Source organism: Phyllobates terribilis, unplaced genomic scaffold (assembly GCF_046119375.1).
Source record: "Phyllobates terribilis strain yellow unplaced genomic scaffold, ASM4611937v1 Scaffold_63__1_contigs__length_7903474, whole genome shotgun sequence".
Taxonomy (NCBI): Eukaryota; Metazoa; Chordata; class Amphibia; order Anura; family Dendrobatidae; genus Phyllobates; species Phyllobates terribilis.
The window spans coordinates 761,243-833,331 of record NW_027362823.1 but is presented as its reverse complement, the minus strand read 5'-3'; the positions used below and the strand labels follow the sequence as shown (position 1 = coordinate 833,331).

The 72,089-nt window shown below is 54.7% G+C and overlaps 1 long non-coding RNA gene across 2 annotated transcripts; it reads right to left on the bottom strand.

Annotated features, from left to right (window-relative positions):
• Window positions 1–32,653: 32,653 nt before the first annotated feature.
• On the bottom strand, window positions 32,654–68,254 carry LOC141192504 (uncharacterized). 2 transcript variants are annotated; one of them, XR_012265887.1, is made up of 3 exons: window positions 68,010–68,254; window positions 39,076–39,162; window positions 32,654–32,695 (listed from the first exon to the last, which is right to left on the bottom strand). It is a non-coding gene; the product is annotated as an uncharacterized lncRNA (long non-coding RNA). The 2 variants fall into 2 exon arrangements; XR_012265888.1 differs by lacking the exon at window positions 32,654–32,695 and adding an exon at window positions 35,261–35,328.
• Between the last annotated feature and the right edge of the window lie 3,835 nt (window positions 68,255–72,089).

Here is a 72,089-nt window from a genome sequence, read left to right as displayed (position 1 = left end):
CAGCCGCTGATCACCAGGGAATGAAGAGGACCTCCAAAGTCAACAGTGCTGAGTTGCTGCAGAGTGCCCGCCGCTATATGTTGGCCAGATGCCCCCCACTCGGCCCAGTCCCACGCAGATTGTGTTCTCAGATAGAGCTGAGGATCGCAACAGAAACATTTGTATCTCAATGATATCGCAATACGGTCTTCTATTTAAAAACATTATAAGAAAACTCACATGCAAAAATACTTATTTTATATATATATATTTAATATATATATATATATACACACAGTTGAAACCAGAAGTTTACATACACTATATAAAAAAGTAAAGAAAACCTTTAAGCACAATGGATATTGATGCAAATCAAGGTATTTATTCAGACAATAAATTGTTCATGAGACAGATGTATGACCAACACTTCAGCCTCAGCCTTTATCAAGGTTTATCTAAAACAATACAAAAATGGGAAGAACTGTATAAAAAACGAAAATCCATCGTCTCATGATAAATCAAATTACAATCATATCTGAGAAAAAGAGGGGGGGTAACAAATAAGCCGACACTCAGCACATGAAAATATCTCATATAAATGAATACAAAGCGGTGCTTCATTCCAGAGTTAACCACTAAAGAGGAAAAATAAAAAATATACACGATTTAGTTATGGATTGTAACACATATATGCTTCAAGTGTAAAACAGCCTCCTTCAAAAGAGTAAAAAGGGGGGGACATACTATGAGGTCAGACGTATCACAGGTATCAAAAGAGCCAAAGCGTAATGACACCATATGGTGAGCCACAGCGCAATGGCCCTATATATTGCATTACAGCGTAATGGCCCAATATATGCCCTACAGAATATGCCCCTCATCCTTGTATATGCCCCATCCTGGTATATGGAATATGGTCTCCATCTTGGGTGGGTGTATATGCACCTCCATCCATCCATCCATGCATCCTAGCTAGGTGTAAATGCCCCTCCAGCCATGCATCCTGGATAGATGTATATTCTTTTCCATTCATCCATCCATCCATCCTCGGTAGGTGTATATTCCCCTCTATCCATCCATCCATCCATCCTGGGTAGGTGTATATGCCCCTCCATCCATCCATCCTGGGTAGGTGTATATGCCCCTCCATCCATCCATCCTGGGTAGGTGTATATGCCTCTCCATCCATCCATCCTGGGTAGGTGTAGATGCCTCTCCATCCATCAATTCTGGGTAGTTGTAGATGCCCCTCCATCCATCAATCCATCCTGGGTAGGTGTATCGGCCCCTCCATCCATCCTGGGTAGGTGTATATGCCCCTCCATCCATCCTGGGTAGGTGTATATGCCCCTCCATCCATCCTTTCTGGGTAGGCGTAGATGACCCTCCATCCATCCTGGGTAGTTTATTCTAGTATGTGTTTATGCCCCTCCATCCATCCTGGTTAGGTGTAGATGACCCTCCATACATCTATGCTGGGTAGGAGTATATGCCCCTCCATGCATCCATGCAGGGTAGAAGTATATGCCTCTCCATCCATCCTTGGTAGGAGAATATGCCCCTCCATTCATCCAACCTGGGTAGGTGTATATGCCCCTCCTTCCATCCATCCTGGGTAGGTGTATATGCCCCTCCATCCATCCATCCTGGGTAGGTGTATATGCCCCTCCATCCATCCATCCTGGGTAGGTGTATATGCCCCTCCATCCATCCATCCTGGATAGGTGTTTATTCCCCTACATCCATCCTGGGTAGGTGTATACGCCCCCCCCCCATCCATCCAGGGTAGGTGTATATGCCCCTCCATCCATCCTGGGTAGCTGTAAATGCCCCTCCATCCATCCATCCTGAGTAGGTGTATATGCCCCTCCATCCATCCATCCTGAGTAGGTGTATAAGCCTCTCCATCCTTCCATCCTGAGTAGGTGTATATGCCCCTCCATCCATCCATCCTGGGTAGGTGTAAATGCCCCTCCATCCATCCATCCTGGGTAGGTGTATATGCCCCTCCATCCATCCATCCTGGGTAGGTGTATATGCCTCTCCATCCATCCATTCTAGGTAGGTGTAGATGCCCCTCCATTCATCCATTCTGGGTAGGTGTAGATGCCCCTCCATCCATCAATCCATCCTTGGTAGGTGTAAATGCCCCTCCATCCATCCATGATGGATGTGGATACCCCTCCATCCTTCCTTCCATCCATTATGGGTAGGTGTATATGCCCCTCCATCCATCCATCCATCCTGGGTAGCAGTATTTGCCCCTCCATCAATCCTGGGCAGGTGTATATGCCCCTCCATCCATCCATCCTGGGTAGCTGTATATACCCTTCCATCCATTCATCCTGGGTAGGTGTATATACCCTTCCATCCATCCATCCTGGGTAGGTGTATATCCCCCTCCATCCATCCATCCTGGGTAGGTGTATATCCCCCTCCATCCATCCATCCTGGGTAGGTGTATATGCTCCTCCATCCATCCTGGGTAGGTGTAAATGCCCCTTCATCCATCCTAGGCAGGTGTATATGCCCCTTCATTCATCCATCCTGGGTAACTGTATATGCCCCTCCATCCATCCTGGGTAGCTGTATATGCCCCTTCATCCATCCATCCTGGTTAGTTGTATATGCCCATCCATCCATCCTGGGTAGGTGTATATATGCCCCTCCATCCATCCATCCATCCAGGGTAGTCTATTCTGGTAGGTGTATATGCCCCTCCATCCATCCTGGTCAGGTGAAAATGCCCCTCCATCCATCCATCCTGGTAAGGTATAGATGCCGCTCCATCCATCCATCCACCCTGGGTAGGTGTAGATGCCCCTCCATCCATCCATCCATCCTGGGTAGGTGTATATTCCCCTCCATCCATCCATCCTGGGTAGTTGTATATTCCCCTCCATCGATCCTGGGTAGGTGTATATTCCCCTCCATCCATCCATTCTGAGTAGGTGTATATGCCCCTCAATCCATCCATCCTGCGTAGGTGTATATACTCTTCCATCCATCCATCCTGGGTAGGTGTATATCCCCCTCCATCCATCCATCCTGGGTAGGTGTATATGCCCCTCCATCCATCCACATTGGGTAGGTGTATATGCCCCTCCATCCATCCATCCATCCTGGGTAGGTGTATATGCCCCTCCATCCATCCATCCTGGGTAGGTGTATATGCCCCTCCATCCATCCATCCTGGGTAGGTGTATATGCCCCTCCATCCATCCATCCATCCTGGATAGGTGTTTATTCCCCTACATCCATCCTGGGTAGGTGTATACGCCCCCCCCATCCATCCAGGGTAGGTGTATATGCCCCTCCATCCATCCTGGGTAGCTGTAAATGCCCCTCCATCCATCCATCCTGAGTAGGTGTATATGCCCCTCCATCCATCCATCCTGAGTAGGTGTATAAGCCTCTCCATCCTTCCATCCTGAGTAGGTGTATATGCGCCTCCATCCATCCATCCTGGGTAGTTGTAAATGCCCCTCCATCCATCCATCCTGGGTAGGTGTATATGCCCCTCCATCCATCCATCCTGGGTAGGTGTATATGCCTCTCCATCCATCCATTCTAGGTAGGTGTAGATGCCCCTCCATTCATCCATTCTGGGTAGGTGTAGATGCCCCTCCATCCATCAATCCATCCTTGGTAGGTGTAAATGCCCCTCCATCCATCCATGATGGATGTGGATACCCCTCCATCCATCCTTCCATCCATTATGGGTAGGTGTATATGCCCCTCCATCCATCCATCCATCCTGGGTAGCAGTATTTACCCCTCCATCCATCCTGGGCAGGTGTATATGCCCCTCCATCCATCCATCCTGGGTAGCTGTATATACCCTTCCATCCATTCATCCTGGGTAGGTGTATATACCCTTCCATCCATCCATCCTGGGTAGGTGTATATCCCCCTCCATCCATCCATCCTGGGTAGGTGTATATCCCCCTCCATCCATCCATCCTGGGTAGGTGTATATGCTCCTCCATCCATACTGGGTAGGTGTAAATGCCCCTTCATCCATCCTAGGCAGGTGTATATGCCCCTTCATCCATCCATCCTGGGTAACTGTATATGCCCCTCCATCCATCCTGGGTAGCTGTATATGCCCCTTCATCCATCCATCCTGGTTAGTTGTATATGCCCATCCATCCATCCTGGGTAGGTGTATATATGCCCCTCCATCCATCCATCCATCCATCCAGGGTAGTCTATTCTGGTAGGTGTATATGCCCCTCCATCCATCCTGGTCAGGTGAAAATGCCCCTCCATCCATCCATCCTGGTAAGGTATAGATGCCCCTCCATCCATCCATCCACCCTGGGTAGGTGTAGATGCCCCTCCATCCATCCATCCATCCTGGGTAGGTGTATATTCCCCTCCATCCATCCATCCTGGGTAGTTGTATATTCCCCTCCATCGATCCTGGGTAGGTGTATATTCCCCTCCATCCATCCATTCTGAGTAGGTGTATATGCCCCTCCATCCATCCATCCTGCGTAGGTGTATATACTCTTCCATCCATCCATCCTGGGTAGGTGTATATCCCCCTCCATCCATCCATCCTGGGTAGGTGTATATGCCCCTCCATCCATCCACATTGGGTAGGTGTATATGCCCCTCCATCCATCCATCCATCCTGGGTAGGTGTATATGCCCCTCCATCCATCCATCCTGGGTAGGTGTATATGCCCCTCCATCCATCCATCCTGGGTAGGTGTATATGCCCCTCCATCCATCCATCCATCCTGGATATGTGTTTATTCCCCTACATCCATCCTGGGTAGGTGTATACGCCCCCCCCCATCCATCCAGGGTAGGTGTATATGCCCCTCCATCCATCCTGGGTAGCTGTAAATGCCCCTCCATCCATCCATCCTGAGTAGGTGTATATGCCCCTCCATCCATCCATCCTGAGTAGGTGTATAAGCCTCTCCATCCTTCCATCCTGAGTAGGTGTATATGCGCCTCCATCCATCCATCCTGGGTAGTTGTAAATGCCCCTCCATCCATCCATCCTGGGTAGGTGTATATGCCCCTCCATCCATCCATCCTGGGTAGGTGTATATGCCTCTCCATCCATCCATTCTAGGTAGGTGTAGATGCCCCTCCATTCATCCATTCTGGGTAGGTGTAGATGCCCCTCCATCCATCAATCCATCCTTGGTAGGTGTAAATGCCCCTCCATCCATCCATGATGGATGTGGATACCCCTCCATCCATCCTTCCATCCATTATGGGTAGGTGTATATGCCCCTCCATCCATCCATCCTGGGTAGGTGTATATACCCTTCCATCCATCCATCCTGGGTAGGTGTATATACCCTTCCATACATCCATCCTGGGTAGGTGTATATCCCCCTCCATCCATCCATCCTGGGTAGGTGTATATCCCCCTCCATCCATCCATCCTGGGTAGGTGTATATGCTCCTCCATCCATCCTGGGTAGGTGTATATGCCCCTTCATCCATCCTAGGCAGGTGTATATGCCCCTTCATCCATCCATCCTGGGTAGCTGTATATGCCCCTCCATCCATCCTGGGTAGCTGTATATGCCCCTTCATCCATCCATCCTGGATAGCTGTATATGCCCATCCATCCATCCTGGGTAGGTGTATATATGCCCCTTCATCCATCCATACTGGGTAGACGTAGATGCCCCTCCATCCATCCATCCATCCAGGGTAGTCTATTCTGGTAGGTTCATATGCCCCTCCATCCATCCTGGTTAGGTGAAAATGCATCCATCCATCCATCCACCCTGGGTAGGTGTAGATGCCCCTCCATCCATCCATCCATCCTGGGTAGGTGTATATTCCCCTCCATCCATCCATCCTGGGTAGGTGTATATTCCCCTCCATCGATCCTGGGTAGGTGTATATTCCCCTCCATCCATCCATCCTGGGTAGGTGTATATGACCCTCCATCCATCCATTCTGAGTAGGTGTATATGCCCCTCCATCCATCCATCCTGCGTAGGTGTATATACTCTTCCATCCATCCATCCTGGGTAGGTGTATATCCCCCTCCATCCATCCATCCTGGGTAGGTGTATATCCCCCTCCATCCATCCATCCTGGGTAGGTGTACGTGCCCCTCCATCCGTTTATCCTGGGTAGGTGTACGTGCCCCTCCATCCATCCATCCTGGGTAGGTGTACGTGCCCCTACTTCCATCCATCCAGGGTAGGTGTAGATGCCCATCCATCAATCCATCCTGGGTAGGTGTAGATGCCCATCCATCCATCCATCCTTGGTAGGTGTAGATACCCCTCCATCCATCCTTCCATTCTGGATAGTTGTATATGCCCCTCCCTCCATCCAACCATTCTGGGTAGGTGTATATGCCCCTCCATCTATCCTGGGTAGTTGTATGTGCCCCTCCATCCATCCTGGGTAGGTGTATGTGCCCCTCCATCCATCCTGGGTAGGTGTATGTGCCCCTCCATCCATCCTGGGTAGGTGTATGTGCCCCTCCATCCATCCTGCGTAGTTGTATATTCCCCTCCATCCATCCTGGGTAGGTGTATATGCCCCTCCATCCATCCTGGGTAGGTGTATATGCCCCTCCATCCATCCTAGGTAGGTGTATATGCCCCTCCATCCATCCTAGGTAGGTGTATCGGCCCCTCCATCCATCCATCCTGGGTAGCTGTATATACCCATCCAGCCATCCATCCATCCTGGGTAGGTGTATATGCCCCTTCATCCATTCTGGGTAGGCGTAGATGCCCCTCCATCCATCCATCCATCCTGGGTAGTCTATTCTGGTAGGTGTATATGCCCCTCCATCCATCCTGGTTAGGTGTAGATGCCCCTCCATTAATCCATCCTGGTTAGGTGTAGATGCCCCTCCATCCATCCATCCATCATGGGTAGTCTATTCTGGTAGGTGTATATGCCCCTCCATCCATCCTGGTTAGGTGTAGATGCCCCTCCATCCATCCATCCTGGTTAGGTGTAGATGCCCCTCCATCCATCCATGCTGGGTAGGTTTATATATCCCCCCATCCATCCATCCTTGGTAGATGTATATGCCCCTCCATCAATCCATCCATTCTGAGTAGGCGTATATGCCCCACCATCGATCCATCCATTCTGAGTAGGCGTAGATGCCCATCCATCCATCCTGGGCAGGTGTAGATGCCCCTCCATCCATCCTGGGTAGGTGTATATGCCCCTCCATCCATCCATCCTGGGTAAATGCATATGCCCCTTCATCCATCCATCCATCCTGGGTAGGAGTAAATGCCCCTCTATCCATCCATCCATCCATCCTGGGTAGGTGTAAATGCCCCTCCATCCATCCATCCCTCCTGGGTAGGTGTAAATGCCCCTCCATCCATCCATCCATCCTGGGTAGGTGTAAATGCCCCTCCATCCATCCATGCTGGGTAGGTTTATATGTCCCCCCATCCATCCATCCTTGGTAGATGTATATGCCCCTCCATCAATCCATCCATTCTGAGTAGGCGTATATGCCCCAACATCGATCCATCCATTCTGAGTAGGCGTAGATGCCCATCCATCCATCCTGGGCAGGTGTAGATGCCCCTCCATCCATCCTGGGTAGGTGTATATGCCCCTCCATCCATCCATCCTGGGTAAATGCATATGCCCCTTCATCCATCCATCCATCCTGGGTAGGAGTAAATGCCCCTCTATTCATCCATCCATCCATCCTGGGTAGGTGTAAATGCCCCTCCATCCATCCATCCCTCCTGGGTAGGTGTAAATGCCCCTCCATCCATCCATCCATCCTGGGTAGGTGTAAATGCCCCTCCATCCATCCATCCATCCATCCTGGGTAGGTGTAAATGCCCCTCCATCCATCCATCCTGGGTAGGTGTAAATGTCCCTCCATCCATCCATCCATCCTGGGTAGGTGTAAATGCCCCTCCATCCATCCATCCTGGGTAGGTGTAAATGCCCCTCCATCCATCCATCCATCCTGGGTAGGTGTACATGCCTCTAAATCCATCCATCCATCCATGGTAGGTGTAAATGCCCCTCCACCCATCCATCCTGGGTAGGTGTAAATGCCCCTCCATCCATCCATCCTGGGTAGGTGTAAATGCCCCTCCATCCATCCATACAGGGTAGGTGTGAATGCCCCTCCATCCATCCATCCATCCTGGGTAGGTGTATATGCCCCTCCATCCATCCATCCATTCATCCAGGGTAGGTGTAAATGCCCCTCCATCCATCCATCCATCCTGGGTAGGTGTAAATGCTCCTCCATCCATCCATCCCTCCTGGGTAGGAGTAAATGCGCCTCCATCCATCCATCCATCCTGAGTAGGTGTAAATGCCCCTCCATCCATCCATCCTGGGTAGGTGTAAATGCCCCTCCATCCATCCATCCATCCTGGGTAGGTGTACATGCCTCTAAATCCATCCATCCATCCATGGTAGGTGTAAATGCCCCTCCACCCATCCCTCCTGGGTAGGTGTAAATGCCCCTCCATCCATCCATCCTGGGTAGGTGTAAATGCCCCTCCATTCATCCATCCATCCATGGTAGGTGTAAATGCCCTCCATCCATCCATCCATCCTGGGTAGGTGTAAATGCCCCTCCATCCATCCATCCTGGGTAGGTGTAAATGCCCCTCCATCCATCCATCCTGGGTAGGTGTATATGCCCCTCCATCCATCCATCCTGGGTAGGTGTATATGCCCCTCCATCCATCCATCCTGGGTAGGTGTACATGCCCCTCCTCCATCCATCTATCCTGGGTAGGTGTATATGCCTCTCCATACATCCATTCTGGGTAGGTGTATATGCCCCTCCATCCATCCATCCATCCTGGGTAGTCTATTCTGGTAGGTGTATATGCCCCTCCATCCATCCTGGTTAGGTGTAGATGCCCCTCCATTAATCCATCCTGGTTAGGTGTAGATGCCCCTCCATCCATCCATCCATCATGGGTAGTCTATTCTGGTAGGTGTATATGCCCCTCCATCCATCCTGGTTAGGTGTAGATGCCCCTCCATCCATCCATCCTGGTTAGGTGTAGATGCCCCTCCATCCATCCATGCTGGGTAGGTTTATATATCCCCCCATCCATCCATCCTTGGTAGATGTATATGCCCCTCCATCAATCCATCCATTCTGAGTAGGCGTATATGCCCCACCATCGATCCATCCATTCTGAGTAGGCGTAGATGCCCATCCATCCATCCTGGGCAGGTGTAGATGCCCCTCCATCCATCCTGGGTAGGTGTATATGCCCCTCCATCCATCCATCCTGGGTAAATGCATATGCCCCTTCATCCATCCATCCATCCTGGGTAGGAGTAAATGCCCCTCTATCCATCCATCCATCCATCCTGGGTAGGTGTAAATGCCCCTCCATCCATCCATCCCTCCTGGGTAGGTGTAAATGCCCCTCCATCCATCCATCCATCCTGGGTAGGTGTAAATGCCCCTCCATCCATCCATGCTGGGTAGGTTTATATGTCCCCCCATCCATCCATCCTTGGTAGATGTATATGCCCCTCCATCAATCCATCCATTCTGATTAGGCGTATATGCCCCAACATCGATCCATCCATTCTGAGTAGGCGTAGATGCCCATCCATCCATCCTGGGCAGGTGTAGATGCCCCTCCATCCATCCTGGGTAGGTGTATATGTGACGCGCCCCTGGGCCTGTGTCGCGCTGCGTTGCGCACGCGGGAGCTTACCCGGAGCCGGATCTCTTGAGGGTTGTAGTCTCGTGGCGGTGATCCGGTCCGTGCCCAGGGAGTCAAACTGAGCGGCGCTGTTTTAGCAGTAGATGTAGGACGACTACGCCACCCGTTGAATGCAGCTATGGAGCTGCCGCTGCAGGGCAGACCGCTGAGGCCGGTGGTAGGATAGTGCAGCGTAGATGGTATAACCCCCAACGGGAGGGGTATGGCCTCAGGGCAGCCGACGTGGATGATGGGAGTAGCAGGAACCACTCAGAGATGGGTGCGGTGTAATTCAGGGTCTTTACTGGTAACAACGATAGACCCTCCCGGAGTACTTGCTAGCGAACGGGGCCTGGTCAGTCCTTGAGCAGATGGGATCTCCCCTGGCCAGGCGGAGTTGTAGGCCTCCCAAACTGACTGTACTCTTCTGGCTACCTTGCTAGAAGCGGATATAAGTAGCCCACGTCCCTGAGTGTACCGTGTGGTGCTCACCCGTATGGCCGGTGACTCGGGGCCTTCTAATGGCTTCCGCCCCACGATGGCGGTCCTGGTCCCACGCGTGTGACCGTGCCTTCGGGTTTCTGGGCCTGGGGACCTGAAATCCCCTGGCGGTCGGCTTCAGCTGCTGGGTAAGAGTTAGTCCCCACAGCCTCGGACGCCGGGTCCGGTAAGAAATCTTCTCAGTCAGGGCGAGCTCTGCAGCTGCCAGCCCCTGACTCTTAGTAATATTGCTCCCACTGAGCTTCTGCTGTTTCTTCCTATGCTGCTTCTTGTCTCTACTCTCCTTGACTGACTAACCCTGCTTCAGCCCCGGGTTTATATAGGGGAAGTTCTTCCCCTCCCAAGACTGGGCAGGAGGTGTGGCATGCACAGGATCCCTGACCAAAGGACCTCCCACCTGCTCTCAGACATAACATTACATTACTGTGGGAACCAGACCCCTGGGGTGCCACATTCCCCCCTAGTAAAATTTAGTACTCCGGGACTAAACACATTTTAGAAAAACATAACAAGGTAAAAACAATAATAATACAATAAAGAAACACATAAAGGTGGTCACGGCATGTCCGTAACCGGGTGCAGTCTTTGAAGGGAAGCAAGGTGTCCATTTCACCAAAACAGGGAGACGTAACCAGGTAGGGGTCTGTCCTACCCCGAGTCCTTAACAGTCTCTAGTCCATCCTGGGTTACGCTCCAACTATGTACAAGGATTCCCGGTAATCCACCAAGGATTCCTAAAAGTAACTGGAAACACAAAATTATACACAAGCAACAATACACAGATAAACATAAATAAAACAATTTATACACTTTAAATCCTCCAGCGTGCGGGTAACTGGCCTCTAGTGGCCCTAGTGGACCTACGGAGCTGACTGTCTGGCCCTGAACTACAGGGTGTAGGAGCTGTCAAGGGTAAACTGGGCAGCTGTCTACCGGCTCTTTGTCTCACTAGGGGTACGGCAGGCTCACTATAAGCAGAGGGTTGATCCTCCTGTTCTGCTTGTGTGGAGTCTTCTGCCTCCTGGACCGGCTGTTCTTCCAGCTCTACCTGTTGCTCCGTAGGTGCTTGGGATGCTGGTTGGAGGAAGGTGAGTACGGGTACCACAACTGCACCATTGACTTGAGTCCAAGACCGAGGGAAGTCCCCGAGCACAGTACTAACCATATCTTCCCTTTCCTCTACGGGTCGATGATCTTCTTGTTCCTCTTCAGGGTTCCTCAGTTGTTCGGGACACTTCTTCAGGTGGTCCCGGGATACAATGGCTGTGGTTTCCCCTCCGTCTTTACTGATGGTACAAACCTTCGTGTTCTCGTGGCTTGAGGGCAGTACGGTGTACGGGTCCTTCTCCCACTGGTCGTCCAACTTGTGGAGCCGTCTCTTCCTCTTCAAGACCTGCTCTCCGGGTACCAGGGGAACAGCGGGAGCATACTGGTTGTAAGTTTTCTCTTGTCTTTCCCTAGCCTGACAGAGACTTCGCTCCACGCTCTCCTGTACTCTCCGGTACTGCTGCTGCCTCTCTGTGTCCCAGTCTGTTTCTGGTGAAGTGTCCTCGGGTGTCAGGACTCCCATTTCCAGGTCAACAGGTAACTTACCAGGTCTTGCCCTCATTAGGTAAGCCGGGGTACAGTTGGTGGAACCTACCGGGATGTGGTTGTATAGGTCCACCAGATCGGGCAACTTCTCAGGCCACAGACTGCGTTCTTCCAGGGGCAACGTTTTTAGAAGATCCATTACCACCTGGTTCATTTTCTCACAAAGTCCATTAGTTTGCGGATGGTAGGGTGTCGTCCTTATCTTCCGGCAGCCATACAGGTTGCAGAATTCCTGGAAGACCTCCGCTTCAAAGGCAGGTCCCTGGTCCGTCAGCACTTGGTCCGGGTACCCGTGTGGACGGCAAAAGTGCTGCTGGAAGGCTCTAGCTGCTGTTTGAGCCGTTAAGTCCTTGACGGGGACGACAACCAGAAACCGGGAGTAATGATCCACGATGGTTAACGCGTAGACGTAGCCACTTCTGCTTGGGGTCAGTTTTACATGATCCAAGGCTACCAGTTCCAACGGTTGCCGGGTGACGATGGACTGCAGGGGAGTCTTCTGGCTGGCACGGTCCTTCCTTCTCAGGTTGCACGGGCCACAGTCTCTGCACCACTTCTCAATGGTTCCCCTCATGCCTATCCAGTGGAACCGCTCGCGCAGCAGGAACTCCAGCTTCTTCCACCCGAAGTGCCCAGCTCCGTCGTGGTATGCCTCCATCACCATGGCTGCGTCCCTTCGTGGCACCACTACTTGCCAGAGTAATTCATGCGTCCGGGAGTTAACCATTCTGCGGCACAACTTTCCTTTGTAAAGGAACAGTCGACTCTCCTCTGCCCATAGTTGTTTGGCTTCCTCCGGAGCGTCTGGTTCAAGGCGAGCCTCCGGCCGAGTCAGCATCTCCTTCACCAGTCGGACGGCAGGGTCGCTGTCTTGCGTTTCCGCCCAGTTGTAGTGGGGTAAGGGGTTCAACGTAGCAGCCTGCTTACTCCTTACCCGGTGGGAATACTGGATAGTCCCATGACGGTGGAACGCAGGGAGTTCAACTTCTTCCAGTCCCTCCAGATCTTCTCCTCCGTCCGGCAGGTTAGGCATCCTGGACAGGGCGTCCGCGTTGGTATTGGAACGTCCTGCCCGGTATTTGATTGTGAACTCGTAGTTGGACAGACGGGCCATCCACCTCTGCTCCAGGGCACCGAGTCTTGCCGTGTCCAGGTGTGTCAACGGGTTGTTATCCGTGTACACGGTGAACCGGGAAGAAGCGAGGTAATGCTTAAAGCGCTCGGTGACTGCCCATACTACGGCCAGGAACTCTAGCTTAAATGAGCTGTAATTCTCGGGGTTCCTTTCGGTGGGTCGCAGTTTTCGGCTGGCGTAGGCGATTACTCGTTCCTTCCCCTGCTGGATCTGGGACAGTACGGCTCCTAGCCCGATGTTACTGGCGTCGGTGTAGAGGATAAAGGGCTGGCTATAATCCGGGTACGCCAGGATTTCGTCCCCCGTGAGGGCCATCTTCAGCTGGCGGAAGGACTCTTCTTCCAGCTCCTCCCATTTGAAGGGCGGCTTCTGGTTCTTGGCCTTCTGGGACTGGCCTATCAGGAGGTCCTGCATAGGTGCTGCCTTTTTGGTGAAACCGGGAATAAACCTTCGGTAGTAGCCTACCAACCCGAGGAACTGCCGCACTTCTTTTACGCTGGAGGGGCTTGGCCATTCCTTAATTGCGGTGATCTTATCAGGGTCGGGAGCCACTCCGTCAGCGCTCACCACGTGTCCCAGGTACTGCACCTTTGGTTTCAGGAGGTGACACTTGGAGGGTTTCACCTTTAGGCCGTAACTCGCCAGAGCCTCGAACACTTCCGCCAGGTGTTTCAGGTGGTCCTCATACGTCTTGGAATATACGATGACATCGTCCAGGTACAACAGGACCGTCTCGAAGTTTTTGTGTCCCAGACAGCACTCCATTAATCGTTGGAAGGTTCCTGGTGCGTTACAAAGTCCAAACGGCATGCAGGTAAACTCACTAAGTCCCATCGGGGTGGTGAATGCGGTCTTCTCCCGGTCCGCCTCTGCTACAGGAACCTGCCAGTACCCGCTAGTGAGATCCAAGGTGGAGAAGAAGTTAGCAGATCTTAAAGCAGCCAAAGACTCCTCTATCCTTGGTAAAGGGTACGCATCCTTGTGTGTGATACGGTTGATTTTCCGGTAATCTACACACATCCTCATAGTGTTGTCTTTCTTTTTGACTAAAACTAGTGGGGCTGCCCAGGGGCTACAGCTATCCCGGATTACCCCAGCCTCCTTCATGTCTCTAAGCATCCCCTTGGCGTGTTGGTAATGTGCAGGGGGTACGGGTCGATACCTCTCTTTTATGGGAGGATGATCTCCCGTGGGGATGCGGTGTTCTACCCCCTTGACTCGCCCGAAGTCTAACGGGTGTTTACTAAACACTCTCTCATACTCTTGAACCACCCGGTAGACTCCCTGTTTCTGGTGGGAGGGAGTGGAGTCAGTTCCCAAGTGTAGTTGCTGACACCAATCCTCCATTACTTTCTTAGAGCCGTTACCTTCCTCCGGGTGAGATGGAGGCAAGGGTTCCACAGACTGTATAGAGTTTTGGTTGATGGTATATAATTTGGCTAGCGTGGCATACCGGGGCAGGTACACTTCCCTCTCCCCGATATTGATTATGCGAACGGGCACCCTCCCATGGCGTACATTGACCACCCCCCGTGCTGTCAAAATGGTGGGCCTACTGTCTGAGTAAACTGGTTCTACCATTGCCTGGTAATCTCTACCTCTCAGACCAATAGCTGCCCGGCACCAAATCATCATTTCACTTTTTGGGGGCATGGCAATAGGAAAAGGGTCACACATTCTTACGCTACCAATCTCACCGCCGGAGAGTTCCACCTGTTGCCGTCGCATCAGTGCCCGGATCTCTTTCTGGAGCACCCGCTGCTCGCCGGAGCTGGCGTTCTTGGCAACCTGCTGTAAAAGGAAAATCACCTCTGCAAGACAATTTTCAATTACATTAGTTCCTAGAGTTATTTTTGGGTGACTCTCATGTTTGTCAATATCTACAATGATCAGTCCCTGTGCTGCCAGTTCGACTCTACCGATTTTGATGGTCACCTCTTTAAATCCGATCTGTGGCACGGGCTGGCCATTGCTGGCGATGATACTCAAGTCGTCGTCAGGGTAGCGGGTAATATCCGAGTCATTCCAGTACTGCTTAAAGAGCACGTACGGGATGGTGGTGACCTGTGACCCGGTGTCCAGTAGGGCACTCATGGGAATGCCATCCAGTACAACAGGCAAGACTGGACGTCCTCCCACATATCTGTCGCGCCAGTTCGATGGGCCTGGTGATCTTTTTCCTGGGGGTTGGCCCTCTACCCCAGGTTGTGCCCGTTTAAAGAACAGTACCTTGCCATATGTCCGGGTTGATTGCAGCGGCGGCAGATGGGTCGTCCGTCCTCGCTGTATCGGTCACTGGGTCTTCCTCTGGCCGGTGGGGTCCTCCTTGGTCGACGCCACGGGATGTCCTCCGGTCCGGATGCCAGCTGGATCTTCCCTGGGGTGGAAGCCTGTAAAGACTGCACAGTTCGGGTTAGCGCAGCAATGCTCTTAGCTAGCTCTTGGACCTGATGGTGTAGGTCTGGAGCCGGGTCATTGTCCAAAGCCTGCGCATCAGCTCCCACAGGCCCTGCCGACAAGGGCGCCGCCTCCTGGTGGTAAGTGATAGCAGGGCGCTTGTGGGTCACAACGCCACCCGGTGCCGGTTCTCGGAGCACCCGGATGGCTCTGTCCTTGAACTGTGCAAAGCCCAGATGGGGATCCTGTAAGGCCATTGCCCGCAACTGGGTTCGGTGGGTATTACAATACAGTCCCTCTATAAACTGTTCGGTCAACAGCCTGTCCTCGTTTCCCACTCCATCAGGGTCGGTCTGCTTAATGGCCCTCAGGGCCTCTTGTAGGTTTAGTGCATAGTCCCTTATACTCTCATGCGCTCGCTGCTTGCACCCGTAGAATCTAAGCTTAATCTCGGCTGAGGTGCGGGTATCAAAGGTGTCCTTCAGCCGGGTTAGTATCCCTGCGACAGTCTTCCTCCCAGGTGGCCAGGATTTTACTTCCCTTTTGGCTGCCCCGGTTAGTTGGGCCACCAGGATGCTCACTTTTTGCTCCTCTGTGAGGGGGTACACCTGGAAGAGGCTATCCAGCTTTTCTCTAAAGTCATGCAGGGTATGTGACTCCCCTGAGTACTGGGGTAGCCAAGCTGCTCCCGGGATATAGGGCATGGTGAAGGGCATAACTGCAGCAGCGGTAGCGCTGGCGGGGGTTGAAGCGGTGAAGCTCTCCTCCGTATCCGACATCTTCCTCCCCCCTAGTGGACCGTGGCCTACCTTGCGATGATCCTCTTCCGTAGGCCGCGGCTCCGCAGTGGATCGTCAGGGTTGAGGACCTTCCGTCGCGCTCCTGTGACGTCGGCGTCTGCTGGGCTCCTTCCAGGACCTTACACAACGTCCGGACGTGAGGCGGGGCTTCAGTTCTCGCGCGCTTTCGGAGTCCACGCCCCTCTTCTTCCCGCGTGGCGTCCTCAAGATGGCGTCCAATGGCGGGAAAACTCCACGGATGGCGGGAAGAAGGCAGAAGATGGCGCCGGATGGCGGGAAACTTCACCGATGGCGGGAAGAAGGCTGAATATGGCGCCGGATGGCGGGAATCTTCACCACAGGTAAGTTTGGAAAGTCTCTTTTTCAGGCACGCAGTACCCAGTGGTTGCGGGCACGAGATCCTGCCGACTACGCCAAAGTTGACGCGCCCCTGGGCCTGTGTCGCGCTGCGTTGCGCACGCGGGAGCTTACCCGGAGCCGGATCTCTTGAGGGTTGTAGTCTCGTGGCGGTGATCCGGTCCGTGCCCAGGGAGTCAAACTGAGCGGCGCTGTTTTAGCAGTAGATGTAGGACGACTACGCCACCCGTTGAATGCAGCTATGGAGCTGCCGCTGCAGGGCAGACCGCTGAGGCCGGTGGTAGGATAGTGCAGCGTAGATGGTATAACCCCCAACGGGAGGGGTATGGCCTCAGGGCAGCCGACGTGGATGATGGGGGTAGCAGGAACCACTCAGAGATGGTGCGGTGTAATTCAGGGTCTTTACTGGTAACAACGATAGACCCTCCCGGAGTACTTGCTAGCGAACGGGGCCTGGTCAGTCCTTGAGCAGATGGGATCTCCCCTGGCCAGGCGGAGTTGTAGGCCTCCCAAACTGACTGTACTCTTCTGGCTACCTTGCTAGAAGCGGATATAAGTAGCCCACGTCCCTGAGTGTACCGTGTGGTGCTCACCCGTATGGCCGGTGACTCGGGGCCTTCTAATGGCTTCCGCCCCACGATGGCGGTCCTGGTCCCACGCGTGTGACCGTGCCTTCGGGTTTCTGGGCCTGGGGACCTGAAATCCCCTGGCGGTCGGCTTCAGCTGCTGGGTAAGAGTTAGTCCCCACAGCCTCGGACGCCGGGTCCGGTAAGAAATCTTCTCAGTCAGGGCGAGCTCTGCAGCTGCCAGCCCCTGACTCTTAGTAATATTGCTCCCACTGAGCTTCTGCTGTTTCTTCCTATGCTGCTTCTTGTCTCTACTCTCCTTGACTGACTAACCCTGCTTCAGCCCCGGGTTTATATAGGGGAAGTTCTTCCCCTCCCAAGACTGGGCAGGAGGTGTGGCATGCACAGGATCCCTGACCAAAGGACCTCCCACCTGCTCTCAGACATAACATTACATTACTGTGGGAACCAGACCCCTGGGGTGCCACATATGCCCCTCCATCCATCCATCCTGGGTAAATGCATATGCCCCTTCATCCATCCATCCATCCTGGGTAGGAGTAAATGCCCCTCTATCCATCCATCCATCCATCCTGGGTAGGTGTAAATGCCTCTCCATCCATCCATCCCTCCTGGGTAGGTGTAAATGCCCCTCCATCCATCCATCCATCCTGGGTAGGTGTAAATGCCCCTCCATCCATCCATCCATCCATCCTGGGTAGGTGTAAATGCCCCTCCATCCATCCATCCTGGGTAGGTGTAAATGTCCCTCCATCCATCCATCCATCCTGGGTAGGTGTAAATGCCCCTCCATCCATCCATCCTGGGTAGGTGTAAATGCCCCTCCATCCATCCATCCATCCTGGGTAGGTGTATATGCCACTCCATCCATCCATCCATCCATCCAGGGTAGGTGTAAATGCCCCTCCATCCATCCATCCATCCTGGGTAGGTGTAAATGCTCCTCCATCCATCCATCCCTCCTGGGTAGGAGTAAATGCGCCTCCATCCATCCATCCATCCTGGGTAGGTGTAAATGCCCCTCCATCCATCCATCCCTCCTGGGTAGGTGTAAATGCCCCTCCATCCATCCATCCTGGGTAGGTGTAAATGCCCCTCCATTCATCCATCCATCCATGGTAGGTGTAAATGCCCTCCATCCATCCATCCATCCTGGGTAGGTGTAAATGCCCCTCCATCCATCCATCCTGGGTAGGTGTAAATGCCCCTCCATCCATCCATCCTGGGTAGGTGTATATGCCCCTCCATCCATCCATCCTGGGTAGGTGTATACGCCCCTCCATCCATCCATCCTGGGTAGGTGTACATGCCCCTCCTCCATCCATCTATCCTGGGTAGGTATATATGCCTCTCCATACATCCATTCTGGGTAGGTGTATATGCCCCTCCATCCATCCTGGATAGGTGTATATGGCCCTCCATCCATCCTGGGTAGGATTATCTGCCCCTCCATCTTTCCTGGGTAGGTGTATATGCCCCTCCATCCATCCATCCTGGGTAGGTGTAAATGCCCCTCCATCCCTCCATCCATCCTGGGTAGGTGTAAATGCCCATCCATCCTGGGTAGGTGTAAATGCCCCTCCATCCATCCATCCTTCGTAGGTGTAAATGCCCCTCCATCCATCCATCCTGGGTATGTGTATATGCCCCTCAATCCATCCTGGTTAGGTGTATATGCCTCTCCATCCATCCAGTCTGGGTAGGTGTATATCCCCCTCCATCCATCCATCCTGGGTAAGTGTATATGCCCCTCCATCCATCCATCCTGAGTAGGTGTATATGTACCTCCATCCATCCTGGTTAGGTGTATATGCCCTTCCATCCATCCCGGTCAGTATATGCCCCCCTCCATCCATCCATCCTGGTGGGTATATCCCCCACTCCATACTGGTGGGTATATGCCCCCCTCCATCCATCCTGGTGGGTATATGCCCCCCCTCCATACTGGCTTGTATATGGTCCCCCTACATCCATCATGGTGGGTATATGCCCCCCCTCCCTCCATCCTGGTGGGTATATGCCCCCCCATACTAGTGGGTATATGCCCCCCCATCCATCCTGGTGGGTATATGCCCTTCCTCCATCCTGGTGGGTATATGTCCCCTCCATCCTGGTGGGTATATGCCTCCTCCTCCATCCTGGTGGGTATATGCCCCCCTCCATACTGGTGGGCTTATGCCCCCCCCATCCATCCTGGTTGGTATACACCCATCCTCCATCCTGGTGGGTATATGCCCCCTCTATCCTGGTGGGTATATGCCTCCGCCTCCATCCTGGTGGGTTTATGACTCCACCTCCATCCTGGTGGGTATATACCCCCCTCCATACTGGTGGGTATATGCCCCCCCTCCATCCATCCTGGTGGGTATATGCCCTTCCTCCATCCTGGTGGGTATATGCCCCCTCCATCCTGGTGGGTTTATGCCTCCTCCTCCATCCTGGTGGGTTTATGCCTCCTCCTCCATCCTGGTGGGTTTATGCCTCCTCCTCCATCCTGGTGGGTTTATGCCCCCATATATTAAATGCAAAGGAAAAAAAAGCAAAACAATAAACGCTTCTACTCACCTTCCACGTTCCCACGCAGCGCTGTGTCTGTGTTGCCTGAAGATGTCGGCAGTGATAACAGCAGAGAAGCTGAGATCACCGCACGGCGCCGCCGCAGATACTCACTCGGGGCCTCCACTCCCAGGCATTTCCTCCCCGGCAGCTCCTGTCATGGCACGCTCTGACTGAGCAGTGCGTGCGACAACAGGGGGAATGTACAGCTTACACTGCAGGCTCCACAAAGATGGCTGCAATCTTCTCCCACGGCTGCGACCTGAACAGCCAAGGGGGCGTGCCCAGGTCACAGCTAGAGGCAGGAGGAGCGGCCTCTAATGTTAGAGATAGGGTCGGTGACAGACTACTGTCTCTTATGGCCAGGGCTGCCGTAAATGAGGTGTGTAAGAGCGCTTCTTACACACCCCCCCAAATAAAAATGGCAGCCCCCAGTGGCCAATGTAAAAATAAATACATAAAAAACTAATAAAGTGGGATATTTAATTTTGTATTAAAAATAATTGATTACATAATTAATAATACAAAACATAAAATGGTGGCCCCTTCCCTGTAAGAATAGCACATGGCTCTTTTCACGTCTGGTTATTTCTGTAACAGGTAGAATATGCTCCGTTATAGACCGGGGACAGGTTTACAGCTCTATTTTTTGTGGACGATTGATCTGTAAATCAGAACTGAGACCGGTCCGATTTTCATCCGATTTGTAGATAAAGATCATCTATTGAAGTCAATGAGTCTGTCAGAAAAATGGCCAGAACCAACCATGTTGCCTGTACTGCTTGTTTTCCAGGGTCTATAGGCCGGGCAAGCGAGGCTAGGAAACCTTTAGCTTTTTACTTTACATATAAAAAAATATGCCCCACTGAGGAGAAAAACTGCCACACTGACCAAAATCAGATGAAAATGAGAAAAAAACACTGATTAAAACCTGACATGTGAACGGGGCCTTAGGCCTTAATCAGATGTCAGTGACTTATCGTATATGCAAAAAATGTCTGAACGTGGTCAGTTTTTTCTTCAGCGTTTCATCAGCTTTTCTTGTATGCAAAATAAATCCATAAATTGAGAAGCTTCTCCTCTGGTCACAGTGTTATCACAGACAGCACATGGATGGCAATGCCAGCTGTCAGCGATGTCATGGACCCATAGATCTGACTGGAGAATTTTCATCAACCACTAGGATAAAAAACGGACACTACGCGGTTTTCAAAAAAAAAATGACATGTGGACGACTCCACAGATTATATTGTGTATGTGATCTATCCGTAACAAATATGGAGAGGACACAAACATGAAAAACAGACGTCTGAATGAGGCCAAAGATATATGTTTCCACACTGATAAGGGAGCGAGAAATATCTATTTCAGATTTGCCAATGAGTCCATGGCAGAAAATTCCAGTTAACCCCTTTATCACCTCAGGTTTTTCCGTTTTTGCGCTTTCATTTTTTGCTCCCCTTCTTCCCAGAGCCATAACTTTTTTATTTTTCCGTCAATATGGCCATGTGAGGGCTTGTTTTATTGTGGGATGAGTTATTCTTTTGAACACCACCATTGATTTTACCATATTGTGCACTGGAAAATGGGAAAAATATCCAAGTGCAGTGAAATGGCAAAAAAAGTGCAATTCCACAAAAGTTTTTTTTTACCATGTTCAGTAAATGCTAACACTGACCGGCCATTATGATTCTCCAGGTCATTACGAGTTCATAGTTACCAAACATGTGGAGCTTCTACTTTATTTAAGTGGTGAAATCAAAATTCAAAGCTTGTAAAAAAAAATAATCATTTTTCCGAGACCCGTAGCGTCTCCATTTTTCGTGATCTAGAGCCGGGTCAGGGGTTATTTTTTGCGCACTGAGCTGACATTTTTATTGATACCGTTTTGGTGTAGATATGATGTTATGATCGCCTGTTATTACATTTTAATGCAATGTTGCGGTGACCAAAACAACTTAATTTTGGAGTTTTGTTTTTTTTCTCGTTATACAGTTTACTGATGGAAGTCATTCTTATTATATATTGATAGATCGGGCGATTCTAAATGCGGCGATACCAAACGTGTATTTTTGATTGTTTTATTTTGAATGGGGTAAAAGGGGGGTGATTTGAACTTTTAAATATTTTTTTTTACTTTTTACATGCTTCAATAGTCTCCTTAGCAGACTAGAAGCTGTGATCTTCCGATCGCTTGTGTTACACAAATGGCCGCCTGAGGCAGCAGATGCGCAATTGAGACCTCAGTAGCCGAGATCTCAGGAGACATTTACTTGGTTTGGCTTTCTACTTCTTTATCTAACTGTATTGCCCTCTGTATCATCCATTCTGTATGGACTGCTCTGTACTCATATTGGACATTTATGCATTTAGTAGGGCTTAAGGGGATTATTGTGCTTGTTACCCATCAAATCTGTAGATGCGCTCACTAATTAGACTTTGTTTAGGGTAATTTTAAAGTATAATATTGATAACGGTCCTGCACAGTGACAAGATTATGTTACAGGATTCTGGACAAATGTACAGTGCCAGTCATTCAAGGGTTAATTCTTTGGAACACTGAGAGAGACTTTCTAGCCAGTGAAGCACCAGTAATGAACACCTGTGGTAACTACGGCAACTGTGCTGATGTCATAAACACATACATCTATGATATAGAAGATGATTCCGGAACCACAGGTCATTCAGCCGTATGAAGCACCGTACTTGATGTGTCTGGAGACCTGGAGCTTCATCACTCCATAACCTGTAAGGGAGGAAGGGGATACGGCCTAGCCAGCCAGATCAGCCATACCGCCTAGCCAGCCAGATCAGCCATACCGCCTAGCCAGCCAGATCAGCCATATCGCCTAGCCAGCCAGATCAGCCTAACCCTAGCGATCAATGGGGTGACAGATGTTGCAGCCAGATCTCCCTCACGTCCGGTACTAGTTGCCTTCACCTTTATGTGTACGGCCTGGAGATGTCGCATTAGACTTCTCCATATGGTGCTCGCACAGGGCACCTACTTTGACCTTCTCCATTACTGTCTGTTTTCTGATGATGTAATGTGTAACTTGTGTGACTATGTGATGTCACTGCTATCATATCTATAGTGGATGTATATTATGTCTCACTGTAAATATGATACAATGTACAAATTCTAGTACAATTTGCTGTTACTTGTTGGCACTATCCTTCTAAGCCCGAGGGATGGGCAAGTCCTCCAGCCATGGTTCCCTAGAGGTTTCCTCCACAGGGGGTTTTCCTCTCCTGAGTGCTGACGGATGATTCTTCGTGAGTCGGAGGTTTGCCATTTTCAGTGTCTTTTTCATAGCAATTGGCTGATTCTAAATTTCAGACACTGAATGAAATAATATGATTTGTAATAAAATTTGGTCTATTTAACATTCACTAAAAGTGTTTTGTGCATTTCTTTCACAATCTTGGGTTGGTGGGATTTTCTTGGGAATCAGGATCCAGCATCTATGATCAAGCCATGAAGCCGGATATGGAGTCAGAGCATTGTTAACCCTGTGCTTGAAGACAGAATGGAGCAGAAATGACAAAGTGTTACTGCACAAGTAGCACAAGTTCACAATCTTCCTTGCATTCAGATAATGGAGGTGGCTGCTGCAGAAAAACATACCCACAGCATGATACTGCAACCACCATGTTTCACTGTGGGGATGGTGTTCTTGGGGTGATGAGCTGTTGGTTTGGTGCCAGACATAGCATTTACCTTGGTGGCCAAAAACTTCAATTTTGGTCTCATCTGACCACAGCACATTCCTCCATATATTTTGGGAGTCTCCCACATGTCTTTTGGCAAACTCAAATCGAGACTTACAATTTTTAAGTAAAAGCTTTTTTCTGCCCACTGAACGAGACAACTGTAGACTGGACAAGGGGATCAGAGGATGCCCGCAAGCTCGGACACTGAGTTTTCAGCTCCTGCAGTGTCAGTGTGTGCAGGGCTGAGGATTCAATATAGGCAGTGCTGTCAATCATCGTAAGGGGAGGGGCAGAGGATGGTAATTAAGCGTGGGGTGTAAATGCTGTTTTTGCATAAAAATATCTATACCTAAAGTATATTTTTTTTATAGGGGCCAAGATTCCTATACAAATCCATAAATGATTTGAGTATTGGGGTGACAGACTCCCTTTAAGAAACTGAGACCACCCCATTAACTGGTTGTACAAAAAACATGAAAAGTGTGAATTAACCAGACAGGTAAATTACAAAAAAGGAGATAAATACCAATGGAAATTTTCTGAAAATGTGATCAGTTTATTTTTATTAAGCATAAAACACGTTTTCCTGGAATATCCCTGTGTTTCCAAATAAATACCAGTAACGCAGTGAAGGATGGACATGGTGGAACAGGTTTCTATTAAAGTGCTTGAGCATATATTATGGATGCACCAAAATTCTGTAGTATAATAAAGCCTGCATCTTGGAGGGTTTCGTCCATATCTGGAGTAATATTAATAAAAATGTGGAGTTGGTGCATCCCTAGTATACTGCTATATCACTAGTAACACAATGGGACACACACAAAGCACTGTGTGCTGCCACCTAGACAGGGTAGCTGCTCAGCAGTGAGGGGTGCGGATTCGGCACAGATTGTCTATGATGACAGATATGTTGAGTTGTCCTCCACATTTATCTGATAGAAACTAAAGGGCTCCACAGCAAACAATCTTAGCATATCTAGTTCTAGGGGATGCATGCAGCCGCTGACCACCAGGGAATGAAGAGGACCTCCAAAGTCAACAGTGCTGAGTTGCTGCAGAGTGCCCGCCGCTATATGTTGGCCAGATGCCCCCCACTCGGCCCAGTCCCACGCAGATTGTGTTCTCAGGTAGAGCTGAGGATCGCAACAGAAACATTTGTATCTCAATGATATCGCAATACGGTCTTCTATTTAAAAACATTATAAGAAAACTCACATGGAAAAATACATATACATATATATATATATACATATATATATATATATATATATATATATATATATATATATATATATAAAAACCTTTAGGCACAATGGATATTGATGCAAATCAAGGAATTTATTCAGACAATAAATTGTTCATTATACAGATGTTTGACCAACATTTCGGCCTCAGCCTTTATCAAGGTTTATCTAAAACAATACAAAAATGGGAAGAACTGTATAAAAAACGAAAATCCATCGTCTCATGATAAATCAAATTACAATCATATCTGAGAAAAAGAGGGGGGGTAACAAATAAGTCGACACTCAGCACATGAAAATATCTCATATAAATGAATACAAAGCGGTGCTTCATTCCGGAGTTAACCAATAAAGAGGAAAAATAAAAAATATACACGATTTAGTTATGGATTGTAACACATATATGCTTCAAGTGTAAAACAGCCTCCTTCAAAAGAGTAAAAAGGGGGGACATACTATGAGGTCAGACGTATCACAGGTATCAAAAGAGCCAAAGCGTAATGACACCATATACGCCCTACAGTATATGCCCCTCATCCTTCTATATGCCCCATCCTGGTATATGGAATATGGTCCCCATCCTGGGTAGGTGTAGATGCCCCTCCATCCATCCATCCATCCAGGGTAGGTGTATATGCCCCTCCATCCATCCTGGGCAGGTGTATATGCCCCTCCATCCATCCATCCTGGGTAGGTGTATATCCCCTTCCATACATCCATCCTGGGTAGGTGTATATCCCCCTCCATCCATCCAGGGTAGGTGTATATCCCCCTCCATCCAGGGTAGGTGTATATCCCCCTCCATCCATCCATCCTGGGTAGGTGTATATCCCCCTCCATCCATCCATCCTGGGTAGGTGTATATGCCCCTCCATCCATCCATCCTGGGTAGGTGTATATGCCCCTCCATCCATCCATCCTGGGTAGGTGTATATCCCCCTCCATCCATCCATCCTGGGTAGGTGTATATCCCCCTCCATCCATCCATCCTGGGTAGGTGTATATCCCCCTCCATCCATCCATCCTAGGTAGGTGTATATCCCCCTCCATCCATCCATCCTAGGTAGGTGTATATGCCCCTCCATCCATCCATCCTAGGTAGGTGTATATGTCCCTTCATCCATCCATCCTGGGTAGGTGTAGATGCCCCTCCATCCATCCATCCATCCTAGGTAGTCTATTCTGGTAGGTGCATATGCCCCTCCATCCATCCTGGTTAGGTGAAAATGCCCCTCCATCCATCCACCCTGGTTAGGTATAGATGCCCCTCCATCCATCCACCCTGGGTAGGTGTAGATGCCCCTCCATCCATCCATCCTGGGTAGGTGTATATTCCCCTCCACCCATCCATCCTAGGTAGGTGTATATTTCCCTCCACCCATCCTAGGTAGGTGTATATTCCCCTCCATCCATCCATCCTGGGTAGGTGTATATGCCCCTCCATCCATCCATCCTGGGTAGGTGTATATGCTTCTCCATCCATCCATCCTGGGTAGGTGTATATGCCCCTTCATCCATCCATTCTGGGTAGGCGTAGATGCCCCTCCATCCATCCTGGGTAGTCTATTCTGGTAGGTGTATATGCCCCTCCATCCATCCTGGTTAGGTATAGATGCCCCTCCATCCATCCACCCTCGGTAGGTGTAGATGCCCCTCCATCCATCCATCCTGGGTAGGTGTATATTCCCCTCCATCCATCCATCCTGGGTAGGTGTATATTCCCCTCCATCCATCCATCCTGAGTAGGTGTATATTCCCCTCCAACCATCCTGGGTAGGTGTATATGCCCCTCCATCCATCCTGGGTAGGTGTATATGCCCCTCCATCCATCCATCCTGGGTAGGTGTATATGCTTCCCCATCCATCCATCCTGGGTAGGTGTAGATGCTTCTCCATCCATCCATCCTGGGTAGGTGTAGATGCCCCTCCATCCATAAATCCATCCTGGGTAGGTGTATCGGCCCCTCCATCTATCCTGGGTAGGTGTATATGCCCCTCCATCCATCCTGGGTAGGTGTATATGCCCCTCCATCCATCCTGGGTAGGTGTATATGCCCCTCCATCCATCCTGGGTAGGTGTATATGCCCCTCCATCCATCCTGGATAAGTATATATGCTCCATCATCTATCCATCCTGGTTAGGTGTAGATGCCCCTTTATCAATCCATCCATCCTGGGTAGGAGTATATGCCCCTCCATCCATCCTTGGTAGGAGAATATGCCCCTCCATCCATCCTAGGTAGGAGAATATGCCCCTCCATCCATCCATCCTGGGTAGGTGTATGTGCCCCTCCATCTATCCATCCTGGGTAGGTGTATATGCCCCTCCATCCATCCATCCTGGGTAGGTGTATATGCCCCTCCATCCATCCATCCTGGGAAGGTGTGTATGCCCCTCCATCCATCCTAAGTGTATATGCCCCTCCATCCATCCATCCTGGGTAGGTGTATATGCCCCTCCATCCATCCATCCTGGGTAGGTGTATATGCCCCTCCATCCATCCATCCTGGGTAGGTGTATATGCCCCTCCATCCATCCATCCTGGGTAGGTGTATATGCCCCTCCATCCATCCATCCTGGGTAGGTGTATATGCCCCTCCATCCATCCATCCTGGGTAGGTGTATATGCCCCTCCATCCATCCGTCCTGGGTAGGTGTATATGCCCCTCCATCCATCCTGGGTAGGTGTATATGCCCCTCCATCCATCCATCCTGGGTAGGTGTATATGCCCCTCCATCCATCCATCCTGGGAAGGTGTATATGCCCCTCCATTCATCCAGCCTGGGTAGGTGTATATGCCCCTTCATCCATCCTGGGTAGGTGTATATGCCCCCTCTCTCTATTCTGGTGAGTATATGCCACCTCTCCATCCTGGTGGGTATATGCCACCTCTCCATCCTGGTGGGTATATGCCCCCCCTCCATCCATCCTGGTGGGTATATGCCTCCCCTCCATCCATCCTGGTGGATATATGCCCCCTTCATCCATCCTGGTGGGTAAAAGCCCCCCTTCATTGGTGGGTATATGCACACTCCCTCCATCCTGGTGGGTATATGCCTCTTCCATCCATCCTGGTGGGTTTATGCCTCCTCCTCCATCCTGGTGGGTTTATGCCCCCATATATTCACTGCAAAGGAAAAAAAAACAAAAAACAATAAACGCTTCTACTCACCTTCCACGTTCCCACGCAGCGCTGTGTCTGTGTTGCCTGAAGATGTCGGCGGTGATAACAGCAGAGAAGCTGAGATCACCGCACGGCGCCGCCACACATACTCATTCGGGACGTCCACTCCCAGGCATTTCCTCCCCGGCAGCTCCTGTCATGGCACGCTCTGACTGAGCAGTGCGTGCGACGACAGGGGGAATGTACAGCTTACACTGCAGGCTCCACAAAGATGGCTGCAATCTCCTCCCACGGCTGCGACCTGAACAGCCAAGGGGGCGTGCCCAGGTCACAGCTAGAGGCAGGAGGAGCTGCCTCTAATGTTAGAGATAGGGTCGGTGACAGACTACTCTCTCTTATGGCCAGGGCTGCCGTAAATGAGGTGTGTAAGAGCGCTTCTTACACACCCCCCAAATAAAAATGGCAGCCCCCAGTGGCCAATGTCAACATAAATAGCTAAAAAACTAATAAAGTGGGACATTTAATTTTGTATTAAAAATAATTGATTACATAATTATTAATACAAAACATAAAATGGTGGCCCCTTCCCTGTAAGAATAGCACACGGCTCTTTTCACGTCTGGTTATTTCTCTAACAGGTAGAATATGCTCCGTTATAGACCGGGGACAGGTTTACAGCTCTATTTTTTGTGGACGATTGATCTGTAAATCAGAACTGAGACCGGTCCGATTTCCATCCGATTTGTAGATAAAGATCATCTATTGAAGTCAATGAGTCTGTCAGAAAAATGGCCAGAACCAACCATGTTGCCTGTACTGCTTGTTCTCCAGGGTCTATAGGCCGGGCAAGCGAGGCGAGGAAACCTTTAGCTTTTTACTTTACATATAAAAAATATGCCCCACTGAGGAGAAAAACTGCCACACTGACCAAAATCAGATGAAAATGAGAAAAAAAACACTGATTAAAACCTGACATGTGAACGGGGCCTTAGGCCTTAATCAGATGTCAGCAGGGTCGGACTGGGGTGTCTGGGGCCCACAGGGGACATTGACTCTAGGGGCCACCTACAGCAATATGCAGATCTCTTTTCTCTGCTCTCCCTGTTATAACAGTATAAGACACTGATCATATTCAGACCCACAAATCAACGGGCCGGTAAGTAATCGTGTACTTATTATATGGACCAACGTGAAATGGCAGACCATTCGGTAAGACACATAATATAAGAGAACCACCGAATGATAGGTCCAATACAACAAAAGCAATTCAAAAATACCTTTATTCAAGTTATGGTTAAAGTGACACTACATACACAAGGAAAGCCGCATTATAATAGTCATACAGCAATGTTATAATATATACTGGACTCTAAGATATATAGATGAATAAGAATAGATAAACATCAAGCAGGTTAATACATGGAAGGAAGGGGACAAACGGAAAGGGGTTATATCACCGAAATGGCAACTAAGAAAACATGTGAATGGCCAAATCATAAATATATATATATGTACATGGCAGTGTGGAGAGGAAAATTCCCGTGTGCTCCATGTCATTTAATAGTACATATACCCCATGCTTATCCATACAGTCCAGAGTAATCAGTGTGTAAGCCCAAATATAGAGTGTATCTACCTGCACAGAAGTCCAGTGTGTATAAATGGCATCAAGCGGCGCAGCCCCGACGTGCGTTTCGGACACACGTCCTTCGTCAGGGGGTAGCGTCCATATGAACCAGCACGTATAAAAATACTAATGTGACCAATCGGTAAGCACCGGGTGTCCTACATAATTAGGATCGCCCGCAATTAAGCTCCAAATTGAGGCGGGCGCATACAGCTGGTTATCTGCCGGTGTATACAGGCAGCGCTTGATGTGCACGCATGCGGCGGCCGGAGGGACCGGAAGTCGCGGGCATCGCGTCATGCATCAGCCGACGACGGGAACACACGTGACCCGGGTCACCTGATGCATAGAGACACGTGACCGCAGCCTCACGGAGCACAGACGGCGCATGCGCGCAGCGCTTACCCGTAGAATGGGCATCAAATTGTCCTCTGTATCCAAGCAACCACGGGAGATCAGGAAGCCAGAATGGAGAAAGGAACACAAGAGGAATAAAGATCACGCAGATAGAGACAACTCGGGGAATCAGAGTGACAATAAGTAAGTGTGAGAAAAGTGAAGTGACTGTGCAAATCATACAAATATAATCATATGTTATGTATATACACATCGACCACAATGGGAGATATGCATAGAGAGGAAGAGGGATAAAGTGAACATGTGCTATATATCAAAGACCTATAATGGCCAGTTAAAACATTAAGGTGTGTGTATATAGAGTATAACACAGTGTATATATCCATATTTGAATATATTTGCGTATACATACATATCAAATATAAAGTGTTTACGTGCAATAAATAGAGTAACATGAAAAAAAGGGGGGGGAAAGAAAAAAAGAGAAGAGAAAAAAATATATATATAAAAGATATATATAAAAAATAAAATAAATTTTTTTTTTTACATATAAATATATAGATAGATAGTAAAAACAATCAGATAATACATCATCATACGTATGGAAATAATATACAGGTGAGACATTCTATCCCATCAAGAAAAAATTACATTTTTATATATAAAATATATAAAGAAAGAAAAAAGGGGGAGAAAGAGAAGAACAATATAATAACGGCTTCCAATCTTCAATCCCGAAATATGTCATAACACTAGGATCCCACTCCGATGCTAGATCAAAGGCCACATCAGAAATAAACTATAAGAGGGGAGAGAGAGTTAAAATTACTATCATATAGAAAATAAATAAAAACATGTTAAAAACAAATTAAAAACAAACAGGCAGGTTCAAGGACTAGATTGGTCACAGAAATGGAACGTAACTCATGTTCTCATTGAGTCCCAAAGGACAGACAGTTTTCAATGTCCAGATCCATCTTGTTTCTAATTGGGCCAAACGTTTACTTATCTTACCTCCTCTAATGTTAGAGTAATTGGGATTGATATGGTTCCACCTAAGTAATGAGGCGTCACATCCGTGAAATGTCTTGAAGTGTCTCGGTATTGTCTTCAAGAGCGATGGATCATTGATTTCTTTTGCTGCTATAATACCAAGAACATGCTCGCGTATCCTAACCTTTAATTGGCGGGTAGTTAATCCCACATAGATTAATGAGCATGGGCAAGTGGCATAATAGATCACTGCAGTTGTGGTACATGTAATGAGGTGTTGGATATTATATATTGTAAGTCCGTCCGAGCTTTGAAATGTGTCGGATCGCACCACATTTGAACATGCCACACATTTACCACAGGGTCTACAGCCTTTGAGTGGTTTCACTTTAGACATAAAAGTTGTTCTTTCATTGGTATAGTGACTTTTCACTAGATCGTCCCGTAAATTACGTGACCGACGAAAAGTGATATTGGGTTTCGGGCTCAAATATCTCGAGCGCACAGGGTCAGATTGTAGGATGGGCCAAGATTTGTTTAGAAAATAGCGCATCAGATTAGTTTGACCATGATACTGTGTGATGAATCTAACAGTTCTGTTCGTTGGCTGTGTCTTATTTGAATATAGTTCATTGTGTCTAGAGGTATGTTTAGCCCTATTAAATGCTCTTTTGACGGAGCGACGGCTGTAGCCTCTCTCCAAGAATCGCATCTTTAATATATCGGCCTGTTGTATAAAATCCGCATCACTGGAGCAGATTCTCCTTAATCTAAGGAATTGGCCTACCGGTATTGACCGAATCATTGCTGGAGGATGTGACGAAGATGCCAGCAGTAGAGAATTCACCGCTGTATCTTTACGGAATAGAGTGGATTGTAAACAGTTATGGGCATCCCTATATATCTTCACATCCAGGAAATCGATGGAGTCCGTGTCGTATTGATATGTAAGGTGAATGTTTAAATGATTCTGATTCAAATCATTCATAAATTGATGTAATTCTTTAATGGTCCCCTGCCAGATCAAGAATATATCATCTATGTATCGCGTCCAAAAAAGAACGCGGTCCATAGATGGATACTGATCTGACAGGAATAGGTCCCTCTCCCACAGCCCCAGGAATAAATTAGCATATGCCGGTGCAAATGCCGCACCCATTGCGGTACCCCGGAGCTGTAGGTAGAAGGACCCATTGAATAGAAAAAAGTTATGAGATAGGGTGAACTCTAGTAGTTGGATAATGAGATCACTCATATCCGTTGTGTTGGATGAAGACTGCAGAAAGAATTGGGTAGCCCGTATTCCATCTGCATGGGGAATATTGGTATACAATGATTCTACATCACCTGTTACGAGAATGGTATCCCCATCTATGTGAAGCCCATCTATTTTCCTCAAGAACTCAGAGGTGTCTTTGGTAAAAGAAGGTAGTGATTCTACCAGCGGCTGCAGTTTGGTGTCAATGAATCGATTTACATTTTCCAGGTAATTCCCTTTCCCTGAGATAATTGGTCTCCCTGGTGGTGTTTGGCAGTTTTTATGTATTTTTGGTAAAAGATACAGGGTGGGAATGGAGGGTTCACTGACCTGGAGTGCTAGATGTAGTTCTTTTGAAATGACTCCATTGTCCCTAGCTATTTGTAAGATAGAGGAGAGTTCCGTCTGATATTTTATTATGGGATTAAAGGTTAGTTTCTTATAGCATTCCACACTTCTCAATTGGCGGAAGGCTTCATCCTCGTACATTGATTTAGGCCAGATCACCACATTCCCACCCTTATCAGCTGGTTTAAACACCACATCTGGCAACTTACGCAGCCGCTGGAGACACTGTCTCTCATCTCTAGTCAAATTATCTAATGTTGGGTAACGTGGAATTTTCTCAAAGTCTTTGCTCACCATTTTAACAAATACATCAATGGTGGGACACGTAGATAGGGGTGGGAATTTCTGAGAGCGTGGCCTAATAGAGGAAGGGATCTTACCCCCTATCGGACTGTTATGTTCCTCCGCCAGTTCTTCCAGGTTGGCTAACGCCTCCTGTTCCGTCTCTGTGGGAAATAAACAAAAGGCGGCCTCATCATGGAAGTATCTTTTAAATAGTAATTTCCGTGCAAAAAGATGGAGATCTTTAATGGCCGTAAACCTATCGAATTGTGCTGAAGGGCAAAACATCAAACCTTTATTCAACAACGAAATCTCCTGCTGGGAAAAAGAGTGAGAACTTAGGTTAATTACCTTCAAGCTGCCACTAGATTCTGGTGAGTAGTTATAGTTGCGCTTGTTAGGAGGGAACCGTAACTCGCGTTTCCGTTTTGGAGTAGATACAGAGACGGAAGAGGAGGCGTCAGATGCCTCGCTGGTCGGCGGGTTTGATGAAATAGATGGGGTGCGATCCCTAGTTAGGCCCGGGGGAGTAAGTTTCTTCCACCTATATACTCTGCCCATCGAAAAATCCCTCTGGTCTCTAGTTAGTTTTTTGGCATGGTTCGCCTGGATGTCCTTTACCCACAAGTCCATGGACTTATTCATCTGTGCATCAATGGAGTTAATTTGATCCACAGATAAATCCACTTTTGCATTGGAGACCGTCTTTTCAAGGGATTTATCAATCTCATTGATGGACTTGAGATTGAGTTGTATCAATAACTCCATAAATCTCTTAGATGTGTCATTACACACTTGCTCCCAATCCCTAATAAAGTCCTTATCTTCAATCAGAAAGGATGGTATGACCCGTACCCTAAGGCCTCTAGGGATCAACTGTTTCAGAATGTAATTTTCGAGGAAAGCTTTATTCCACCAAAGGCGTGTCCTTTTTAACAATAGGTTCCTAATTACGTTAGTAGCTATATCAACCTGTGAACCAATAGAATCCAAAGCTGCAGCACCACTGTTACCAAAAACTTCATTAATTTGTCCCTGCCAGGATAGTTCCCTGGCTTTTAGGTCCATATTCAGAGTAGACGGAGCCTGTGCAAAACACAGTAAAATTATCAGATATATACAACACTGAATATAACAGTATAAGACACTGATCATATTCAGACCCGCAAATCAACAGGCCGGTAAGTAATCGTGTACTTATTATATGGACCAACGTGAAATGGCAGACCATTCGGTAAGACACATAATATAAGAGAACCACCGAATGATAGGTCCAATACAACAAAAGCAATTCAAAAATACCTTTATTCAAGTTATGGTTAAAGTGACACTACATACACAAGGAAAGCCGCATTATAATAGTCATACAGCAATGTTATAATATATACTGGACTCTAAGATATATAGATGAATAAGAATAGATAAACATCAAGCAGGTTAATACATGGAAGGAAGGGGACAAACGGAAAGGGGTTATATCACCGAAATGGCAACTAAGAAAACATGTGAATGGCCAAATCATAAATATATATATATGTACATGGCAGTGTGGAGAGGAAAATTCCCGTGTGCTCCATGTCATTTAATAGTACATATACCCCATGCTTATCCATACAGTCCAGAGTAATCAGTGTGTAAGCCCAAATATAGAGTGTATCTACCTGCACAGAAGTCCAGTGTGTATAAATGGCATCAAGCGGCGCAGCCCCGACGTGCGTTTCGGACACACGTCCTTCGTCAGGGGGTAGCGTCCATATGAACCAGCACGTATAAAAATACTAATGTGACCAATCGGTAAGCACCGGGTGTCCTACATAATTAGGATCGCCCGCAATTAAGCTCCAAATTGAGGCGGGCGCATACAGCTGGTTATCCGCCGGTGTATACAGGCAGCACTTGATGTGCACGCATGCGGCGGCCGGAGGGACCGGAAGTCGCGGGCATCGCGTCATGCATCAGCAGACGACGGGAACACACGTGACCCGGGTCACCTGATGCATAGAGACACGTGACCGCAGCCTCACGGAGCACAGACGGCGCATGCGCGCAGCGCTTACCCGTAGAATGGGCATCAAATTGTCCTCTGTATCCAAGCAACCACGGGAGATCAGGAAGCCAGAATGGAGAAAGGAACACAAGAGGAATAAAGATCACGCAGATAGAGACAACTCGGGGAATCAGAGTGACAATAAGTAAGTGTGAGAAAAGTGAAGTGACTGTGCAAATCATACAAATATAATCATATGTTATGTATATACACATCGACCACAATGGGAGATATGCATAGAGAGGAAGAGGGATAAAGTGAACATGTGCTATATATCAAAGACCTATAATGGCCAGTTAAAACATTAAGGTGTGTGTATATAGAGTATAACACAGTGTATATATCCATATTTGAATATATTTGCGTATACATACATATCAAATATAAAAGTGTTTACGTGCAATAAATAGAGTAACATGAAAAAAAGGGGGGGGGAAAGAAAAAAAGAGAAGAGAAAAAAATATATATATAAAAAATAAAATACAAATTTTTTTTTACATATAAATATATAGATAGATAGTAAAAACAATCAGATAATACATCATCATACGTATGGAAATAATATACAGGTGAGACATTCTATCCCATCAAGAAAAAATTACATTTTTATATATAAAATATATAAAGAAAGAAAAAAGGGGGAGAAAGAGAAGAACAATATAATAACGGCTTCCAATCTTCAATCCCGAAATATGTCATAACACTAGGATCCCACTCCGATGCTAGATCAAAGGCCACATCAGAAATAAACTATAAGAGGGGAGAGAGAGTTAAAATTACTATCATATAGAAAATAAATAAAAACATGTTAAAAACAAATTAAAAACAAACAGGCAGGTTCAAGGACTAGATTGGTCACAGAAATGGAACGTAACTCATGTTCTCATTGAGTCCCAAAGGACAGACAGTTTTCAATGTCCAGATCCATCTTGTTTCTAATTGGGCCAGACGTTTACTTATCTTGCCTCCTCTAATGTTAGGTGGAACCATATCAATCCCAATTACTCTAAGTAATGAGGCGTCACATCCGTGAAATGTCTTGAAGTGTCTCGGTATTGTCTTCAAGAGCGATGGATCATTGATTTCTTTTGCTGCTATAATACCAAGAACATGCTCGCGTATCCTAACCTTTAATTGGCGGGTAGTTAATCCCACATAGATTAATGAGCATGGGCAAGTGGCATAATAGATCACTGCAGTTGTGGTACATGTAATGAGGTGTTGGATATTATATATTGTAAGTCCGTCCGAGCTTTGAAATGTGTCGGATCGCACCACATTTGAACATGCCACACATTTACCACAGGGTCTACAGCCTTTGAGTGGTTTCACTTTAGACATAAAAGTTGTTCTTTCATTGGTATAGTGACTTTTCACTAGATCGTCCCGTAAATTACGTGACCGACGAAAAGTGATATTGGGTTTCGGGCTCAAATATCTCGAGAGCACAGGGTCAGATTGTAGGATGGGCCAAGATTTGTTTAGAAAATAGCGCATCAGATTAGTTTGACCATGATACTGTGTGATGAATCTAACAGTTCTGTTCGTTGGCTGTGTCTTATTTGAATATAGTTCATTGTGTCTAGAGGTATGTTTAGCCCTATTAAATGCTCTTTTGACGGAGCGACGGCTGTAGCCTCTCTCCAAGAATCGCATCTTTAATATATCGGCCTGTTGTATAAAATCCGCATCACTGGAGCAGATTCTCCTTAATCTAAGGAATTGGCCTACCGGTATTGACATGAGTTACGTTCCATTTCTGTGACCAATCTAGTCCTTGAACCTGCCTGTTTGTTTTTAATTTGTTTTTAACATGTTTTTATTTATTTTCTATATGATAGTAATTTTAACTCTCTCTCCCCTCTTATAGTTTATTTCTGATGTGGCCTTTGATCTAGCATCGGAGTGGGATCCTAGTGTTATGACATATTTCGGGATTGAAGATTGGAAGCCGTTATTATATTGTTCTTCTCTCCCCCCCCCCTCTCCCCTCCCCCCACCCTCCCCTCTCCCCCTTTTTTCTTTCTTTATATATTTTATATATAAAAATGTAATTTTTTCTTGATGGGATAGAATGTCTCACCTGTATATTATTTCCATACGTATGATGATGTATTATCTGATTGTTTTTACTATCTATCTATATATTTATATGTAAAAAAAATTTTTTATTTTATTTTTTATATATATCTTTTATATATATATTTTTTTCTCTTCTCTTTTTTTCTTCCCCCCCCCCTTTTTTTCATGTTACTCTATTTATTGCACGTAAATACTTTATATTTGATATGTATGTATACGCAAATATATTCAAATATGGATATATACACTGTGTTATACTCTATATACACACACCTTAATGTTTTAACTGGCCATTATAGGTCTTTGATATATAGCACATGTTCACTTTATCCCTCTTCCTCTCTATGCATATCTCCCATTGTGGTCGATGTGTATATACATAACATATGATTATATTTGTATGATTTGCACAGTCACTTCACTAGTCTCACACTTACTTATTGTCACTCTGATTCCCCGAGTTGTCTCTATCTGCGTGATCTTTATTCCTCTTGTGTTCCTTTCTCCATTCTGGCTTCCTGATCTCCCATGGTTGCTTGGATACAGAGGACAATTTGATGCCCATTCTACGGGTAAGCGCTGCGCGCATGCGCCGTCTGTGCTCCGTGAGGCTGCGGTCACGTGTCTCTATGCATCAGGTGACCCGGGTCACGTGTGTTCCCGTCGTCGGCTGATGCATGACGCGATGCCCGCGACTTCCGGTCCCTCCGGCCGCCGCATGCGTGCACATCAAGCGCTGCCTGTATACACCGGCGGATAACCAGCTGTATGCGCCCGCCTCAATTTGGAGCTTAATTGCGGGCGATCCTAATTATGTAGGACACCCGGTGCTTACCGATTGGTCACATTAGTATTTTTATACGTGCTGGTTCATATGGACGCTACCCCCTGACGAAGGACGTGTGTCCGAAACGCGCGTCGGGGCTGCGCCGCTTGATGCCATTTATACACACTGGACTTCTGTGCAGGTAGATACACTCTATATTTGGGCTTACACACTGATTACTCTGGACTGTATGGATAAGCATGGGGTATATGTACTATTAAATGACATGGAGCACACGGGAATTTTCCTCTCCACACTGCCATGTACATATATATATATTTATGATTTGGCCATTCACATGTTTTCTTAGTTGCCATTTCGGTGATATAACCCCTTTCCGTTTGTCCCCTTCCTTCCATGTATTAACCTGCTTGATGTTTATCTATTCTTATTCATCTATATATCTTAGAGTCCAGTATATATTATAACATTGCTGTATGACTATTATAATGCGGCTTTCCTTGTGTATGTAGTGTCACTTTAACCATAACTTGAATAAAGGTATTTTTGAATTGCTTTTGTTGTACTGGACCTATCATTCGGTGGTTCTCTTATATTATCTCCCTGTTATAGTGGAGCAGTGACCGGCGGCTCCTCACATCTACTGTGCACAGACTAGAACAGGGATGGACAATTTCTGGAGTTTGCATGAAAGAGCTTCTGCGGTTAAAACAAGTGATCACAGATTCATGGGCTACACAGGATAGGTGATCACTTATTGATTGGAAACTGCACCGATTGGAAGAATGGATCAGTGGTCGAGTCGCACATGAGCTCCAGTCTAATGGGGAGAAAAGCTCCACATTCTGCCGATCGGTGCAGGTCCCAGTAGTCAGACCCCCACCAATCAATAAGTTATCACTGATCCTGTGGAGAGGTGATTACTTGTTTTCCCCGGAGAACCCCTGTAAGTGCATCTCTGACGCTCTGCTCCAAGTATTTCATCTCTAAGGCCACAGCCCCACTATCAGTATTCAGTCAGGATTATTCTCAGGAGTGGGAGCCAAAACCAGGTGAGGAACAATCAGAGAAAAGGTAGAATAGAAACAAGTCACCAATTCTGGATTTATCACCCACTCCTGCTTTTGCCTCTCACTACTGAGAAAAAATACTGACCAAATACGGATAGTGAAGCCGTGGCCTCATTGAAAAAAATCTTTTCCTAGTTAATCTCAGCGAGAACAAATGACCGCCATACACAACATAATCCACTATAACAACACCAATAATACCACATACAAAAGGGACAAATATCACCACACCATGACCAGACCACATATTACCACCACATAGTGACCAAATACTACAATACTGATCAGGAATACAAACCACAATACTAACAACACTGTCACTATACATATGAGCTCTGTATATAGTGTCAGTGTACAGGTAATACAGTGATCACCAGTGACATTATACACAGGAGCTCTGTATATAGTGTACAGGTAATACAGTGATCACCAGTGACATTATACACAGGAGCTCTGTATATAGTGTCAGTGTACAGGTAATACAGTTATCACGAGTGACATACACAGGAGCTCAGTATATACTATATAGTGTAAGTGTACAGTAATACACTGACTCACCAGTGATGTCTCTAGGTGAAGTTCTTCATCTTCGCTTTTCTTCATCTGGCACAGTCCGCCATCACTTCTTCCAGCCAGGAATCATCTCTGCAGAAAATAACACAGTTATCAATAACTGATCTCTTTTAGAGCACATTCCCACTTTTCCCCAGGATTCTACACTACACCAGTTGAAGAAATAAAGCGACATAGTGGCGCCCTGCACAGTAACAGGACCCCCCTTTTGTCCCCTCTTATGGAAAACAGTTTCCTAAAAAGTAAATTATATTACAGAAGTAATAATGTCCCTAATTGGACTCTAAAGTAATAATGTTCCCCATTCGCCATCATAAACTAATAAAGTTCCTCAATCTGGCCCCTAAACAGTAATAAAGTCCCTTGTCCAGCGTGGCCACCCAGCTATCCAACCTGACCCCCCCCCCCCCCATATATCCATTCTGGTCTCCATGTGTCCAGCCTGCCCCTCCCATATATCCATCCGGGCCTCCATGTGTCCAGCCCGCCCCCCTTCATATATCCATCCTGTCCCCCTCATATATGCATCCCACCCCACCCCATATATCTATCCAGGTCCCCATGTGTCCAGCTTGCCGCCCTTCACCTCCATGTGTCCATCCAGGTCCCCAACTTGGCCACCTTCACCTTCATGTGTCCGATCATGCGTCCAGCCAGCCCCCCCCTTCAGCCCCGTGCCTCCATCCATAAGTCTCCCCATGCGTCCAGCCAGCCCCCCCCTTCAGCCCCATGCCTCCATCCATGTCTCCCCATGTGTCCAGCCAGCCCCCCCTTCAGCCCCCTGCCTCCATCCATATGTCACCCCATGCGTCCACCCAGCCCCCCCTTCAGCCCCATGTCCCCATCCATGTCACCATGGGTCCAGCCAGCCCCCCCCCCTTCAGCCCCATGTCCCCATGGGTCCATCCAGCCCCCCTTTCCGCCCCATGTCGCCCTCCATGTCCCCATGGGTCCATCCAGCTCCCCTTTCCGCCCCATGTCCCCCTCCATGTCCCCATGGGTCCAGCCAGCCCCCCCCATCAGCCCCATGTCCCCATCCATGTCCCCATGGGTCCAGTCAGCCCCTCCTTCAGCCCCATGTCCCCATGGGTCCAGCCAGCCCCCCCATTCAGCCCCATGTCCCCATCCATGTCCCCATGGGTCCAGCCAGCCCCCCCATTCAGCCCCATGTCCCCATGGGTCCAGCCAGCCCCCCCATTCAGCCCCATGGGTCCAGCCAGCCCCCCCATTCAGCCCCATGGGTCCAGCCAGCCCCCCCATTCAGCCCCATGGGTCCAGCCAGCCCCCCCATTCAGCCCCATGGGTCCAGCCAGCCCCCCCATTCAGCCCCATGGGTCCAGCCAGCCCCCCCATTCAGCCCCATGGGTCCAGCCAGCCCCCCCATTCAGCCCCATGGGTCCAGCCAGCCCCCCCATTCAGCCCCATGGGTCCAGCCAGCCCCCCCATTCAGCCCCATGTCCCCATGGGTCCAGCCAGCCCCCCCATTCAGCCCCATGTCCCCATGGGTCCAGCCAGCCCCCCCATTAGCCCCATGGGTCCAGCCAGCACCCCCCATTCAGCCCCATGTCCCCATGGGTCCAGCCAGCCCCCCCATTAGCCCCATGTCCCCATGGGTCCAGCCAGCCCCCCCATCCAGCCCCATGGGTCCAGCCAGCCCCCCCATTCAGCCCCATGTCCCCATGGGTCCAGCCAGCCCCCCCATTCAGCCCCATGTCCCCATCCATGTCCCCATGGGTCCAGCCAGCCCCCCATTCAGCCCCATGTCCCCATCCATGTCCCCATGGGTCCAGCCAGCCCCCCCATTCAACACCATGTCCCCATCCATGTCCCCATGGGTCCAGCCAGCCCCCCCATTCAGCCCCATGTCCCCATCCATGTCCCCATGGGTCCAGCCAGCCCCCCCATTCAGCCCCATGTCCCCATCCATGTCCCCGTGGGTCCAGCCAGCCCCCCCATTCAGCCCCATGTCCCCATCCATGTCCCCGTGGGTCCAGCCAGCCCCCCCATTCAGCCCCATGTCCCCATCCATGTCCCCGTGGGTCCAGCCAGCCCCCCCATTCAGCCCCATGTCCCCATCCATGTCCCCGTGGGTCCAGCCAGCCCCCCCATTCAGCCCCATGTCCCCATCCATGTCCCCGTGGGTCCAGCCAGACCCCCCATTCAGCCCCATGTCCCCATCCATGTCCCCGTGGGTCCAGCCAGCCCCCCCATTCAGCCCCATGTCCCCATCCATGTCCCCGTGGGTCCAGCCAGCCCCCCCCATTCAGCCCCATGTCCCCATCCATGTCCCCGTGGGTCCAGCCAGCCCCCCCATTAAGCCCCATGTCCCCATCCATGTCCCCGTGGGTCCAACCAGCCCCCCCATTCAGCCCCATGTCCCCATCCATGTCCCCGTGGGTCCAGCCAGCCCCCCCATTCAGCCCCATGTCCCCATCCATGTCCCCGTGGGTCCAGCCAGCCCCCCCATTCAGCCCCATGTCCCCATCCATGTCCCCGTGGGTCCAGCCAGCCCCCCCATTCAGCCCCATGTCCCCATCCATGTCCCCGTGGGTCCAGCCAGCCCCCCATTCAGCCCCATGTCCCCATCCATGTCCCCGTGGGTCCAGCCAGCCCCCCCATTCAGCCCCATGTCCCCATCCATGTCCCCGTGGGTCCAGCCAGCCCCCCCATTCAGCCCCATGTCCCCATCCATGTCCCCGTGGGTCCAGCCAGCCCCCCCATTCAGCCCCATGTCCCCATCCATGTCCCCGTGGGTCCAGCCAGCCCCCCCATTCAGCCCCATGTCCCCATCCATGTCCCCGTGGGTCCAGCCAGCCCCCCCATTCAGCCCCATGTCCCCATCCATGTCCCCGTGGGTCCAGCCAGCCCCCCCATTCAGCCCCATGTCCCCATCCATGTCCCCGTGGGTCCAGCCAGCCCCCCCATTCAGCCCCATGTCCCCATCCATGTCCCCGTGGGTCCAGCCAGCCCCCCCATTCAGCCCCATGTCCCCATCCATGTCCCCGTGGGTCCAGCCAGCCCCCCCATTCAGCCCCAAGTCCCCATCCATGTCCCCGTGGGTCCAGCCAGCCCCCCCATTCAGCCCCATGTCCCCATCCATGTCCCCGTGGGTCCAGCCAGCCCCCCCATTCAGCCCCATGTCCCCATCCATGTCCCCGTGGGTCCAGCCAGCCCCCCCATTCAGCCCCATGTCCCCATCCATGTCCCCGTGGGTCCAGCCAGCCCCCCCATTCAGCCCCATGTCCCCATCCATGTCCCCGTGGGTCCAGCCAGCCCCCCCATTCAGCCCCATGTCCCCATCCATGTCCCCGTGGGTCCAGCCAGCCCCCCCATTCAGCCCCATGTCCCCATCCATGTCCCCGTGGGTCCAGCCAGCCCCCCCATTCAGCCCCATGTCCCCATCCATGTCCCCGTGGGTCCAGCCAGCCCCCCCATTCAGCCCCATGTCCCCATCCATGTCCCCGTGGGTCCAGCCAGCCCCCCCATTCAGCCCCATGTCCCCATCCATGTCCCCGTGGGTCCAGCCAGCCCCCCCATTCAGCCCCATGTCCCCATCCATGTCCCCGTGGGTCCAGCCAGCCCCCCCATTCAGCCCCATGTCCCCATCCATGTCCCCGTGGGTCCAGCCAGCCCCCCCATTCAGCCCCATGTCCCCGTGGGTCCAGCCAGCCCCCCCATTCAGCCCCATGTCCCCGTGGGTCCAGCCAGCCCCCCCATTCAGCCCCATGTCCCCATCCATGTCCCCGTGGGTCCAGCCAGCCCCCCCATTCAGCCCCATGTCCCCATCCATGTCCCCGTGGGTCCAGCCAGCCCCCCCATTCAGCCCCATGTCCCCATCCATGTCCCCGTGGGTCCAGCCAGCCCCCCCATTCAGCCCCATGTCCCCATCCATGTCCCCGTGGGTCCAGCCAGCCCCCCCATTCAGCCCCATGTCCCCATCCATGTCCCCGTGGGTCCAGCCAGCCCCCCATTCAGCCCCATGTCCCCATCCATGTCCCCGTGGGTCCATCCAGCCCCCCCATTCAGCCCCATGTCCCCATCCATGTCCCCGTGGGTCCAGCCAGCCCCCCCATTCAGCCCCATGTCCCCATCCATGTCCCCGTGGGTCCAGCCAGCCCCCCCATTCAGCCCCATGTCCCCATCCATGTCCCCGTGGGTCCAGCCAGCCCCCCCATTCAGCCCCATGTCCCCATCCATGTCCCCGTGGGTCCAGCCAGCCCCCCCATTCAGCCCCATGTCCCCATCCATGTCCCCGTGGGTCCAGCCAGCCCCCCCATTCAGCCCCATGTCCCCATCCATGTCCCCGTGGGTCCAGCCAGCCCCCCCATTCAGCCCCATGTCCCCATCCATGTCCCCGTGGGTCCAGCCAGCCCCCCCATTCAGCCCCATGTCCCCATCCATGTCCCCGTGGGTCCAGCCAGCCCCCCCCATTCAGCCCCATGACCCCATCCATGTCCCCGTGGGTCCACCAGCCCCCCCATTCAGCCCCATGTCCCCATCCATGTCCCCGTGGGTCCAGCCAGCCCCCCCATTCAGCCCCATGTCCCCATCCATGTCCCCGTGGGTCCAGCCAGCCCCCCCATTCAGCCCCATGTCCCCATGGGTCCTACCAGCCCCCCCATTCAGCCCCATGTCCCCATCCATGTCCCCATGGGTCCAGCCAGCCCCCCCATTCAGCCCCATGTCCCCATCCATGTCCCCGTGGGTCCAGCCAGCCCCCCCCATTCAGCCCCATGACCCCATCCATGTCCCCGTGGGTCCACCAGCCCCCCCATTCAGCCCCATGTCCCCATCCATGTCCCCGTGGGTCCAGCCAGCCCCCCCATTCAGCCCCATGTCCCCATCCATGTCCCCGTGGGTCCAGCCAGCCCCCCCATTCAGCCCCATGTCCCCATGGGTCCTACCAGCCCCCCCATTCAGCCCCATGTCCCCATCCATGTCCCCATGGGTCCAGCCAGCCCCCCCATTCAGCCCCATGTCCCCATCCATGTCCCCATGGGTCCAGCCAGCCCCCCCATTCAGCCCCATGTCCCCATCCATGTCCCCATGGGTCCAGCCAGCCCCATGTCCCCATCCATGTCCCCATGGGTCCAGCCAGCCCCCCCATTCATCCCCATGTCCCCATCCATGTCCCCATGGGTCCAGCCAGCCCCCCCATTCAGCCCCATGTCCCCATCCATGTCCCCATGGGTCCAGCCAGCCCCCCCATCCATGTCCCCATGGGTCCAGCCAGCCCCCCCATTCAGCCCCATGTCCCCATCCATGTCCCCATGGGTCCAGCCAGCCCCCCCATTCAGCCCCATGTCCCCATCCATGTCCCCATGGGTCCAGCAAGCCCCCCCATTCAGCCCCATGTCCCCATCCATGTCCCCATGGGTCCATCCAGCCCCCCCATTCAGCCCCATGTCCCCATCCATGTCCCCATGGGTCCATCCAGCCCCCCCATTCAGCCCCATGTCCCCATCCATGTCCCCATGGGTCCATTCAACCCCATGTCCCCATCCATGTCCCCATGGGTCCATTCAGCCCCCCCTTCAGACCCATGTCCCCATCCATGTCCCCATGGGTCCATCCAGCCCCCCCTTCAGCCCCATGTCCCCATGGGTCCATCCAGCCCCCCCTTCAGCCCCATGTCCCCATGGGTCCATCCAGCCCCCCCTTCAGCCCCATGTCCCCATCCATGCCCCATGGGTCCATCCAGCCCCCCCTTCAGCCCCATGTCCCCATGGGTCCATCCAGCCCCCCCTTAAGCCCCATGTCCCCATGGGTCCATCCAGCCCCCCCTTCAGCCCCATGTCCCCATGGGTCCATCCAGCCCCCCCTTCAGCCCCATGGGTCCATCCAGCCCCCCCTTCAGCCCCATGTCCCCATGGGTCCATCCAGCCCCCCCTTCAGCCCCATGTCCCCATGGGTCCATCCAGCCCCCCCTTCAGCCCCATGTCCCCATGGGTCCATCCAGCCCCCCCTTCAGCCCCATGGGTCCATCCAGCCCCCCCTTCAGCCCCATGTCCCCATGGGTCCATCCAGCCCCCCCTTCAGCCCCATGTCCCCATGGGTCCATCCAGCCCCCCCTTCAGCCCCATGTCCCCATGGGTCCATCCAGCCCCCCCTTCAGCCCCATGTCCCCATGGGTCCATCCAGCCCCCCCTTCAGCCCCATGTCCCCATGGGTCCATCCAGCCCCCCCTTCAGCCCCATGTCCCCATGGGTCCATCCAGCCCCCCCTTCAGCCCCATGTCCCCATGGGTCCATCCAGCCCCCCCTTCAGCCCCATGTCCCAATGGGTCCATCCAGCCCCTCCTTCAGCCCCATGTCCCCATCCATGTCCCCATGGGTCCATCCAGCCCCCCCTTCAGCCCCATGTCCCCATCCATGTCCCCATGGGTCCATCCAGCCCCCCCTTCAGCCCCATGTCCCCATCCATGTCCCCATGGGTCCATCCAGCCCCCCCTTCAGCCCCATGTCCCCATCCATGTCCCCATGGGTCCATCCAGCCCCCCCTTCAGCCCCATGTCCCCATCCATGTCCCCATGGGTCCATCCAGCCCCCCCTTCAGCCCCATGTCCCCATCCATGTCCCCATGGGTCCATCCAGTCCCCCCTTCAGCCCCATGTCCCCATGGGTCCATCCAGCCCCCCCTTCAGCCCCATGTCCCCATGGGTCCATCCAGCCCCCCCTTCAGCCCCATGTCCCCATGGGTCCATCCAGCCCCCCCTTCAGCCCCATGTCCCCATGGGTCCATCCAGCCCCCCCTTCAGCCCCATGTCCCCATCCATGTCCCCGTGGGTCCAGCCAGCCCCCCCATTCAGCCCCATGTCCCCATCCATGTCCCCGTGGGTCCACCAGCCCCCCCATTCAGCTCCATGTCCCCATCCATGTCCCCGTGGGTCCAGCCAGCCCCCCCATTCAGCCCCGTGTCCCCATCCATGTCCCCGTGGGTCCAGCCAGCCCCCCCATTCAGCCCCATGTCCCCATGGGTCCTACCAGCCCCCCCATTCAGCCCCATGTCCCCATCCATGTCCCCATGGGTCCAGCCAGCCCCCCCATTCAGCCCCATGTCCCCATCCATGTCCCCATGGGTCCAGCCAGCCCCATGTCCCCATCCATGTCCCCATGGGTCCAGCCAGCCCCATGTCCCCATCCATGTCCCCATGGGTCCAGCCAGCCCCCCCATTCATCCCCATGTCCCCATCCATGTCCCCATGGGTCCAGCCAGCCCCCCCATGTCCCCATCCATGTCCCCATGGGTCCAGCCAGCCCCCCCATCCATGTCCCCATGGGTCCAGCCAGCCCCCCCATTCAGCCCCATGTCCCCATCCATGTCTCCATGGGTCCAGCCAGCCCCCCCATTCAGCCCCATGTCCCCATCCATGTCCCCATGGGTCCAGCAAGCCCCCCCATTCAGCCCCATGTCCCCATGGGTCCATCCAGCCCCCCCATTCAGCCCCATGTCCCCATCCATGTCCCCATGGGTCCATCCAGCCCCCCCATTCAGCCCCATGGGTCCATCCAGCCCCCCCATTCAGCCCCATGTCCCCATCCATGTCCCCATGGGTCCATTCAACCCCATGTCCCCATCCATGTCCCCATGGGTCCATTCAGCCCCCCCTTCAGACCCATGTCCCCATCCATGTCCCCATGGGTCCATCCAGCCCCCCCTTCAGCCCCATGTCCCCATGGGTCCATCCAGCCCCCCCTTCAGCCCCATGTCCCCATGGGTCCATCCAGCCCCCCCTTCAGCCCCATGTCCCCATCCATGTCCCCATGGGTCCAGCCAGCCCCCCCATTCAGCCCCATGTCCCCATCCATGTCCCCATGGGTCCAGCAAGCCCCCCCATTCAGCCCCATGTCCCCATGGGTCCATCCAGCCCCCCCTTCAGCCCCATGTCCCCATGGGTCCATCCAGCCCCCCCTTCAGCCCCATGTCCCCATGGGTCCATCCAGCCCCCCCTTCAGCCCCATGTCCCCATCCATGTCCCCATGGGTCCAGCCAGCCCCCCCATTCAGCCCCATGTCCCCATCCATGTCCCCATGGGTCCAGCCAGCCCCCCCATTCAGCCCCATGTCCCCATCCATGTCCCCATGGGTCCAGCCAGCCCCATGTCCCCATCCATGTCCCCATGGGTCCAGCCAGCCCCCCCATTCATCCCCATGTCCCCATCCATGTCCCCATGGGTCCAGCCAGCCCCCCCATTCAGCCCCATGTCCCCATCCATGTCCCCATGGGTCCAGCCAGCCCCCCCATCCATGTCCCCATGGGTCCAGCAAGCCCCCCCATTCAGCCCCATGTCCCCATCCATGTCCCCATGGGTCCAGCCAGCCCCCCCATTCAGCCCCATGTCCCCATGGGTCCAGCAAGCCCCCCCATTCAGCCCCATGTCCCCATGGGTCCATCCAGCCCCCCCATTCAGCCCCATGTCCCCATCCATGTCCCCATGGGTCCATCCAGCCCCCCCATTCAGCCCCATGTCCCCATCCATGTCCCCATGGGTCCATTCAACCCCATGTCCCCATCCATGTCCCCATGGGTCCATTCAGCCCCCCCTTCAGACCCATGTCCCCATCCATGTCCCCATGGGTCCATCCAGCCCCCCCTTCAGCCCCATGTCCCCATGGGTCCATCCAGCCCCCCCTTCAGCCCCATGTCCCCATGGGTCCATCCAGCCCCCCCTTCAGCCCCATGTCCCCATGGGTCCATCCAGCCCCCCCTTCAGCCCCATGTCCCCATGGGTCCATCCAGCCCCCCCTTCAGCCCCATGTCCCCATCCATGCCCCATGGGTCCATCCAGCCCCCCCTTCAGCCCCATGTCCCCATGGGTCCATCCAGCCCCCCCTTAAGCCCCAAGTCCCCATGGGTCCATCCAGCCCCCCCTTCAGCCCCATGTCCCCATGGGTCCATCCAGCCCCCCCTTCAGCCCCATGGGTCCATCCAGCCCCCCCTTCAGCCCCATGTCCCCATGGGTCCATCCAGCCCCCCCTTCAGCCCCATGTCCCCATGGGTCCATCCAGCCCCCCCTTCAGCCCCATGGGTCCATCCAGCCCCCCCTTCAGCCCCATGGGTCCATCCAGCCCCCCCTTCAGCCCCATGGGTCCATCCAGCCCCCCCTTCAGCCCCATGTCCCCATGGGTCCATCCAGCCCCCCCTTCAGCCCCATGTCCCCATGGGTCCATCCAGCCCCCCCTTCAGCCCCATGGGTCCATCCAGCCCCCCCTTCAGCCCCATGTCCCCATGGGTCCATCCAGCCCCCCCTTCAGCCCCATGTCCCCATGGGTCCATCCAGCCCCCCCTTCAGCCCCATGTCCCAATGGGTCCATCCAGCCCCCCCTTCAGCCCCATGTCCCCATCCATGTCCCCATGGGTCCATCCAGCCCCCCCTTCAGCCCCATGTCCCCATCCATGTCCCCATGGGTCCATCCAGCCCCCCCTTCAGCCCCATGTCCCCATCCATGTCCCCATGGGTCCATCCAGCCCCCCCTTCAGCCCCATGTCCCCATCCATGTCCCCATGGGTCCATCCAGCCCCCCCTTCAGCCCCATGTCCCCATCCATGTCCCCATGGGTCCATCCAGCCCCCCCTTCAGCCCCATGTCCCCATCCATGTCCCCATGGGTCCATCCAGTCCCCCCTTCAGCCCCATGTCCCCATGGGTCCATCCAGCCCCCCCTTCAGCCCCATGTCCCCATGGGTCCATCCAGCCCCCCCTTCAGCCCCATGTCCCCATGGGTCCATCCAGCCCCCCCTTCAGCCCCATGTCCCCATGGGTCCATCCAGCCCCCCCTTCAGCCCCATGTCCCCATGGGTCCATCCAGCCCCCCCTTCAGCCCCATGTCCCCATCCATGTCCCCGTGGGTCCAGCCAGCCCCCCCATTCAGCCCCATGTCCCCATCCATGTCCCCGTGGGTCCACCAGCCCCCCCATTCAGCCCCATGTCCCCATCCATGTCCCCGTGGGTCCAGCCAGCCCCCCCATTCAGCCCCGTGTCCCCATCCATGTCCCCGTGGGTCCAGCCAGCCCCCCCATTCAGCCCCATGTCCCCATGGGTCCTACCAGCCCCCCCATTCAGCCCCATGTCCCCATGGGTCCAGCCAGCCCCCCCATTCAGCCCCATGTCCCCATCCATGTCCCCATGGGTCCAGCCAGCCCCATGTCCCCATCCATGTCCCCATGGGTCCAGCCAGCCCCATGTCCCCATCCATGTCCCCATGGGTCCAGCCAGCCCCCCCATTCATCCCCATGTCCCCATCCATGTCCCCATGGGTCCAGCCAGCCCCCCCATGTCCCCATCCATGTCCCCATGGGTCCAGCCAGCCCCCCCATCCATGTCCCCATGGGTCCAGCCAGCCCCCCCATTCAGCCCCATGTCCCCATCCATGTCTCCATGGGTCCAGCCAGCCCCCCCATTCAGCCCCATGTCCCCATCCATGTCCCCATGGGTCCAGCAAGCCCCCCCATTCAGCCCCATGTCCCCATCCATGTCCCCATGGGTCCATCCAGCCCCCCCATTCAGCCCCATGTCCCCATCCATGTCCCCATGGGTCCATCCAGCCCCCCCATTCAGCCCCATGGGTCCATCCAGCCCCCCCATTCAGCCCCATGTCCCCATCCATGTCCCCATGGGTCCATTCAACCCCATGTCCCCATCCATGTCCCCATGGGTCCATTCAGCCCCCCCTTCAGACCCATGTCCCCATCCATGTCCCCATGGGTCCATCCAGCCCCCCCTTCAGCCCCATGTCCCCATGGGTCCATCCAGCCCCCCCTTCAGCCCCATGTCCCCATGGGTCCATCCAGCCCCCCCTTCAGCCCCATGTCCCCATGGGTCCATCCAGCCCCCCTTCAGCCCCATGTCCCCATCCATGCCCCATGGGTCCATCCAGCCCCCCCTTCAGCCCCATGTCCCCATGGGTCCATCCAGCCCCCCCTTAAGCCCCATGTCCCCATGGGTCCATCCAGCCCCCCCTTCAGCCCCATGTCCCCATGGGTCCATCCAGCCCCCCCTTCAGCCCCATGGGTCCATCCAGCCCCCCCTTCAGCCCCATGTCCCCATGGGTCCATCCAGCCCCCCCTTCAGCCCCATGTCCCCATGGGTCCATCCAGCCCCCCCTTCAGCCCCATGTCCCCATGGGTCCATCCAGCCCCCCCTTCAGCCCCATGTCCCAATGGGTCCATCCAGCCCCCCCTTCAGCCCCATGTCCCCATCCATGTCCCCATGGGTCCATCCAGCCCCCCCTTCAGCCCCATGTCCCCATCCATGTCCCCATGGGTCCATCCAGCCCCCCCTTCAGCCCCATGTCCCCATGGGTCCATCCAGCCCCCCCTTCAGCCCCATGTCCCCATCCATGTCCCCATGGGTCCATCCAGTCCCCCCTTCAGCCCCATGTCCCCATGGGTCCATCCAGCCCCCCCTTCAGCCCCATGTCCCCATGGGTCCATCCAGCCCCCCCTTCAGCCCCATGTCCCCATGGGTCCATCCAGCCCCCCCTTCAGCCCCATGTCCCCATGGGTCCATCCAGCCCCCCCTTCAGCCCCATGTCCCCATCCATGTCCATCCAGCCCCCCCTTCAGCCCCATGTCCCCATCCATGTCCCCATGGGTCCATCCAGCCCCCCCTTCAGCCCCATTTCCCCATCCATGTCCCCATGGGTCCATCCAGCCCCCCCTTCAGCCCCATGTCCCCATCCATGTCCCCATGGGTCCATCCAGCCCCCCCTTCAGCCCCACGTCCCCATCCATGTCCCCATGGGTCCATCCAGCCCCCCCTTCAGCCCCATGTCCCCATGGGTCCATCCAGCCCCCCCTTCAGCCCCATGGGTCCATCCAGCCCCCCCTTCAGCTCCATGTCCCCATGGGTCCATCCAGCCCCCCCTTCAGCTCCATGTCCCCATGGGTCCATCCAGCCCCCCCGTTCAGCCCCATGTCCCCATCCAGCCCCCCCTTCAGCCCCATGTCCCCATCCAGCCCCCCCTTCAGCCCCATGTCCCCATCCAGCCCCCCCTTCAGCCCCATGTCCCCATGGGTCCATCCAGCCCCCCCTTCAGCCCCATGTCCCCATGGGTCCATCCAGCCCCCCCTTCAGCCCCATGTCCCCATGGGTCGATCCAGCCCCCCCTTCAGCCCCATGTCCCCATGGGTCCATCCAGCCCCTCCTTCAGCCCCATGTCCCCATCCAGCCCCCCCTTCAGCCCCATGTCCCCATGGGTCCATCCAGCCCCCCCTTCAGCCCCATGTCCCCATGGGTCCATCCAGCCCCCCCTTCAGCCCCATGTCCCCATGGGTCCATCCAGCCCCCCCTTCAGCCCCATGGGTCCATCCAGCCCCCCCTTCAGCCCCATGTCCCCATGGGTCCATCCAGCCCCCCCTTCAGCCCCATGTCCCCATGGGTCCATCCAGCCCCCCCTTCAGCCCCATGTCCCCATCCATGTCCCCATGGGTCCATCCAGCCCCCCCTTCAGCCCCATGTCCTCATCCATGTCCCCATGGGTCCATCCAGCCCCCCCTTCAGCCCCATGTCCCCATCCATGTCCCCATGGGTCCATCCAGCCCCCCCTTCAGCCCCATGTCCCCATCCATGTCCTCATGGGTCCATCCAGCCCCATGTCCCCATGGGTCCATCCAGCCCCCCCTTCAGCCCCATGTCCCCATCCATGTCCCCATGGGTCCATCCAGCCCCCCCTTCAGCCCCATGTCCCCATCCATGTCCCCATGGGTCCATCCAGCCCCATGTCCCCATCCATGTCCCCATGGGTCCATCCAGCCCCATGTCCCCATCCATGTCCCCATGGGTCCATCCAGCCCCATGTCCCCATCCATGTCCCCATGTCCCCATCCATGTCCCCATGGGTCCATCCAGCCCCATGTCCCCATCCATGTCCCCATGGGTCCATCCAGCCCCCCCTTCAGCCCCATGGGTCCATCCAGCCCCCCCTTCAGCCCCATGTCCCCATCCATGTCCCCATGGGTACATCCAGCCCCATGTCCCCATCCATGTCCCCATGGGTCGATCCAGCCCCCCCTTCAGCCCCATGTCCCCATCCATGTCCCCATGGGTACATCCAGCCCCATGTCCCCATGGGTCCATCCAGCCCCCCCATTCAGCCCCATGTCCCCATCCATGTCCCCATGGGTCCATCCAGCCCCCCCATTCAGCCCCATGTCCCCATGGGTCCATCCAGCCCCCCCATTCAGCCCCATGTCCCCATGGGTCCATCCAGCCCCCCCATTCAGCCCCATGTCCCCATGGGTCCATCCAGCCCCCCCATTCAGCCCCATGTCCCCATCCATGTCCCCATGGGTCCATCCAGCCCCATGTCCCCATCCAGCCACATGTCCCCATCCATGTCCCCATGGGTCCATCCAGCCCCATGTCCCCATCCATGTCCCCATAGGTCCATCCAGCCCCCCCATTCAGCCCCATGTCCCCATCCATGTCCCCATGGGTCCATCCAGCCCCCCCATTCAGCCCCATGTCCCCATCCATGTCCCCATGGGTCCATCCAGCCCCCCCATTCAGCCCCATGTCCCCATCCATGTCCCCATGGGTCCATCCAGCCCCCCCATTCAGCCCCATGTCCCCATGGGTCCATCCAGCCCCTCCTTTCAGCCCCATGTCCCCATGGGTCCATCCAGCCCCCCCATTCAGCCCCATGTCCCCATGGGTCCATCCAGCCCCCCCATTCAGCCCCATGTCCCCATCCATGTCCCCATGGGTCCATCCAGCCCCCCCATTCAGCCCCATGTCCCCATGGGTCCATCCAGCCCCCCCATTCAGCCCCATGTCCCCATCCATGTCCCCATGGGTCCATCCAGCCCCCCCATTCAGCCCCATGTCCCCATCCATGTCCCCATGGGTCCATCCAGCCCCCCCATTCAGCCCCATGTCCCCATCCATGTCCCCATGGGTCCATCCAGCCCCCCCATTCAGCCCCATGTCCCCATCCATGTCCCCATGGGTCCATCCAGCCCCCCCATTCAGCCCCATGTCCCCATCCATGTCCCCATGGGTCCATCCAGCCCCCCCATTCAGCCCCATGTCCCCATCCATGTCCCCATGGGTCCATCCAGCCCCCCCATTCAGCCCCATGTCCCCATCCATGTCCCCATGGGTCCATCCAGCCCCCCCATTCAGCCCCATGTCCCCATCCATGTCCCCATGGGTCCATCCAGCCCCCCCATTCAGCCCCATGTCCCCATCCATGTCCCCATGGGTCCATCCAGCCCCCCCATTCAGCCCCATGTCCCCATCCATGTCCCCATGGGTCCATCCAGCCCCCCCATTCAGCCCCATGTCCCCATCCATGTCCCCATGGGTCCATCCAGCCCCCCCATTCAGCCCCATGTCCCCATCCATGTCCCCATGGGTCCATCCAGCCCCCCCATTCAGCCCCATGTCCCCATCCATGTCCCCATGGGTCCATCCAGCCCCCCCATTCAGCCCCATGTCCCCATCCATGTCCCCATGGGTCCATCCAGCCCCCCCATTCAGCCCCATGTCCCCATCCATGTCCCCATGGGTCCATCCAGCCCCCCCATTCAGCCCCATGTCCCCATCCATGTCCCCATGGGTCCATCCAGCCCCCCCATTCAGCCCCATGTCCCCATCCATGTCCCCATGGGTCCATCCAGCCCCCCCATTCAGCCCCATGTCCCCATCCATGTCCCCATGGGTCCATCCAGCCCCCCCATTCAGCCCCATGTCCCCATCCATGTCCCCATGGGTCCATCCAGCCCCCCCATTCAGCCCCATGTCCCCATCCATGTCCCCATGGGTCCATCCAGCCCCCCCATTCAGCCCCATGTCCCCATCCATGTCCCCATGGGTCCATCCAACCCCCCCATTCAGCCCCATGTCCCCATCCATGTCCCCATGGGTCCATCCAGCCCCCCCATTCAGCCCCATGTCCCCATCCATGTCCCCATGGGTCCATCCAGCCCCCCCATTCAGCCCCATGTCCCCATCCATGTCCCCATGGGTCCATCCAGCCCCCCCATTCAGCCCCATGTCCCCATCCATGTCCCCATGGGTCCATCCAGCCCCCCCATTCAGCCCCATGTCCCCATCCATGTCCCCATGGGTCCATCCAGCCCCCCCATTCAGCCCCATGTCCCCATCCATGTCCCCATGGGTCCATCCAGCCCCCCCATTCAGCCCCATGTCCCCATCCATGTCCCCATGGGTCCATCCAGCCCCCCCATTCAGCCCCATGTCCCCATCCATGTCCCCATGGGTCCATCCAGCCCCCCCTTCAGCCCCATGTCCCCATCCATGTCCCCATGGGTCCATCCAGCCCCCCCTTCAGCCCCATGTCCCCATGGGTCCATCCAGCCCCCCCTTCAGCCCCATGTCCCCATGGGTCCATCCAGCCCCCCCTTCAGCCCCATGTCCCCATGGGTCCATCCAGCCCCCCCTTCAGCCCCATGTCCCCATCCATGTCCCCATGGGTCCATCCAGCACCCCCTTCAGCCCCATGTCCCCATCCATGTCGCCATGGGTCCATCCAGCCCCCCCTTCAGCCCCATGTCCCCATCCATGTCCCCATGGGTCCATCCAGCCCCCCCTTCAGCCCCATGTCCCCATCCATGTCCCCATGGGTCCATCCAGCCCCCCCTTCAGCCCCATGTCCCCATCCATGTCCCCATGGGTCCATCCAGCCCCCCCTTCAGCCCCATGTCCCCATGGGTCCATCCAGCCCCCCCTTCAGCCCCATGTCCCCATCCATGTCCCCATGGGTCCATCCAGCCCCCCCTTCAGCCCCATGTCCCCATCCATGTCCCCATGGGTCCATCCAGCCCCCCCTTCAGCCCCATGTCCCCATCCATGTCCCCATGGGTCCATCCAGCCCCCCTTCAGCCCCATGTCCCCATCCATGTCCCCATGGGTCCATCCAGCCCCCCCTTCAGCCCCATGTCCCCATCCATGTCCCCATGGGTCCATCCAGCCCCCCTTTCAGCCCCATGTCCCCATCCATGTCCCCATGGGTCCATCCAGCCCCCCCTTCAGCCCCATGTCCCCATCCATGTCCCCATGGGTCCATCCAGCCCCCCCTTCAGCCCCATGTCCCCATCCATGTCCCCATGGGTCCATCCAGCCCCCCCTTCAGCCCCATGTCCCCATCCATGTCCCCATGGGTCCATACAGCCCCCCCTTCAGCCCCATGTCCCCATCCAGCCCCATGTCCCCATCCATGTCCCCATGGGTCCATCCAGCCCCCCCTTCAGCCCCATGTCCCCATCCATGTCCTCATGGGTCCATCCAGCCCCATGTCCCCATGGGTCCATCCAGCCCCCCCTTCAGCCCCATGTCCCCATCCATGTCCCCATGGGTCCATCCAGCCCCATGTCCCCATCCATGTCCCCATGGGTCCATCCAGCCCCATGTCCCCATCCATGTCCCCATGGGTCCATCCAGCCCCATGTCCCCATCCATGTCCCCATGGGTCCATCCAGCCCCATGTCCCCATCCATGTCCCCATGGGTCCATCCAGCCCCATGTCCCCATCCATGTCCCCATGGGTCCATCCAGCCCCATGTCCCCATCCATGTCCCCATGTCCCCATCCATGTCCCCATGGGTCCATCCAGCCCCATGTCCCCATCCATGTCCCCATGGGTCCATCCAGCCCCCCCTTCAGCCCCATGTCCCCATGGGTCCATCCAGCCCCCCCTTCAGCCCCATGTCCCCATCCATGTCCCCATGGGTACATCCAGCCCCATGTCCCCATCCATGTCCCCATGGGTCGATCCAGCCCCCCCTTCAGCCCCATGTCCCCATCCATGTCCCCATGGGTCCATCCAGCCCCCCCATTCAGCCCCATGTCCCCATCCATGTCCCCATGGGTCCATCCAGCCCCCCCATTCAGCCCCATGTCCCCATCCATGTCCCCATGGGTCCATCCAGCCCTCCCATTCAGCCCCATGTCCCCATGGGTCCATCCAGCCCCCCCATTCAGCCCCATGTCCCCATCCATGTCCCCATGGGTCCATCCAGCCCCATGTCCCCATCCATGTCCCCATGGGTCCATCCAGCCCCATGTCCCCATCCATGTCCCCATAGGTCCATCCAGCCCCCCCATTCAGCCCCATGTCCCCATGGGTCCATCCAGCCCCCCCATTCAGCCCCATCCATGTCCCCATGGGTCCATCCAGCCCCCCCATTCAGCCCCATGTCCCCATCCATGTCCCCATGGGTCCATCCTGCCCCCCCATTCAGCCCCATGTCCCCATCCATGTCCCCATGGGTCCATCCAGCCCCCCCATTCAGCCCCATGTCCCCATGGGTCCATCCAGCCCCCCATTCAGCCCCATGTCCCCATGGGTCCATCCAGCCCCCCCATTCAGCCCCATGTCCCCATGGGTCCATCCAGCCCCCCCATTCAGCCCCATGTCCCCATCCATGTCCCCATGGGTCCATCCAGCCCCCCCATTCAGCCCCATGTCCCCATCCATGTCCCCATGGGTCCATCCAGCCCCCCCATTCAGCCCCATGTCCCCATCCATGTCCCCATGGGTCCATCCAGCCCCCCCATTCAGCCACATGTCCCCATCCATGTCCCCATGGGTCCATCCAGCCCCCCCATTCAGCCCCATGTCCCCATCCATGTCCCCATGGGTCCATCCAGCCCCCCCATTCAGCCCCATGTCCCCATCCATGTCCCCATGGGTCCATCCAGCCCCCCCATTCAGCCCCATGTCCCCATCCATGTCCCCATGGGTCCATCCAGCCCCCCCATTCAGCCCCATGTCCCCATCCATGTCCCCATGGGTCCATCCAGCCCCCCCATTCAGCCCCATGTCCCCATCCATGTCCCCATGGGTCCATCCAGCCCCCCCATTCAGCCCCATGTCCCCATCCATGTCCCCATGGGTCCATCCAGCCCCCCCTTCAGCCCCATGTCCCCATCCATGTCCCCATGGGTCCATCCAGCCCCCCCTTCAGCCCCATGTCCCCATGGGTCCATCCAGCCCCCCCTTCAGCCCCATGTCCCCATGGGTCCATCCAGCCCCCCCTTCAGCCCCATGTCCCCATGGGTCCATCCAGCCCCCCCTTCAGCCCCATGTCCCCATCCATGTCCCCATGGGTCCATCCAGCACCCCCTTCAGCCCCATGTCCCCATCCATGTCGCCATGGGTCCATCCAGCCCCCCCTTCAGCCCCATGTCCCCATCCATGTCCCCATGGGTCCATCCAGCCCCCCCTTCAGCCCCATGTCCCCATCCATGTCCCCATGGGTCCATCCAGCCCCCCCTTCAGCCCCATGTCCCCATCCATGTCCCCATGGGTCCATCCAGCCCCCCCTTCAGCCCCATGTCCCCATCCATGTCCCCATGGGTCCATCCAGCCCCCCCTTCAGCCCCATGTCCCCATCCATGTCCCCATGGGTCCATCCAGCCCCCCCTTCAGCCCCATGTCCCCATCCATGTCCCCATGGGTCCATCCAGCCCCCCCTTCAGCCCCATGTCCCCATCCATGTCCCCATGGGTCCATCCAGCCCCCCTTCAGCCCCATGTCCCCATCCATGTCCCCATGGGTCCATCCAGCCCCCCCTTCAGCCCCATGTCCCCATCCATGTCCCCATGGGTCCATCCAGCCCCCCTTTCAGCCCCATGTCCCCATCCATGTCCCCATGGGTCCATCCAGCCCCCCCTTCAGCCCCATGTCCCCATCCATGTCCCCATGGGTCCATCCAGCCCCCCCTTCAGCCCCATGTCCCCATCCATGTCCCCATGGGTCCATCCAGCCCCCCCTTCAGCCCCATGTCCCCATCCATGTCCCCATGGGTCCATACAGCCCCCCCTTCAGCCCCATGTCCCCATCCAGCCCCATGTCCCCATCCATGTCCCCATGGGTCCATCCAGCCCCCCCTTCAGCCCCATGTCCCCATCCATGTCCTCATGGGTCCATCCAGCCCCATGTCCCCATGGGTCCATCCAGCCCCCCCTTCAGCCCCATGTCCCCATCCATGTCCCCATGGGTCCATCCAGCCCCATGTCCCCATCCATGTCCCCATGGGTCCATCCAGCCCCATGTCCCCATCCATGTCCCCATGGGTCCATCCAGCCCCATGTCCCCATCCATGTCCCCATGGGTCCATCCAGCCCCATGTCCCCATCCATGTCCCCATGGGTCCATCCAGCCCCATGTCCCCATCCATGTCCCCATGGGTCCATCCAGCCCCATGTCCCCATCCATGTCCCCATGTCCCCATCCATGTCCCCATGGGTCCATCCAGCCCCATGTCCCCATCCATGTCCCCATGGGTCCATCCAGCCCCCCCTTCAGCCCCATGTCCCCATGGGTCCATCCAGCCCCCCCTTCAGCCCCATGTCCCCATCCATGTCCCCATGGGTACATCCAGCCCCATGTCCCCATCCATGTCCCCATGGGTCGATCCAGCCCCCCCTTCAGCCCCATGTCCCCATCCATGTCCCCATGGGTCCATCCAGCCCCCCCATTCAGCCCCATGTCCCCATCCATGTCCCCATGGGTCCATCCAGCCCCCCCATTCAGCCCCATGTCCCCATCCATGTCCCCATGGGTCCATCCAGCCCTCCCATTCAGCCCCATGTCCCCATGGGTCCATCCAGCCCCCCCATTCAGCCCCATGTCCCCATCCATGTCCCCATGGGTCCATCCAGCCCCATGTCCCCATCCATGTCCCCATGGGTCCATCCAGCCCCATGTCCCCATCCATGTCCCCATAGGTCCATCCAGCCCCCCCATTCAGCCCCATGTCCCCATGGGTCCATCCAGCCCCCCCATTCAGCCCCATGTCCCCATGGGTCCATCCAGCCCCCCCATTCAGCCCCATCCATGTCCCCATGGGTCCATCCAGCCCCCCCATTCAGCCCCATGTCCCCATCCATGTCCCCATGGGTCCATCCTGCCCCCCCATTCAGCCCCATGTCCCCATCCATGTCCCCATGGGTCCATCCAGCCCCCCCATTCAGCCCCATGTCCCCATGGGTCCATCCAGCCCCCCCATTCAGCCCCATGTCCCCATGGGTCCATCCAGCCCCCCCCATTCAGCCCCATGTCCCCATGGGTCCATCCAGCCCCCCCATTCAGCCCCATGTCCCCATCCATGTCCCCATGGGTCCATCCAGCCCCCCCATTCAGCCCCATGTCCCCATCCATGTCCCCATGGGTCCATCCAGCCCCCCCATTCAGCCCCATGTCCCCATCCATGTCCCCATGGGTCCATCCAGCCCCCCCATTCAGCCACATGTCCCCATCCATGTCCCCATGGGTCCATCCAGCCCCCCCATTCAGCCCCATGTCCCCATCCATGTCCCCATGGGTCCATCCAGCCCCCCCATTCAGCCCCATGTCCCCATCCATGTCCCCATGGGTCCATCCAGCCCCCCCATTCAGCCCCATGTCCCCATGGGTCCATCCAGCCCCCCCATTCAGCCCCATGGGTCCATCCAGCCCCCCCATTCAGCCCCATGTCCCCATCCATGTCCCCATGGGTCCATCCAGCCCCCCCTTCAGCCCCATGTCCCCATCCATGTCCCCATGGGTCCATCCAGCCCCCCCTTCAGCCCCATGTCCCCATCCATGTCCCCATGTCCCCATCCATGTCCCCATGGGTCCATCCAGCCCCCCCTTCAGCCCCATGGGTCCATCCAGCCCCCCCTTCAGCCCCATGTCCCCATGGGTCCATCCAGCCCCCCCTTCAGCCCCATGTCCCCATGGGTCCATCCAGCCCCCCCTTCAGCCCCATGTCCCCATGGGTCCATCCAGCCCCCCCTTCAGCCCCATGTCCCCATGGGTCCATCCAGCCCCCCCTTCAGCCCCATGTCCCCATGGGTCCATCCAGCCCCCCCTTCAGCCCCATGTCCCCATGGGTCCATCCAGCCCCCCCTTCAGCCCCATGTCCCCATGGGTCCATCCAGCCCCCCCTTCAGCCCCATGTCCCCATGGGTCCATCCAGCCCCCCCTTCAGCCCCATGTCCCCATGGGTCCATCCAGCCCCCCCTTCAGCCCCATGTCCCCATGGGTCCATCCAGCCCCCCCATTCAGCCCCATGTCCCCATGGGTCCATCCAGCCCCCCCATTCAGCCCCATGTCCCCATGGGTCCATCCAGCCCCCCCATTCAGCCCCATGTCCCCATCCATGTCCCCATGGGTCCATCCAGCCCCCCCTTCAGCCCCATGTCCCCATGGGTCCATCCAGCCCCCCCTTCAGCCCCATGTCCCCATGGGTCCATCCAGCCCCCCCATTCAGCCCCATGTCCCCATGGGTCCATCCAGCCCCCCCATTCAGCCCCATGTCCCCATGGGTCCATCCAGCCCCCCCTTCAGCCCCATGTCCCCATCCATGTCCCCATGGGTCCATCCAGCCCCATGTCCCCATCCATGTCCCCATGGGTCCATCCAGCCCCATGTCCCCATCCATGTCCCCATGGGTCCATCCAGCCCCATGTCCCCATCCATGTCCCCATGGGTCCATCCAGCCCCATGTCCCCATCCATGTCCCCATGTCCCCATCCATGTCCCCATGGGTCCATCCAGCCCCATGTCCCCATCCATGTCCCCATGGGTCCATCCAGCCCCATGTCCCCATCCATGTCCCCATGGGTCCATCCAGCCCCATGTCCCCATCCATGTCCCCATGGGTCCATCCAGCCCCATGTCCCCATCCATGTCCCCATGGGTCCATCCAGCCCCATGTCCCCATCCATGTCCCCATGGGTCCATCCAGCCCCATGTCCCCATCCATGTCCCCATGGGTCCATCCAGCCCCATGTCCCCATCCATGTCCCCATGGGTCCATCCAGCCCCATGTCCCCATCCATGTCCCCATGGGTCCATCCAGCCCCATGTCCCCATCCATGTCCCCATGGGTCCATCCAGCCCCATGTCCCCATCCATGTCCCCATGGGTCCATCCAGCCCCATGTCCCCATCCATGTCCCCATGGGTCCATCCAGCCCCATGTCCCCATCCATGTCCCCATGGGTCCATCCAGCCCCATGTCCCCATCCATGTCCCCATGGGTCCATCCAGCCCCATGTCCCCATCCATGTCCCCATGGGTCCATCCAGCCCCATGTCCCCATCCATGTCCCCATGGGTCCATCCAGCCCCATGTCCCCATCCATGTCCCCATGGGTCCATCCAGCCCCATGTCCCCATCCATGTCCCCATGGGTCCATCCAGCCCCATGTCCCCATCCATGTCCCCATGGGTCCATCCAGCCCCATGTCCCCATCCATGTCCCCATGGGTCCATCCAGCCCCATGTCCCCATCCATGTCCCCATGGGTCCATCCAGCCCCATGTCCCCATCCATGTCCCCATGGGTCCATCCAGCCCCATGTCCCCATCCATGTCCCCATGGGTCCATCCAGCCCCATGTCCCCATCCATGTCCCCATGGGTCCATCCAGCCCCATGTCCCCATCCATGTCCCCATGGGTCCATCCAGCCCCATGTCCCCATCCATGTCCCCATGGGTCCATCCAGCCCCATGTCCCCATCCATGTCCCCATGGGTCCATCCAGCCCCATGTCCCCATCCATGTCCCCATGGGTCCATCCAGCCCCATGTCCCCATTAATGTCCCCATGGGTCCATCCAGCCCCATGTCCCCATCCATGTCCCCATGGGTCCATCCAGCCCCATGTCCCCATCCATGTCCCCATGGGTCCATCCAGCCCCATGTCCCCATGGGTCCATCCAGCCCCATGTCCCCATGGGTCCATCCAGCCCCATGTCCCCATGGGTCCATCCAGCCCCATGTCCCCATGGGTCCATCCAGCCCCATGTCCCCATGGGTCCATCCAGCCCCATGTCCCCATCCATGTCCCCATGGGTCCATCCAGCCCCATGTCCCCATGGGTCCATCCAGCCCCATGTCCCCATCCATGTCCCCATGGGTCCATCCAGCCCCATGTCCCCATGGGTCCATCCAGCCCCATGTCCCCATCCATGTCCCCATGGGTCCATCCAGCCCCATGTCCCCATGGGTCCATCCAGCCCCATGTCCCCATCCATGTCCCCATGGGTCCATCCAGCCCCATGTCCCCATCCATGTCCCCATGGGTCCATCCAGCCCCATGTCCCCATCCATGTCCCCATGGGTCCATCCAGCCCCATGTCCCCATCCATGTCCCCATGGGTCCATCCAGCCCCATGTCCCCATCCATGTCCCCATGGGTCCATCCAGCCCCATGTCCCCATCCATGTCCCCATGGGTCCATCCAGCTCCATGTCCCCATCCATGTCCCCATGGGTCCATCCAGCCCCATGTCCCCATCCAGCCCCATGTCCCCCATCCATGTCCCCATGGGTCCATCCAGCCCCATGTCCCCATCCATGTCCCCATGGGTCCATCCAGCCCCATGTCCCCATCCATGTCCCCATGGGTCCATCCAGCCCCATGTCCCCATCCATGTCCCCATGGGTCCATCCAGCCCCATGTCCCCATCCATGTCCCCATGGGTCCATCCAGCCCCATGTCCCCATCCATGTCCCCATGGGTCCATCCAGCCCCATGTCCCCATCCATGTCCCCATGGGTCCATCCAGCCCCATGTCCCCATCCATGTCCCCATGGGTCCATCCAGCCCCATGTCCCCATCCATGTCCCCATGGGTCCATCCAGCCCCATGTCCCCATCCATGTCCCCATGGGTCCATCCAGCCCCATGTCCCCATCCATGTCCCCATGGGTCCATCCAGCCCCATGTCCCCATCCATGTCCCCATGGGTCCATCCAGCCCCATGTCCCCATCCATGTCCCCATGGGTCCATCCAGCCCCATGTCCCCATCCATGTCCCCATGGGTCCATCCAGCCCCATGTCCCCATCCATGTCCCCATGGGTCCATCCAGCCCCATGTCCCCATCCATGTCCCCATCCAGCCCCATGTCCCCATCCATGTCCCCATCCAGCCCCATGTCCCCATCCAGCCCCATGTCCCCATCCATGTCCCCATGTCCCCATCCAGCCCCATGTCCCCATCCAGCCCCATGTCCCCATCCATGTCCCCATGTCCCCATCCAGCCCCATGTCCCCATCCATGTCCCCATGGGTCCATCCAGCCCCATGTCCCCATCCATGTCCCCATGGGTCCATCCAGCCCCATGTCCCCATCCATGTCCCCATGGGTCCATCCAGCCCCATGTCCCCATCCATGTCCCCATGGGTCCATCCAGCCCCATGTCCCCATCCATGTCCCCATGGGTCCATCCAGCCCCATGTCCCCATCCATGTCCCCATGGGTCCATCCAGCCCCATGTCCCCATCCATGTCCCCATCCATGTCCCCATGGGTCCATCCAGCCCCATGTCCCCATCCATGTCCCCATCCATGTCCCCATGGGTCCATCCAGCCCCATGTCCCCATCCATGTCCCCATCCATGTCCCCATGGGTCCATCCAGCCCCATGTCCCCATCCATGTCCCCATGGGTCCATCCAGCCCCATGTCCCCATCCATGTCCCCATGGGTCCATCCAGCCCCATGTCCCCATCCATGTCCCCATGGGTCCATCCAGCCCCATGTCCCCATGGGTCCATCCAGCCCCATGTCCCCATGGGTCCATCCAGCCCCATGTCCCCATGGGTCCATCCAGCCCCATGTCCCCATGGGTCCATCCAGCCCCATGTCCCCATGGGTCCATCCAGCCCCATGTCCCCATGGGTCCATCCAGCCCCATGTCCCCATCCAGCCCCATGTCCCCATCCAGCCCCATGTCCCCATCCATGTCCCCATGGGTCCATCCAGCCCCATGTCCCCATCCATGTCCCCATGGGTCCATCCAGCCCCATGTCCCCATCCATGTCCCCATGGGTCCATCCAGCCCCATGTCCCCATCCATGTCCCCATGGGTCCATCCAGCCCCATGTCCCCATCCATGTCCCCATGGGTCCATCCAGCCCCATGTCCCCATCCATGTCCCCATGGGTCCATCCAGCCCCCCCTTCACCCCATGTCCCCATGGGTCCATCCAGCCCCCCCTTCAGCCCCATGTCCCCATCCATGTCCCCATGGGTCCATCCAGCCCCCCCTTCAGCCCCATGTCCCCATCCATGTCCCCATGGGTCCATCCAGCCCCCCCATCAGCCCCATGTCCCCATCCATGTCCCCATGGGTCCATCCAGCCCCCCCATCAGCCCCATGTCCCCATCCATGTCCCCATGGGTCCATCCAGCCCCCCCATCAGCCCCATGTCCCCATCCATGTCCCCATGGGTCCATCCAGCCCCCCCATCAGCCCCATGTCCCCATCCATGTCCCCATGGGTCCATCCAGCCCCCCCTTCAGCCCCATGTCCCCATCCATGTCCCCATGGGTCCATCCAGCCCCCCCTTCAGCCCCATGTCCCCATCCATGTCCCCATGGGTCCATCCAGCCCCCCCTTCAGCTCCATGTCCCCATCCATGTCCCCATGGGTCCATCCAGCCCCCCCTTCAGCTCCATGTCCCCATGGGTCCATCCAGCCCCCCCTTCAGCCCCATGTCCCCATGGGTCCATCCAGCCCCCCCTTCAGCCCCATGTCCCCATGGGTCCATCCAGCCCCCCCTTCAGCCCCATGTCCCCATGGGTCCCTTCAGCCCCATGTCCCCATCCAGCCCCCCTTCAGCCCCATGTCCCCATGGGTCCCTTCAGCCCCATGTCCCCATGGGTCCATCCAGCCCCCCCTTCAGCCCCATGTCCCCATGGGTCCATCCAGCCCCCCTTCAGCCCCATGTCCCCATGGGTCCATCCAGCCCCCCCTTCAGCCCCATGTCCCCATGGGTCCATCCAGCCCCCCCTTCAGCCCCATGTCCCCATGGGTCCATCCAGCCCCCCCTTCAGCCCCATGGGTCCATCCAGCCCCCCCTTCAGCCCCATGGGTCCATCCAGCCCCCCCTTCAGCCCCATGGGTCCATCCAGCCCCCCCTTCAGCCCCATGGGTCCATCCAGCCCCCCCTTCAGCCCCATGGGTCCATCCAGCCCCCCCTTCAGCCCCATGGGTCCATCCAGCCCCCCCTTCAGCCCCATGGGTCCATCCAGCCCCCCCTTCAGCCCCATGTCCCCATGGGTCCATCCAGCCCCCCCTTCAGCCCCATGTCCCCATGGGTCCATCCAGCCCCCCCTTCAGCCCCATGTCCCCATGGGTCCATCCAGCCCCCCCTTCAGCCCCATGTCCCCATGGGTCCATCCAGCCCCCCCTTCAGCCCCATGTCCCCATGGGTCCATCCAGCCCCCCCTTCAGCCCCATGTCCCCATGGGTCCATCCAGCCCCCCCTTCAGCCCCATGTCCCCATGGGTCCCTTCAGCCCCATGTCCCCATGGGTCCATCCAGCCCCATGTCCCCATCCATGTCCCCATGGGTCCATCCAGCCCCATGTCCCCATCCATGTCCCCATGGGTCCATCCAGCCCCATGTCCCCATCCATGTCCCCATGGGTCCATCCAGCCCCATGTCCCCATCCATGTCCCCATGGGTCCATCCAGCCCCATGTCCCCATCCATGTCCCCATGGGTCCATCCAGCCCCATGTCCCCATCCATGTCCCCATGGGTCCATCCAGCCCCATGTCCCCATCCATGTCCCCATGGGTCCATCCAGCCCCATGTCCCCATCCATGTCCCCATGGGTCCATCCAGCCCCATGTCCCCATCCATGTCCCCATGGGTCCATCCAGCCCCATGTCCCCATCCATGTCCCCATGGGTCCATCCAGCCCCATGTCCCCATCCATGTCCCCATGGGTCCATCCAGCCCCATGTCCCCATCCATGTCCCCATGGGTCCATCCAGCCCCATGTCCCCATGGGTCCATCCAGCCCCATGTCCCCATGGGTCCATCCAGCCCCATGGGTCCATCCAGCCCCATGGGTCCATCCAGCCCCATGTCCCCATGGGTCCATCCAGCCCCATGGGTCCATCCAGCCCCATGGGTCCATCCAGCCCCATGTCCCCATCCATGTCCCCATGGGTCCATCCAGCCCCATGTCCCCATCCATGTCCCCATGGGTCCATCCAGCCCCATGTCCCCATCCATGTCCCCATGGGTCCATCCAGCCCCATGTCCCCATCCATGTCCCCATGGGTCCATCCAGCCCCATGTCCCCATGGGTCCATCCAGCCCCATGTCCCCATGGGTCCATCCAGCCCCATGTCCCCATGGGTCCATCCAGCCCCATGTCCCCATCCATGTCCCCATGGGTCCATCCAGCCCCCCCTTCAGCCCCATGTCCCCATGGGTCCATCCAGCCCTCCCTTCAGCCCCATGTCCCCATCCATGTCCCCATGGGTCCATCCAGCCCCCCCTTCAGCCCCATGTCCCCATCCATGTCCCCATGGGTCCATCCAGCCCCATGTCCCCATCCATGTCCCCATGGGTCCATCCAGCCCCATGTCCCCATGGGTCCATCCAGCCCCATGTCCCCATCCATGTCCCCATGGGTCCATCCAGCCCCCCCTTCAGCCCCATGTCCCCATGGGTCCATCCAGCCCCCCCTTCAGCCCCATGTCCCCATGGGTCCATCCAGCCCCCCCTTCAGCCCCATGTCCCCATCCATGTCCCCATGGGTCCATCCAGCCCCCCCTTCAGCCCCATGTCCCCATCCATGTCCCCATGGGTCCATCCAGCCCCATGTTCCCATGGGTCCATCCAGCCCCATGTCCCCATGGGTCCATCCAGCCCCATGTTCCCATGGGTCCATCCAGCCCCATGTCCCCATCCATGTCCCCATGGGTCCATCCAGCCCCATGTTCCCATGGGTCCATCCAGCCCCATGTCCCCATCCATGTCCCCATGGGTCCATCCAGCCCCATGTTCCCATGGGTCCATCCAGCCCCATGTCCCCATCCATGTTCCCATGGGTCCATCCAGCCCCATGTCCCCATCCATGTTCCCATGGGTCCATCCAGCCCCATGTCCCCATCCATGTTCCCATGGGTCCATCCAGCCCCATGTCCCCATCCATGTCCCCATGGGTCCATCCAGCCCCATGTCCCCATCCATGTCCCCATGGGTCCATCCAGCCCCATGTCCCCATCCATGTCCCCATGGGTCCATCCAGCCCCATGTCCCCATCCATGTCCCCATGGGTCCATCCAGCCCCATGTCCCCATCCATGTCCCCATGGGTCCATCCAGCCCCATGTCCCCATCCATGTCCCCATGGGTCCATCCAGCCCCATGTCCCCATCCATGTCCCCATGGGTCCATCCAGCCCCATGTCCCCATCCATGTCCCCATGGGTCCATCCAGCCCCATGTCCCCATCCATGTCCCCATGGGTCCATCCAGCCCCATGTCCCCATCCATGTCCCCATGGGTCCATCCAGCCCCATGTCCCCATCCATGTCCCCATGGGTCCATCCAGCCCCATGTCCCCATGGGTCCATCCAGCCCCCCCTTCAGCCCCATGTCCCCATCCATGTCCCCATGGGTCCATCCAGCCCCCCCTTCAGCCCCATGTCCCCATCCATGTCCCCATGGGTCCATCCAGCCCCCCCTTCAGCCCCATGTCCCCATCCATGTCCCCATGGGTCCATCCAGCCCCCCCTTCAGCCCCATGTCCCCATCCATGTCCCCATGGGTCCATCCAGCCCCCCCTTCAGCCCCATGTCCCCATCCATGTCCCCATGGGTCCATCCAGCCCCCCCTTCAGCCCCATGTCCCCATCCATGTCCCCATGGGTCCATCCAGCCCCCCCTTCAGCCCCATATCCCCATCCGTGTCCCCATGGGTCCATCCAGCCCCCCCTTCAGCCCCATGTCCCCATCCATGTCCCCATGGGTCCATCCAGCCCCCCCTTCAGCCCCATGTCCCCATCCATGTCCCCATGGGTCCATCCAGCCCCCCCTTCAGCCCCATGTCCCCATCCATGTCCCCATGGGTCCATCCAGCCCCCCCTTCAGCCCCATGTCCCCATGTGACCAGCCTGCGACCCCTCCATATATGGATGATGACCAATGCTGGGAACACTCACCCAGAAAAACGTGGCTATTGCACTTGACTTGAAGGTGAAGCAGGGAGAGCTGTAGCCAGGCCTGCAGCCTTGTTTCCAGGGTGATGGTGAGAGAGCAGAGTGCAGGTCACCGTATACTCAGCCCAGGAGCCGGCTTAAAAGGCCAAGAGAGCAGGAGAGAAGAGGGCGGTGCGCGGTGCTGGTGCGGTGTTACATACCCGGACGAGAGCCGGTGTTACAAGGCCAATTCCAAGGGAGCAGGAGCCGGGACTGGAGAGCAGAGCGCGGCGTCGGCATATCAAAAGCCGGCAGGGGAGCAGGGAGAGGAGAGCGTGACGTCACCGTGTCACGTGACACCACACAACTGCCAGCCACCAGCGGGAAAGCAGTGCGCGGTGCGTGTCACCGCCCACCAAGATCACGTCCTCCTGTCATGTGACTATGCGCGTCACCCGCTGTCGCCACTGAATAGTATGAGCGCCGCACGCGACGCTACATTTCCTTCTGCTGCGCTTTTAAAGGGTCCGCACTTTTTGAGAGCCCCCGCTACCAATTCTCTCACTCTCTCATCGGGGCCCACCGGGAATTTTTCCCGCTATCACACCAGGCCAGTCCTACCCTGCATGGGCCCATCAGGTAAAGTGATGGAATGACGTTTTCTCTCCTCCTGTTGAAAAATGACATTTTCTGCCACCTATTGATGAGGGAAAAAAAGTGATGAAGATTTACAAACTTCTAACATTAGTCAGTGAAAAACATACAGAACAAGGATGCAAATGGATCTTTTTTTGTCAATCCAATCATTTGAATGGGCCAGCTTTATCTGCAAATCAGATTACAATCAAACATGTCTCAAATTTCTTTTGTGAACCATCAGCATCAGAAAAGGTCCATAGACTATAATTATTATGTTTTTATAAGCTAAGAAAAGGAACACAATGCAAACTCTAAAATCAGACATTTAAATGGATGAGTTTGGTGGGCAAACAGGGTCTGACTAGAGCACCGGGACACTGGACGATTATCCGGTGGGCCAGGGTCCTTGGCAGGACCCTGAGCAGGACGTAGAGGGGGCCCACTGGTTTCAACTGAATGTGCGTCCGAGGACATTTCATTAATGATCAGTATTGTAATATTCGGTCACTATGTTGTAATATCTGGTCCGGTCATGGTGTGGTATTTATCCCTGTATGTGTTATTATTTGGTCACTATGTGGTGTGGACATGGTGTGGTGGTATTTCTCCCTTGTATGTGGAATTATTTGGTCGCTATATGTTGGTAATATCTGGTCTGGTCATGGTGTGGCGATATTTCTCCCTTTTACAGTATGAGGTATTGTTCGGTCACTATGTGGTGGTCATATATGGTCTGCTCACGGTGTGACGGTAGTTCTCCCTTCTATGTGGAATAATTTGGTCGCTATATGCTGCTAAAATCTGGTCTGGTCATGGTGTGGCGATATTTGTCCCTTTTACAGTATGAGGTATTGTTCGGTCACTATGTGGTGGTCATATGTGGTCTGCTCACGGTGTGACGGTAGTTCTCCCTTCTATGTGGAATAATTTGGTCGCTATATGCTGCTAAAATCTGGTCTGGTCATGGTGTGGCGATATTTGTCCCTTTTACAGTATGAGGTATTGTTCGGTCACTATGTGGTGGTCATGTGGTCTGCTCACGGTGTGACGGTAGTTCTCCCTTCTATGTGGAATAATTTGGTCGCTATATGCTGCTAAAATCTGGTCTGATCATGGTGTGGCGATATTTGTCCCTTATACAATATGTGGTATTATTCGGTCACTATGTGGTGGTAATATGTGGTCTGGTCACGGTGTGGCTGTATTTCTCCCTTCTACGTGGGATTATTCGGTCGCTTTATGCTGGTAATATGTGGTCTGGTCACAGTGTCACGTTAGTTCTCCCTTGAATGTGGTGTTATTGGTCTTGAAAAAGTGGATTGTGTTGTGTATAGCAGTCAATTGTTCTCTCTGATATTAATTAGGAGAATAATCTTTATTTAGATTTCTGATTAAATACTTGGAACAAGATGCACTTACAGGAATTCTACTGTGAAAACAGGTAATCACCTTTCCAAAGGATAAGTGATAAGGTATTGATTGGTGGGGGTCTGACTGCTGGGACCCGCACCGATTGGTAGAATGTGGAGCTTTTATCCCCACTAGACTGGAGCAGCATGTGCGACTTCACCACTGATCCATTCATTCCCTCAATGGCTGCGAGCGCTGCTCTTGTTTTTTTCTGGAAGCCCCAAAGAGAATGAATGGATCTGCGGTCAGACATCCCACCTGCCACTGCATTTTAAAATGGGGATAAAAGTGTCCTGTCAGGGATAAAACTTCCCAATTCTGATCAGTGCGGTTTCCAATGGTCGGACCCAAACGATCATTAAGTTATCACCAATCCTGAGGAGCCCAGGGATCGGTGATAACTTGTTTTCACCAAAGAAGCCCTTTAATGCAAACTACCGTAATTGTACATCCCAGTTGTGCTGTGCGCACAGTAGATGTGCAGGAGCCGCCTGTGTTTTACAGTCGAGGTCCCACTATAACGGGGATAAAGGCTATCAGGTATCTGCATCTAGCTGTAGGGTGGGCCCCAGTCTCCCCAGTGCGACGCTGTGGGCAAATATAACCTGTCTGGGCAATTGTAGCCAATTTTGCTGCAAAAAAAGAAAAGTCTTTTTACCTTTTTAGCCATAACTTTCAATGTCTTGGATAAATGTGTAACCCTTTATTAAATTCTGCCTTTATTATGGGGATCTCATGGTAGTAGAGCATACCAGAGGTTGACTATATTTTATTTATTTATTTTTTACAGAAAGATCCACGTAAAGAAAAAAAAAAAAGTAAAACAAAATGGAAACCAAAAGAAAATAAACAGAACACACCTTTTTGGTAAATGTTTATACTTTGAGCAGCCCCATGATATAAGCTGGTGCAGGTCACTAATCAGACAAATCCACATGAATGAGTGTAAGAAGTGAATGCAGCACTCACCGCTATAATAAAACATTGTATTCCATCATTAATAACCATCAGCTTCTCACAGAGGGAGGTCAGCGAGTGGTAGATACAGCGCATTGTGAAAGGATTTGGCCCCCTTGAACTTTTCCACCTTTTGCCACATTTCTGGCTTCAAACATAAAGATATAAAATTCACATTTTTTGGGGAAGAATCAACAAGTGGGAATGAAATTTATTGGATATTTTAAACTTAAAAATAAAAAATGAAAAGTGGGGCGTGCAATATTATTCGGCCCCTTTACTTTCAGTGCAGCAAACTCACTCCAGAAGTTCAGTGAGGATCTCTGAATGATCCAATGTTGTCCTAAATGACTGGTAACGATAACTAGAATCCACTGATCCAATGTTGTCCTAAATGACTGGTAACGATAACTAGAATCCACCTGTGTGTAATCAAGTCTCTGTATAAATGCACCTGCTCTGTGATAGTCTCAGGGTTCTGTTTCAAGTGCAGAGAGCACCATGAAGACCAAGGAACACACCAGGCAGGTCCGAGATACTGTTGTGGCGAAGTTCAAAGCCGGATTTGGATACAAAAAGATTTCCCAAGTTTTAAACATCTCAAGGAGCACTGTGCAAGCGATCATATTGAAATGGAAGGAGTATCAGACCAATGCTAATCTACCAAGACCCGGCCGTCCCTCTAAACCAGTGTTTCCCAAACTCCAGTCCTCACGGACCACCACAGGTCATGTTTTCAGGATTTCCTTAGTATTGCATAGATGATGGAAGTATCATCAAGGCATCAGGAATTTTCTCACCTGTGCAATACTATGGAAATCCTGAAAACATGACCTGTGGGGTCTGTGAGGACTGGAGTATGGGAAACACTGCTCTAAACTTTCATCTCGAACAAGGAGAAGACTGATCAGAGATGCCGCCAAAAGGCCGATGATCACTCTGGATGAACTGCAGAGATCTAGAGCTGAGGTGGGTTAGTCTGTCCATAGGACAACAATCAGTTATACACTGCACAAATCTGGGCTTTATGGAAGAATGGCAAGAAGAAAGCCATTTCTCAAAGATATCTATAAAAAGTCTCGTTTGAAGTTTGCCACA